Raw genomic sequence first — 60,790 nt, 5'->3', positions numbered from 1 at the left:
CATGATCTGCAACACATCGACAGTTCAGATCGACAGTACCGATGGCGAATCTCATAATTCCCACCGTACGGATGAGTCTGGAATGATCCAAATAGTTTGAAATCACCATTTGATCATCGCAACCAGACTCCAACTGGCGTAGATCAAGCCCACAATGATCTGCAACACATCGACAGTTCAGATTGAAAGTACCGATGGTGAATCTCTACATTCCAACCGTACGGATGAGTCCGGAATGATCCCAACAGTTGGAAAGCACTATTTGATCGTTGAAACCGGACTCCGAATGGCTTAGATCTAGCCCAAAAAAGATCTAAAAAACGGACGGTTTAGATCTGTCTGGTGCGTGGGATACAGCAGATGCACGTGCCGATCTTCTAGGGGCGCGTGTGGGCTCCTCCGATGTTCGTTTTTGATGCCGTTTGCGGCAATGGATCCGTCTTGACGAGAGGAACGTTGTGGTGTGATCAAAAGTTGATTTCGATCAACTGCAATTTTCTGGGTAGCACGAACCGAAGCTCTGATGCCAATTGTTGTGCCTTGAGCTGCCCTGAAAATAAACACAAAATAGATAGAGACAATATTTAAGTGGTTCGGCAATTTGCCTACGTCCACTGAGCGGAAACACTATATTCAAAACAACTTTATCTCAAATGGCACTACACACACTTCTCACACTTCTTCACTCTCTCAATGGGATGGTTTTCCCTTCAGATGACCTCTCCTATTTATAGGAGAGGCTGAACTCATCTCTCCCCACATTACATCGCTGGACACCAGCTTAATTCATCCGGAGGCACATGTGAGAAACATCACCACATGGGCACATGAGAGGAACACAATCATGTGAATTGGACACCACCAACATATGGGCACCAATGAGTTGGACGGCACACATGGGGTGGTCCCCCAACAATCACCCCCTCCACCCAAGTGTGCCACATTAGGATACTACATGTTGTATCCTTCCAATGATTTCATCCCTTTATTAAAATGTTCGTTTGCCATGAGAGATCTCCGCTACAAAATGCGCCCTAAGGCGCCAATGCAACCGTAGGTGCTCAGCAGTATGAGATATTAATCAAGTCCAAACAGTGTTGGAACTTGATCCCGGTGACGACCTTTGTCAACATATCTGCTGGATTACCTTCAGTGCCAATCTTCCGAAGTAGAATGTCTCCTTCTTCCAATATCTCATGTACGAAGTGGAAACGGACATCTATACGCCTTGTTCGAGAGTGATATACCTGATTCTTGGCTAGATGAATTGCACTCTGACTGTCACAGTAAACGGTAACCTCTTGCTGCTTAAAACCCAAGTCTGTTACCAATCCCTGTAACCAAATGGCTTTTTTCACGGCTTCTGTTACAACCATGTATTCAGCCTCAGTTGATGATAGTACAATTGTCGACTGCAAAGTTGATCACCAACTAACTGGTCCTCCAGCCATAGTGAACACATATCCAATTGTTGATCGGCGCTTGTCAAGATCACTTGCATAGTCTGAGTCAACATACCCAGTTACTAGACTATCCCCACTCTTCTCGAACTTCAAACCAATATCTACGGTTCCTAAAATGTACCGTAGAATCCACTTAGCCGCATGCCAACGAGTCCTTCCAGGATTATGCATATAGCGGCTAATTAAGCTAACGGCGTGGGAGATATCAGGTCGTGTACACACCATGACATACATTAAGCTTCCAACAACACTTGCATATGGGACATTTCCCATGTAGTCCCGTTCTTCATCGGTTTTAGGAGACTGCAACGCACTGAGCTTGAAATATGGGGCCATAGGAGTACTCACCGGCTTCGTCTTTGAGTCGATGTTGAAGCGCTGCAGTATTCTCTTTAGATACTGCTTCGGAGTAAGGTGAACTGTACGTTTCACCCTATCTCTGCTTATCTCCATCCCTAGTATTCTTCGAGCTTCTCCCAGATCTTTCATGTCAAACTCACATTTCGATAAAGGGATGAAATCATTGGAAGGATACAACATGTATTATCCTAATGTGGCACACTTGGGTGGAGGGGGTGATTGTTGGGACCACCCCATGTGTGCCGTCCAACTCATTGGTGCCCATGTGTTGGTGGTGTCCAATTCACATGATTGTGTTCCTCTCATGTGCCCATGTGGTGATGTTTCTCACATGTGCCTCCGGATGAATTAAGCTGGTGTCCAGCGATGTAATGTGGGGAGAGATGAGTTCAACCTCTCCTATAAATAGGAGGTCATCTGAAGGGAAAACTATCCCATTGAGAGAGTGAAGAAGTGTGAGAAGTGTGTGTAGTGCCATTTGAGATAGAGTTGTTTTGAATATAGTGTTTCCGCTGAGTGGACGTAGGCAAATTGCCGAACCACTTAAATATTGTCTCTATCTATTTTGTGTGATTTTCAGACAGGCTAGAGGCACAACAAATGGTATCAGAGCTCTGGTTTGATCTGTCTGAAAATTCAAGTTTCTCAAAATCAATTTTTGACACCTCCAAGGTGTTCCTCGCGTCGAGACGAATCCGTTGCCGCAAACGGAATCGAAAACGAAGGTCGGAGGAGCCCACATGCGCCCTTAAAAGGTCAGCGCGTGCACTGCTGTCATCCACACGCCCCCACGCGAGTCGAAGGAGGAAGACGACTGAGCTACACGCGCCCACGCGCCCTCATGCGCGCCAGAGGTTGAAGACGAGTGGCGGACACACGCCCCTACGCGCCCTACAGAGGTTCGGCGCGTGAATGCCACGTGCCTCACGCGATCCCCACGCGCACACAGGTACTGAGCGCGTGTTGTCCACTCGCCAACGCGTCCCCCAAACGCCCTACCCCGGCACGTGCATCCCACGCGCCAGACAGATCTGAATCGTCCATTTTTTTAAATCTTTTTTGGGCTAGATCTAAGCCATTCGGAGTCCGATTTCAATGATCAAATAGTGCTTTCCAACTATTTGGATTATTCCGGACTCATTCGTATGGTTAAAATGTTGAGATTCTCCATCAGTACTGTCGATTTGAACTGTCAATGTGTTGCAGATCATGTTGGGCTAGATCTACGCCAGTTGGAGTTCCGTTGCGATGATCAAATAGTGCTGACAAACTATTTGGATCATTCCGGACTCATCGATACGGTGGGAATGTTGAGATTCGCCATCAGTATTTTCGATCTGAACCATTCATAGTTGCAGATCAGTTGTGGGCTTGATCATAGCCAGTCAGAGTCATGATGGACTCATTTGTTTTGGGCTTGATCGCAGCCGGTTGGAGTCATGATGGACTCATGTGTTTAGGGCTTGATCGCAGCCAGTTGGAGTCGTGCCAGACTCATTGGTTTTGGGGCTTGATGTCAACCAGCTGGAGTCCAATGTTGCCGGACTCAGTTTGTTTGGGCTTGATTTAAGCCAGTTGGGATCGTAAAATTTGATGGAACAAATTTCAGATCATTGGACGATGCTAATTAACTTGTTATATCAGCAGGTTTTGGCAGTTATACAATTAATGGAGCATATTGTTATTAAGAGGAGAACCGCATCGGATCTCATTGTGGCTTTCTTTGAAAAGCCAGTTGCAAATAACAAAGTGCAGATGAAGCTTTGGTGTGGTAGTGTGGATACGTACAGTCTAAGGAGGTTCTATCTAGGAGATTGGAAATTTTAAGTGTGTCCATTGTGATCCTCCAATCTTTCCTGGGAACTGACTTAGTGAGGTACTATTCATTTCTACGGTAAATTCATTAAAGCAATGTCATGAAGAAACAATTCAATTTCAGAAAAGGCAGAAGGTACTATTGTTGCCCAATAGCATTTGGCGTTGTGGTTAAAAGGTTGGGAGGTCATGAGAATGGCTATGAGTAATTCTGCAAAGAAGTCGAAGTTGAAGTTTCTTAATGTAAGAGATCTTATCCTAGGTGAGGAGGTGCGCAGAAGAAATTCTGGCAAGATCTCGAGTTTGTGGCAAGACAGACCACAAGAGACTGCTAAAATCAGGAGAAAGTTGTGAATGATGCTGTGAATATGGTGACTGAAGAAATACATGGCGTTGTATTTCTTGCAGTGCACAATGCTGTTAAAGACAGCTTGAAGACAACAGTCATTCAGTAGTGTTTTCTCAAAAAAAAAAAATATGGAAGGTCACGAATGATTCATTGGTTTTGGCTTGTGGTAATAGTCATCTGAATTAGATAAGGACATGAAGAAATCTACCTAGACCACGACATGAAGCAAAGGTGTGAGAGATGAGAACAAAACGTCAGATGTTCCATAGATATCTACACCTAAAATTGATGATCACATGGCTGCCAAGACGATCAGACTTCCATTGTGGTTACTACCTTAAACTATATCCTGTTGGAGATTGGTGTGATTGTAGGATTATGGAGCCTGGTTTGAAAGCTGTAAAGGCACCAGGCAAATTGTTCGCTCGGTTGTGGCTCGAGTGAAGCTCAGTTTGCTCAAGGTGTACATGAGTGCGGACTCATGGACTCGAGTGAAAGAAGAATCCTAGAGAGTTGAGATGGTGCAGTGAAGCACTTGTAAATCTCCTCTGAAGAAAATCTCTTGCAAGCTCCGTGGATGTAGACGATGCTAATGCATTTGAAGATGCATTTGGAGAAGCATTTTGACATCCATTTGAAGACGTACCTATAGATGATGCATTAGAGCGTATTCGATAGCAGAAATCTCTCATGTCAAAGAAATAGGTGCATTCATTTGAAAAAATGAATTAATTTGTAAGCAGCCTGGTGTGGCACACTTGGGTGGAGGGGGTGATTGTTAAAAAGCCACCCTACGTGTGTGAGAAACATGCACCGTTTCTCTTTTGGCTTATTAGGCACCGTTCGGTGCTTTTGTATTGTTAGACACCTCCCCAAGCATCATGCAGCAAATTGTTGCAACGTAGTGATCTGCTCTCCTATAAATAGGAGAGCTTTAAGTGTGCAGAAAAACTCATCCTCACTGCGGTGAGAGATCAAGGGCAGTGGGAGAAAGAAAAACAGAGAAAGAGGGACGTGAGGGAGAGATGAGAATTTGTAGATTTTTGTAAATCTTGTACAAATTCTATAAAAGAGGCTCCAGTGGACGTAGGCAATTTGCTGAACCACTTTAAAATTATTTTGTGTGATTTTCGGACAGGCTAGAGGCACAACAGAGAGAAGCAATGCAATGCGAGATGATATAAGATGAGATAAGAGATGTGATGCGATGAAATGAAATGAAACGAGATGAGATGGTGACATGAGATATGATATAATATGAGATGAGATAAAATATAAGATATGAGATGCTGTGATGAGATGAGATATGAGATTTGAAATGAAATTAGATGAAATATGATATGATATGAGAGATGAGAGATGAGAGATGCGATGCGAGATGAGAGATACAATGTGAGATGAGAGATGCAATGCGATGAGATGAGATGAGATATGATGTGATGTGAGATGATGCGATGCGATGCGAGATGAGAAATGCGATGCGATGAGATGAGATGAAATGAGAGATTAGATGTGAGATTAGATGATGAGGTTTACGCTGTAATGCAAAAAACAAAAAATAAAGAAAAACACAATTGCCTTGCAAAGTAGTACATGTATTGAAAAAAGCACCTCTAGAGTCTATTACAACTAATTGGAATTCCTCCTAAATACAACTCGGGGAGAGAGAGAGAGAGAGAGAGAGAGAGAGAGAGAGAGAGAGAGAGAGAGAGAGAGAGAGAGAGAGTAGAACATGTACATATCATCCAAATACTTAACTATGTAGTTTACTTATCCTTTTAGGATCTCATATTAATCAAGTAATTATTTATGTCTACTGAATACAAAATCAAAAGGGGAGAAAAGTGTGCAGAAACACAAATTAATTATTCAGGATTTCATTGTTAGAGACATTAAACTGGACCATTTGTTTTTTTTTTTGTCGAAAATGTTTAAACTTAGGTGCACATCCTTTGGTTCTAACAAAAACCAAGGCTGTGAAAGAATTGTATCGGCAAAAAGTTTTATTCTATATCGTTTTCGTGCTACATCAATCACACCAAAGTTGACCCATACTACTAAAGTAATCAGTAAATGAATTCAGTCCCTTTTTCTGCATGGCAATGCATATACTTCCTCACTTCGTGAGATCATCCACACAAAAATAAGAATACCAAGATTTGGTTGAAAAAAGAGAGCTAAATAATGTCACCAAACTACATCAAAGCAATAGACGAGCAATTAATCCACAAAAGAGCATGCAATAATTTACTGAGAAATTCGTACCCTTTTTTGTTCAGCTTTAAATTTCATGACTGCAGCAAATGAAAGTCCCAACACTCAGATGTTGATTTCCCTGTAAAAAACTCCTTCGGGGTATATGGAACATATGAAAGAATTCAAAAAGAAAGTTAAATTTACTACATAGCATCCATTTTCGACTTACACTCGTAGATTTATTTTAGCTTGATATTTCTCAATGATTCAAAATAGAAAAAACACCTGTTTAGGAAAGAATCAAAACAGATGACCGTGTGTAGTTTTTTTTTTTTCGTTGCAACAAGAAAATTCAAAAAACAAACAAAAACAGTCTATGATAAAAATGAATTAACAGTCCCGTAGAATTAACAAAAAAAAAAAAAACAAACTAGAAAAAACATTATCACAAAGGTAACACCTATACGTTTCTTGGATATATGAATCTGGCAGAATAGTAATTAATCACAAAAACTTCTATGGAAATCATTGCCATGAAATATGTGAGTCGAGAAGAAGGAAAAATTAGATCGACCTGTGGGCGTGTGAAGAAGTAGAATAATAAGCGCTCTCTCACTCTCTCTTTGCGCTACGGAGTCGGGACTCCGGCAGCCAGAGCAAAATGTTTTTCAGCAATCCCTCAAGGAGAAAATGTAATGAGAAAATTAGGAATTACGTTTGACGAAAAAAGAATAAAATGAAACTAAATCTATATGGTTCTATCAACTTGATTAAAAAACACTTACGAATCCATAATCCAAATTGGTTCCAAAAGAAAACTCCGCTTTAGATTCAATGAAATTAAAATCCAAATGTCTCAAGTCCAGCTAATGACAGCGTTATCTCGCCATTGGATATTGTGACTCTAGCAATAGCAAAACAGAGGACCATATCACTCCGCAATCAATGCACCGGGACAATTGCAAGACAAATGAAAACTTTGTTAGGAAATCCAGCTATGTATACTCTGTTTTATACGTAAGTTTAGCTTGTTGTAGAGAGCCTTGCTATAGGCTTCATATATCATGGAATTGCATGTATATAAGGAATCGAAACCTTTTCTCTATCTCACCTGTGAGATAGAATTTCTCGAGAGTTCTTTAGCTAATAGATAAAAAAACTAAATCATATCATAAAATAAAGCCTATTGCAGATTCAATCCATTGATGCGAAAGAAATCGAAGCCAATGTAAATTTCACATAAAACTAACAGATCAAAAAGTAAACAAACATAGATGAATTGAGATGTAGAAAAGGAATCTGAAGTACCTCTTGCTGTTGCAGGGAACAACTGCTCCTGTGGCCATCTCTTGTTGTTTCCATTGAGAGTTTTAGCAAAGAATGCCTCTAAAACTCGACAACAGCGACGAAAAGATTTGGAGACAACCGTTGCGCGCCTCTCCTTCTTTAGCATCTGTAGTGAGTCGTCTCCAACTCTTCGAACCTCTATACCACAATCTCTCTCTCTCTCTCTCTCTCTCTCTCTCTCTCTCTCTCTCTCTCTCTCTCTCTCTCTGAGTTGTTTTGTTTCTTTCTCTCTACAGGCCCAGAGTTTTGCAATTATGGAGAAGCATTGTAAAAAAAAAAAAAAAACGAAATGAAGAAGATACGAGAATTCCAACCCCTATGTTTCCTTCATTTGAATATTGTAGCCTCAACGGGTTTTTTAAATTTTGAAATTACTAGCCGTTACTAGTTTTAAAGTAAATATGAAATACAACGGCCAAAATAATATCCTTCTCTACGGTTACTAATTTTTCGATAAGGGAATTCCTAGCCGTTGCTTATTTAGTTAATTTACTTTATTTTATAAAGAATATGATTGGGACTCGGGTGTAACTTTTGTTTGTTTTGGGGGGGGGGGGGGGGAAGTTCTGACCGTCGGATGGATCCTTCTATGCAATTTCCACTGATTATTGCTTCCTCCTGATTTATGAGTATTCGCATATTTGTAGACTAAATTTGCTAGGATTTGAAGGGCTGGCCAATTTCCATGGTGGTTTTATAACTATATTCTGGATTCATCAGAAGTGTGTAAGGGCTGGGTATTTGAATTGGTTGCATCAGTTACATGGCTGTTTAGCCTTATGTCTTTTGTTGATCATCAGACTTGTGATTTAAATATGAAGGGGTGAGAATGCCAAACTGTTTGGACGAATTGGTTTGTAGACTTTGTGTATTATGATGCCAGACTTGGGAGCCTAAAATTGCCCTGTTTCATTATATGCAGTTTCCAGAAACACGAGGCAGCAGCATGCTCTCATCATATGAGGTGCATTTCCAAGTTCCAGCAATCTGAATCTTCATAGTCATGGAAGGCAGTTGTGGAGATACTGTACTCCTTGATTCTTCCCTGTTCTGGTCACTTTCCATTTACTATACTGTTGGGATTCTTTTTAATTCTTCATTTTCTCTTTCAATGTTTGATGTGTAATTGTTTTGAGCTATAGCCGAAGTGTCTTTTGCTGGTATTATTACAACAAGGTTACAGAGTAATCGAAATGGGTAATGCCCGAGGAACTGAAGATTTTTCATAAGTTCGTTAATTTTTTCTTGTATTGTTTTGTATTTCTTTTCTTTCTTTATTTCTTTCTTCTTCTTCTTCTTTTTTTTTTTTTTTTGTGGGTCGGGGGAGGTTAATTTTAGCTTGGTTCTAACTTTGAGATGCTTGACTTGTGAACAGACGAAAGGATCAGTTAGCAATCTTTAGGCTGTCTGATGTTGATCTCTTGCAATATGGGGAGAAGGTCGCATGCATGGCAAAAGCGATGTTGACTTTAGATGCAAGAAATAAATTGGTTGATTGCCTTCGAGACTGGAAGCAAGAGCAACTTCTGTAATATTTTGTTTGTAAAGTTTGAAGGCGTGTTGATTCTGTAATATTGGTTCCCATTATGTGTGTATATATATAGAGTAATGCTACATACAGTCATTTTTACGCACTTCCTGCGCACTCCACTGATATGATTGGCTGGATTAATTTTTTTTTTAATACACAACCAATCATATCACTGGAGTACACAAAGGAGTCCGCAAAAATGACTGCACATAGAATTTTTCATATATATATATATATATGAGGCCCTCTTTTGGACGGGTACGCCGTTCCCAGTCCCTTAATGGCAACAAATAACAAATAGACACGTGAGCAACCCACATCTAAATACCATATGAACCACATTATAGGGGATAGCAAAGTCCAATACGTTAGAAAAATAGAGAACAAATTCACTTCGGTATTATCCCTTGCACTCCGCTGCACGTCCCAGTCCGTCGCAGCTCGTCGAGCGCCCCATCACCCCTCCCTCCCTTCCTCAGTCTTTCTATCCTCTCTCTCAGGAACCCACTCCCTCCCTCCCATTGAGCTTACCCATTCAATTTTTATCTAGATCTTACAAAAACTGCATTGTATTCTATAAATACAAAAATCATAGCTCTACTCAAAAATTTTCACACTAACATTTGAAAGAAATCTAGGGAAGATTTTTGGTAATCGCAGCTCCGTCTAAAAACTTTTTGGTAGACTACTGTACATTTTCATTAGAAAGAATATGGAGGAACAACCAGTTTTCCACCTTTGCTCCTGGGATAGAATTGATTTCGTTTATCAAGGCTTTGTACACCTAAAAGTAAAAATATAAGAAAGTTCATTGTTAGTCCATCGTACATGCATCTTTCCGATATTTGGTTTGCATTTTACTGCAATTAAAATTGAAAAAAAAAACCCTCAATGATCGTGGGCAGAAACTCAGAAGTAGCTTTGAAGATGACTTCTTGATTTCCCTGAATCATCAAAAGAGTGAAGATGACTCACTTTGTTGCATTTTTCATGTTTGGATGGAGTGGGTGGGGCTTGGGCTCGAGGGAGAGACTAAAGAGTAATTCTCGAGAGAGAGAGGGGGGGGGGGGGGAAGGGAGATGGAAAATGGAAAGTTTCTCTACAATGCGACCACAAGGTTGAAAAATAGTGTCTATGTGGCACATTCTCATTGGATGCTGTTTTTTAGAGAAGAAAGGATATGCCTACGGGGAGATTTTCTCTCTATATCTATCTATAATAATAAGCGCGATAATAAGCGCCTATCGCGCTTCTACAGTATTCTACAGGAATGAGCAGTGAATTGTTGTGTTCCGTTTTTTTTCTTCCGTTTTTATTGCATAGTTACTTTTTTAACCTTTTGTTTTCTTCCTTTGTGTCCGTTTATATAAGGATTTTTTGGTCTTTAGTAACTGTGTCAGAAGGTTGGCTGCTTTATATTTTTCTTTCTACTTTTCTATTTTTCTCGATTCTTCTTCTCTTTGTCTCTCTCTTCTCTCATATCTCTCTCTCTCTCTCTCTGAAGCTCACGAACCCAGCTCTCTGCCAAAGTTTCAAGATCCACTCCACCCCACCGAAAAGTCTGAACTTTTTACTAACCAGAAGATTGCTCACCTGCAAAAGGATGTTTTTGAAACTAAGGGAAACGAGTTTTGGTCGTGGGTGGTGGTGGAAATGGCGGTCGAAGGCCAAAAAGGGGCTGAACGGAGTTGAGCTCGTGGGAGCTACTCCGGCAACGGATCGAGGCCGGAAATGGGTGGTTTTGGTCGGCAAGAGGTAGGGGAAGAAGCTGTGAAGAGATGGTGGCTGGAGGTGGTGCGACGGCGCTGGAATTGGTGAAAAATCGTATGGCTTGGAGGAGCTCGTGGTGGCTAACGGTGGCTCGGATAGAGGTAAAACTTGGTGGGGATCTTCACCGGTGAGAGGGGAAGAAAACTGGGTGGATGGTGTAGGCCACGCTGCCGGAGAGCGGCGGTTCTGGGCTGCGAAAGCAACCGGCGACAGGGGAGAAAAAACAGGCAGGTGCCGTGACTTCCAGGGGCTCGTATATATACATACATATATATTTTTTCTTTTTAAGCAACAAACGCTTGGTAATTACAAACAAATCCAGGGAACACTCAGATAAATGAAGGAAATAAAATTGGAATTGATCTAAACTGATCAAATGCTATCAGAATTTTTCTTTAAATAAGAAAATGATCTTTTTTTAACTAATAATTTCAAAGACCGTTTCAAGCATCTACTAATAATTTCAGAGACCATTTCAAGCATCTTATGACTTTGAGAACAGAGGAAGGAATTTTAGAACTTCAGGGATATGACTCTCAACTCAGAATAACTATTGAACAAAAAACTTGCTTTCGAAAAAAAATAAAAATTGTACAGAAAATGTATAAATTTTGGAAGCGCATAAAATAACCAGACCCCTTTTGACAAACTAATACAGAATACTACAATTAGTATTAGAATTGCAATAAAAATTGGTAAAAACTAGCTACAATTTTTGCATCCCCATAAGCCAAACCCCTTACAAGGAACATCTTTTATCACACCAACCTAGGAATCCTAACAATCTCTCCTCTCTCTCTCTCTCTCTCTCTCTCTCTCTCTCTCTCTCTCTCTCTCTCTCTCTCTCTCTCTCTCTCTCTCTCTCTCTCTCTCTCTCTCTCTCTCTCTTTTCTTTTTTCCTTTTACATGGCATGGAAAGGTGTATTAACAAAAACTGCTAAACTAGACAACTCTATGAAGTCAGCTTCGCCTGTTATGTTGCAATCAAAAGGAGATGAGCAGGTGCCCAGGAATAATGAAATTAGAAAATGGCCTTTCGGCGCCCTAACTCATTGGAAAGGATCCCAGTCCCAGTCTCTGTTCCTTTATCTTGCTATAAACATCAATTGGCAACCTGGGAAGAATCAAATGTAAGTACGAGACTCTGAAGTAGTAGACTTTGAATAGTGAAAAGTTAGTAGAAAAAACATATTTCAAATCAAATCTCTAACCAGAAAATAATAATTGCCTTAGAACCCAACCTTTTACATGTCTACAACATTACAGGCAAGGAGGCAGCAATGGCAAAACAATTAATCAATTCTTTGAAAACAACATATTCTGCAACTTAGGCTAGCATGCTCTCTTAACAAGAAACATCCACAAAGCAAAAGGAGTCATGTAGCCAAATAAGGCTTTGCAAAACTTTCCAAAAAACAAAAGATATTGTTCTGCGTTCAATCTCTGAATGGACTTTGTAAACAATCTGTTTTCTTCAAAAGGTCTGGAGAGGTAACATCATATTGAAATTTAGTTCGAGGATAAATTTAAAGGAAAGAACAATACCCCAAGTGCAAGGTAATGTCTGAATCTTCTTTCAGCATTTGGTAATTGTAGTGCACATCAGGACTCCCAACACCATGATCTGCGAGGGTATTTTGCATTTTTATAGGATGATAATCACGATAAGATGGGACAGGGTGGTCAGCTGGTGGAAAGAAACCTCAAAGCTCCACCTACAGTAAATTTCTGACAAAAATAATTGCGGTGGACAAGTGAATGAACATCAGAAAGATATGTATCAAGAAGTTTATTTTTGTTACTTGTCTGTACATAGTTTCATTCTCCAGCAGTCTGCTGCTCCTGAAATAGAGTTGAAAAAAAATTTATTGAAAAGCATAGTTGGTTTCTTTTTTAAAATCTTTACTTGAGAATAAGCATAAATGTAATCTCAGTTGGTCCAGATTGTAGATTTCAAATTAATTGAATACTTGCAAACTATGCAACGGCTCCAATCTACCTACATCCTTGATTGCTGTGTTTGCCCTAGAATCACAGAGAAAAAAAGAGATGGAGAGAGAGAGAGAGAGAGAGAGAGAGAGAGAGAGAGAGAGAGAGAGAGAGAGAGAGAGAGAGAGAGGATCAAGCAGGGCTTTGCCCTAGAATCACTTTGAGAGGAGTGACACATTGTGGGGAAATGCACGGGAGGCTAGTGCTGTGGGAAGGAAGGCACGAGGAGACGAAGGAGCTGCACACGGTCGATTTTGAGATTTTGGGGCAGATTAGTTTCACATAAAGGAGGGGAGGAGATTCGGGCACATGGTCACCGCTTTGCACGCGGGGACGAAGGTACGAGGAGATTCACAAAGAATAGGAGATTCAAAGGGAAGATACTCGGAAGAGAGATTCATTGAGAAGAGGAGTGTTCGGGAGAAAGGGAAGATGTTAATGGGCGAGAAAGAAGAGCCGGTTCATTTGTTAGTGAATCCGGCTCACCACATAGGGCGTGGGGCAACTGATGAGATGAAACAACAGATGAAAAGAATTTCAAACTTCTTTTAGCATTCCAGTTGATTCAACAGAGTGCCTGTATATTAATATCAAGAACTTCAGCGTTTGTTACATTATCATCATCCAGAGAGATGACATTTTGGTTTGAACAAGGGTAATGATTATTAATATAAACTTACATTTGAAAGGTGGAAATAGGAAGTGAAAAACAAAGAATAAACAAACCTCAAAACAATATAAGTTGACAAACCACTTGCTTTGGCAGAAAAACTTCATTATGGAAGGATGTTCTTTCTATTGACATACAACACCTAAGAACACATAAGCCAACGTTTTGGCACACGTGCTCTAATTTGTTCACTCTCAGTGACCATTGACAAGAGAACCCTTCTCACATTGGGTGCCATTGGCCTTGTCCCCAGCCTTCTGGGAATAGAATCTCTAATACATGGTGTCGACTTCGGTAAGATAGAATGTGCCTGGAGATAAAAGGCTAATGTCCTGGCTTGTCACAAAGTCGTTGGCTCCATACCTGTGCTCCATTAGCTTCATAGTTTCAACAAACTTCTCTGGGGAGTACTGCATGAGAACCGCACTAACATTAAAATGCTTGAAAACCACATATGGACAACTGAGGTAGAAAGTTGTAAGGAAGGATTCATTATTCAAGTATTATAAGTTTTTCAAAAACCAATAAAATTTTTTATGGCTTCATCATCTATTGTATATTCTTGCACCCAAAGGCGTCCAATAGCAATTCCTAGCTGCTTTGGGCAAATAATCAAATCTGGATGATGCTTGGCCATGCTTTTTGCCACAAGCTTTGAAGCAAAGAGCAGACAAAAATCACTGCATTGAATTTTTTAGTAGAATTATATAATCAGAGAGTAAGAAAATCTCAAATACAAACAACAAAGAACATTGCAAATATACAGCCTCTCTGTTTTATGTGCAATGGAAACCATACCCTAAAACAAGTACTGTAAACACTGCAAATATAAGACCTGCACATTCAAATAATTCGTTATGAGAGAGTGACATCACGCAGGCATGCTGCCAACTGGGAAGCTATCTTTAAGCCTATTTGCAGGCATGTCATGGCAGCTCTAGCAAAACTAGTGTTGGTAAAGGAGCTTGTTTCGATTTCAGTAAGCTATAATACCCTTGAAGGTGGCCAAATGTCCAATGGATATTAATCCCAATTGAAATTACAAATACATGTGGTATTGACTAAAGGAATTTACCAAAAGTTATGCCAAATTTTACAACTATGAACTAATTCAAATAATTTCAAAAAATAACGAAAAGATGAAAGTACCATCGACTGTACTGACCATATCAATTGGCAATTAACATATTGATGGAATAGATCTAAGAAGGAAACATGGTGCGGAAAAGAGCTGCCATAGGAATGAGCAAGAAAATACATATAATTAAGGTCAAGAATCAAATTACTCCTTTTACATATGCAGCTTCTTCCTTTTAGAACCCCATAACTTATATCCAACAAATATACAAAGATGATCTTAACACCCCCCCCCCCCCCCCCCCAACCAAAAAAAAAAGCTTTGATTTCGAAGGAAACAATTCTTTAAAGTGCGGTTGACATTTAGTTTAACAAAAAAAGTCAAAGCAATAGACCAGAATCTATATAAATCTTGAACTGAAGATTAGTTGATTCTGATTCTTTGAATATGCTGGAGCAAGCGACAAGGTATCTATCTTAATGTTCTTATAAGGATCCTTTCATTCATTGTATTAGGTATCAAGGAAACAAAAAAGAACATTACACCAAGCTGCACATAACTAACATCCTTAATTGCTCTAGAAACAAATCCCATGATTAAATACTGCAAAGTATTCCAAAAAATTCCTAAAGATCAGTGAATTTGTTAGATTCAAAATAAAAAGGAAAAAAAAACAAACCTCTACATGTTAGCCAGTGATCAAAGCCTTGGCATAGCCTCTCCAAGAAGTATAAAAATTAAACGTTTGCATTTCACAAACTACACCAAAGCCTCTCCAAGAGGTACAAAAATGTAACATACTCAACATGTTAACAGTGTTACCGTATAACATTTTAGGAGTTTATACAATTTAGGACTCTGTTATTATTAGCTGTATATATTATCTTACCATGTATATAGGCAAAATAATAGGAGATCAATTAGGCTCTGGTGTATAGCATTTTGACCTACTTTCCTTGTATAGAGTTTGACGTTGATAATGAAAGGTGGCCAAGAAAACTGAGGGGGCAGATTTTACCAAAAACTTTTTCTGGGTATCATTGATTTTCTGACTATATTGACATGGTATCAAGAGCAAGGTTCATAGTTTTGAATTTTTTTCCCTTTGCATCATTGGCAACATATGAGTATTTTCAACAATTTTAGTGCTCTGCAGTAGCTTTCGGTGTTTTCTGTGGGTTTGAAATTTTTTTTCTCTTATCTGTTGCTGGGGCTGTGGGTATCAGCACCATCTATTGTTGTTTTCCGAATTTCTATTCGTGTTCTGCACTTTGGTGCAATCTGTTGTGTTGCTAAGGAGCTATTTTCTAGTCTTTATTGTTGTTTCTAGCCTCTGTTATTGTTTTTGGCTTCTGTTTCTGGCCTCAGTTGCTGTTTTTGGCTTCTATTTCTAGCCTCTGTTGCTGAATTTGGCCTCTGTTTAGTGCCCTCTGTCACAGTTTCTAGTCTCTATCACAGTTTCTGGCCTCTATTCGGTAAATTTTTCTGTTTCTTATGTGGGTCATATTTTTGGCAATTTGTTTGTATTTTCTGATTGGGTGTTCTTGGCACTATATATATATATATATTCTTCTTTGGGGTGAATCATGTCATCTGATAAGTTAGAATCGTTTCATATTCTGTTTAATGGCAAAAATTATTTTGCTTGGGCGTTTCAATTTCAATTATTTGTCAAAGGGAAAGAATTATGGGGTCATATTGATGGGAGTGTTCCCACACCTTGGGATGAGACCTTGTCAAAGTGGGAAATCAAGGATGCTAGGGTCATGACCTAGATCCTTGCCTCCATTGAGCTTCACCTTGTTCTCAATCTACAGCCTTATAAAACTGCTACTGACATGTGGAATTATCTCAACACGGTTTACAATCAAGATCACTCCACTAGGCGATTTCAATTAGAATATGATATGGCTAATTTCATACAAGGAAGTCTTTCCATTGAGGAATATTATTCTGGTTTTCAAAATCTTTGGGCTGACTATTTTGATATTGTTTATGCTAATATTTCCGCTGCAGCTCTCGCTAATGTCCAAGCAGTGCATGCAACTAGCAAGCGAGATCAATTCTTAATGAAGCTACGACCCGACTTTGACATTGTACATTCTAATCTGATGAATCCTGCTCATGTTCTATCTCTGGATGCTTGTTTGAGTGAACTTTTTCGTGAGGAGTAGCGTCTACTCACTCACACTTTGATGGCACATCAGGCTCTTGCTAGTGCACCTGTTTCTTTGGCTTATGCTGCACAGGGGAGGAATAAGGGTAGAGACATGCGTGCTGTCCAGTGCTTTAGTTGTAAAACTTTTGGTCATATTGCTCAAAATTGCCCCAAGAAGTTCTGTAACTACTGCAAGAAACAGGGTCATATCATATCTGCTTGTCCCATTTGACCTGAAAGGAAGTAAGGTACTGCTTATCATGCCTCCGCTGGTGCCTCTAGTTCTGCTGCATTGCCTACTGCCTAGCCGGTTGTTCCTATTCCTAATCCCTACAACCTTAGCAAACCTGAACACACTTACTCCTGAAATGGTACAATAGATGATCTTTTTTACTTTTTTTGCTTTTGGGCTCTCAGGTAATTATAAAGTTTCTTCTAACCCATGGTATTTTGACTTTGGAGCCTCTAACCATATGACCAATACTATTGTTTCTCTTTCCAATGTCAAAAATTATGATGGAAATATGAAAATTAACACCGCTGATGGCAGTTCTCTGCTTATCAGTGCTGTTGGTGATTTTTCATCTTCCTTAATTGATGTTTTTTTGTCTCTTGACCTCTCCACAAATCTTATTTCTGTTGGTCAATTGGTTGATAATAATTATAATGTCTATTTCTCTCGTTCTGGCTCTGTTGTGCAGGATCAAGTGTCAGGGAAGATGATTGCGAAGGGGCCTAAAGTGGGACGACTTTTTCCTCTTCACGTTTCTCCTTCCACTATTATTCCTAATTTTCCTTTACTTTCTTTTGCATGTAATATTGTTGGTTCTGGAAATAAGATGTGGCATAAACGTCTAGGCTATCCAAACTCTGATGTACTCCATACTTTGTTTAACTTTGGATTATTGAAAAATAAAGCATGTTCTTCTCTTGATCTTTCTTTTGATTGTACATCATGCAAACTTGGCAAAAGTAAAGTTCTACCTTTTCCTCATCATGCATCTCGTGCTTCATAATGTTTCGATATTATTCATAGTGATGTTTGGGGGATTGCACTTGTTGTTTCTCATGCGCATTACAAGTACTTTGTTACTTTCATTGATGACTTTAGTCACTTTACTTGGGTTTACTTCCTCCAGGTTAAGGTCGAAGTTTTTTAGTCTTTAAGCATTTTTTTGCACTTCTTGAGACTCAATTCTCCACTAGCATCAAGATCTTGCATTCTGATTCTGGCGGTGAATACATGTCCAATGAGTTTCAGGACTTTTTTCAAAGCAAATGGTTCATCTCTTAGCGTTCTTGTCCTTTGACACCACAGTAAAATGGTGTTGCTGAGAGGAAAAATCGCCACCTTCTTGATGTGGTAAGAACTCTTTTACTTGAATCATTTGTTTCTCCTCGTTTTTGGTGTGAAGCACTTTCTACTTTAGTTCATTTGATCAATTGCTTACCCTCTCCTACATTAAATCATGTTTCTCCTTTCTTTAAGTTGTTTGGTCATTCTCCTTTATATTCTGATCTTCGTACATTTGGTTGTCTTTGTTTTGTACATCTTCCTACTCATGAACGACATAAACTTACTGCTCAGTTGGTTAAGTGTGTTTTTCTTGGTTATGTTATCTCTCAAAAGGGTTATATTTGTTATGATCCCCTTGCTCATTGTACACGAGTTTCTAGGAATGCGATTTTCTTTGAAAATCAATATTTATTACCATCTCATGTTGAGCTACCATCTGCATCTTTATCTTTTCTGCCTAGTTTTTCCGATTCCCCAACAATTGTGAAAATGTTTAAACCTGGTTTTGTGTATGAAAGACATCGTTGACATGAGTCTGGTTCCACTTCCTTTGTGCCCCCTTCCAATCTTGACCCGGCACCTGATCCTGATCCTGATCCGGCTCCTGCTTTCACCACTCTTCGTCGGTCTACTCATCTTTCTCGACCCCTTGATTGGTATGGTTTCTTCTCTCTTGTCTCTCTTGTTGCTACTTTATCCACTATTTCCATTCCCTTTTGCTACATACAAGCCATGGAACATGAGTGTTGGCAAATTGCAATGCAAGCAGAACTTCAAGCACTTGAGGAGAATTACACTTGGGATATTATTCCTTATCATCCTACAGTCAAACCTATTGGGAGTAAATGAGTTTTTTCTGTAAAATTTCATTCTGATGGCTCTTTGGACTTGTACGAAGCTCGCCTTATAGCTCTAGGCAACAAGCAAGAATATGGGGTTGATTATGAGGAGACATTTGCTCCTGTTGCCAAAATGACCATGGTTCAAACCATCTTAGCTATTACCGCTTCACAGTCATGGCAACTACATTAGATGGATGTGAAGAATGTCTTTCTTCATGGTGATCTCCAGGAAGAGATTTACATGAAGCTTCCCTGTGGTATGACTACTTTTTCTCCTCATAATGTCTGTAAGCTAAGGCGTTCTCTGTATGGGCTCAAGCAAGCGCCCCGCGCTTGATTTGAGAAGTTTTGCAATACACTTCTTTCCTTTAGTTTTACACAAAGTCAATATGGTTCTTCTTTCTTCTTCCACACGTATACGTCAGGTATAGTTATTCTTTTGATTTATGTGGATGATATTATCATTACTGGCACTGATTGTGGTTTGATTACTAAGCTTCAGTAGTTGTTACATGCAACTTTCCATATGAAAGATCTTGGCCAGCTCACATACTTCTTAGCATTGGAAGTTCATCATTGAGCCTATGGTATTTTCGTGAACCAGCATAAGTATATTCAAGATCTTATCACTTTGGCTGGTTTGGAGGACACTTCTTCTGTTGATACTCCTATGGAGGTAGGAAAGATGAATGGGACCTTTTGGATAATCCTACTCTTTATCAGCACCTGGTTGGAAGTCTTATCTACTTGACCACTACTCGACTTGATATCTCCTATGCTATTCATCAAGTCAGTCAATTTATATCTTCTCCTCGGCATCTCCATCTTGCTGTAGTTCACCACATCATTCGATATCTTCGAGGTTCACCTACTAGTGGGTTGTTCTTGCCTATAGTGATGCTGATTGGGCTGGGTGTACGGATATACGTCGATCTACTATAGGTTGGTGTATGTTTTTAGATGAAGCCTTAATTTCTTGGAGATGTAAGAAACAAGATCGTGTTTCTAAATCCTCTATTGAGGCTGAGTATTGTGCCATGTCTACTGCTTATTCTGAAATTGTATGGCTACGTGGTCTTCTTGAGGAGCTTGGGTTTCCTCAGACTACTTCTACCCCTCTTCATGTTGATAACACTAGTGCTATTCAGATTGCCACTAATCTCGTTTTCCATGAACGCACCAAACACATTGAAGTAGATTGTCATTCTATTCGAGACAACTTGGAAAGTCCGATGATATATCTTCCTCACATCTCTTCTGATCTCCAAGTGGCTGATGTCTTCACCAAAGCTATGACTCGACAGCGGCATCAATTTCTTGTTGGCAAATTGTTGCTGGTTGACTTATCAGCATCAATTTGAAGGGGGATGTTATCGTATAACATTTTAGGATTTTATACAATTTAGGACTTTGTTATTATTAGCTGTATATATTATCTTACCATGTATATAGGCAAAATAATAGGAGATCAATTAGGCTCTTGGTGTATAGCATTTTGACCTACTTTCCTTGTATAGAGTTTGACGTTGATAATGAAATGTGGCCAAGAAAACTGAGGGGGTAGATTTTACCAAAAACTTTCTTTGGTTATCATTGATTTTCTGACTATATTGACAAACAGAATGTAACATTGTTTTCCATCTTAAGAATTTCATGAACAATTGGCTTAGAATCAAAGCTATCCAGAAATTACACCACACAAGATGGAGCACAAACAGAACAAAAAGAAAGACTTCTTGCTAAAATGGTAAGGAGGTACCTGAAAATTAAAATCCATTACAAATTAATAGCAGAGAACATTATTTGAGGATTTTAAAGTTTAAAAGAAAAAAAGTAAGTGAAGCTTCAATAACAACAAGCATTAAACTACAATCAAGCTCCCAAAATAAGTCGAACTTGCTGAGAAACAAAATATCGTGCAACAATTGAAACAAACAAGCATCAAAAGTCCTCAAAAACTTGTCAAGTTTATGAAATGAAATGTTGCAAATCAAGCAGTTCTGTTTGGTACAAGTGAATCATTGAATGCTAGCTTACAATTAGTCAAACAACAAAGTTATTTTTTCATTTGTTCATATCATATCACAGTATTCATCACAATAAAATTGTGATGTCAAAAGCAGTTTGATCATGCTCATCCTCATCATCTTAATATTAACCATTCTCATTTCCAAAAATAGTTTGTTTCTACCATATCTTAGGATGTTGTCACATACAAACACACTCATCTTAAAAGGCCACAAAAACTAACCGATTTCGCATAAATTATTCATCTCAAAACTTGCATATTACTTAAAAATATATCACGACACATCATAACATGTGCTAAATTGCAAAAGAGTTGCAAAAGAGGGTATAGAAAAAATAAAAAAACTAAAAAAGACGCATCTACGAATACATCCATCTACAAATCCCAATTCTTGCAAAATTACAATTCGAAAAAAAAAATCAATTGGAATATCTGATCATAGGTGAAGTAAAATAGATGACTCGGTAAGTAGAAACAAAATGTGGAATAAAAAAATGATGGCTAAAACAATCAAAGAATGTAGAATAAACAAGATATTAGTTTTATTTTGGTTTCCTTCAATTTCTCAGCAACCAAATAGAGAATACTGTGAAATTAAAGAAATAAATGTAAACAATGAAAGAGAGGGTGAGCGCTGGATGCAGAGAAATAAACACAATGAGAGACAACACTCGATGAACCGCTGCCTCTAGTGACAAAATAAACAAATGAAAAATATTCAACAGAGGAAAAAAATACTATTTGCCTGTATTTTCTTGACGACAACGAACAAAACATAACAAAAAATAGAGCTCACGAACTTATGAGAAGAGGCGCGACACTTGGCAGACCGACGAGCGAACGAGGGGCAGCGCTAGACAGAGGGAGGGGCATCGTGGTGTGGCACTGGGCAGAGGAGGATGAGAACACGGGTGGGGAGACGCGGCGTTGGGCAAACCGACGAGCGAACGAGGGGCAGTGCTGGACAGAGGGAGTGGCGTCGCGTGGTGGCGCTAGGCAGAGAGAGGGGCGACGCGAGTGCTAGTCTAGGCAGAGGAGGATGAGAACACGGGTGGGGTTTGAATTTGAAATGCCTATTTCATGATTTCATCTCCTCAAAACGACGAAGCATAAGGAATTTAAAAAAAAAAAAAAAGGTGGAGGAGGAGGAGAATCTTGTATGGTATTGAAGTATAAACAATTATTGTAAATAGTTAGTTTTACAATACCCTTAATTGTCAATTTACTTTAATGCACGTGTACTGCACATGTATTTCTTCCCTTGTAAATATATAGCTGAACTACTCTGTATATAGTACTGTGATGAATTCTTACTTTAACAGAAGATTACTTTTTCCTTTCTATTCGTGTTCTTGAGCTTTCTTTGATTTCTTGGAATACTTGAGTAATCGGACGACTTAGATCCATTCTCCTACATGGTATCAGAGCCAGGTTTGCTTCTGGTTTCTCAATTGCTCACTGGTGATAATTACAATTCTTGGAGCAGATCCATGCGGATTGCTCTTAGGGCCAAGAACAAGTTAGGGTTTATTGAAGGTAGCTTGAATTTGGCTCCGAATTCGTCTAACCCTACGTATGTGCTTGGCTCCGTTGCAATGATATGGTGTTTTCTTGGATTCTGAATTCTGTTTCCAAGAATATTGCAGCAAGTTGCATCTACATTGATACGGCTGCTGCACTATGGGCTAATCTCAAAGAACGGTTCTCACAGTCGAATGGGCCACGGATCTTTCAACTTCAGAAAGAAATTTCCTCTTTGCTTCAAGAGGACATGTCTGTAAGTGACTATTATACTCAGTTGAAAACTTTATGGGATGAATTGTCCAATTTTAGACCATTGTTGAATTGTGGTTGTGGTCCTAATTGCAATTGTGGTATATTGAAAGCAGTATTAGAATACCAACAACAAGAATCTGTGATGCGGTTTTTGATGGGGCTTAATGATACATATTCTAATGTTAGAGCCCAAATTCTATTGCTAGACCCTTTGCCACCCATAAACAAAGTTTTCTCTTTAGTTTTACAAGAGGAACGTCATCGTAGTCTTCATGTTCCAAAATCTTCAAATCTGGACTCCACTGTTTTGGCATCTACAACACATGATTCTCAGAAATCTGGTACAAGATTCAAGACTTTTCAAAAATCGAAGCCCATTTGTAGTCATTGTGGACTGACAGGACACACAAAAGAAAAGTGTTACAAACTGCATGGGTACCCTCCTGGCTACAAGAACAATAAACCTAGACTCAATTCTGTCGATGGTCATTTGTCTGGTAATATTTCACAGGATAGACAAGTTAGTGAGATACCTTCCTTACCATTTACTCAAGAACAATGTCAACAGTTACTTTCTTTGCTTGAAATGCATAACTCCACTAACAAATATGCTTCAGTTCATTTAGTAGATACCACATCTCAGCAAAATCCCCAGTCCTTTTTCAATCAGTCAGGTAAATCCCTTTCCAATCTGACTTTCAATCCTTGCTTATTTTCTGCTAAGAAATATAATTCATATCTTGATATTCCATGGATTATTGACACTGGAGCTACTGATCATATGGTTAGCTCAGTGTCACTTCTTTCCTCTTACACAATTGTTCAATCAACTTTTGTTACATTACCAAATGGTTACAAAGCACCAATTACACACACAGGAGTTGTTAAAATTTCAGATTCTTTGGTTCTTAACAATGTCTTGTGTGTTCCCTCATTTTCCTTTAATCTCCTCTCAGCTAGTAAACTTACCCACTCTTCTAATTGTTGTCTAATCTTCTTAAACAAATTTTGCTTCATTCAGGACCTGTATGCATGGAAGACGATTGGTCTGGGTGAAGAAAGAAGTGGTCTTTACTATTTGCTGCACAATAAAGCATCTATATCTGATGTACTTGATTCTAGTAAATCTTTTTCAACATCAAGTTGTAATTCTAATTCTGTTGGTATGGACCTATGGCATTATTGCCTAGGTCATCCTTCTTTTCTGAAACAAAGTCTGATACATAGATCCTTTTCTGATGTAACTCCTTCTAGACATACAAATTGTGATGTATGTCATTATTCAAAACAATCAAGATTGGTTTTTCCACATAGTGAATCTCGTACTTCTTGTTCCTTTGAAATAATCCATTGTGATATATGGGGCCCATTCTCTACTCCTACTCTAGATGGTTTTCAATATTTTCTTACCATTGTTGATGATTTTACAAGAGCCACTTGGGTGTATCTAATGAAAACCAAATCTGAAACTAGAACCAAACTTGTTTCTTACATTGCTCTTGTAGAAACACAATTTAGTTCTAAGGTTAAAATTCTTAGAAGTGATAATGGTTTAGAATTTGATATGTCTTCATATTTTTCTGCTAAAGGCATCATTCATCAAAAGAGTTGTGTAGCCACTCCTCAACAGAATGGCATAGTAGGAAGAAATACATGTACAGTACACGTGCATTAAAGTAAATTGACAATTAAGGGTATTGTAAAACTAACTATTTACAATAATTGTTTATACTTCAATATATGGTGTGTTGTGGGGTAAGCTACAATTGTTGATCTATAGCTTTTCTCAATCTTTTATGAGAGCTGTTACGTATAGTTCGTAGAAGCAGGCCCAGTGTACTCCATAGTTTGTCCTATAGTGCATGTCAGCCTATGTCAAAGGATCAAAATGCCATGTTCACACAATGCCCAGAAATCATATACGGGAGGTATTCGATTTTGTTTTGCCGCTTAGTCAGCCCGAGGTACTCTCTGTGCTCTGTGTCGTTTGAAATCAGGTGTCATGGTTAGCTCCTCCACCACCACCATCAATAACGTAGATCCAGCCCAGCCCGCACGAGGTTCCTTTCATCCTATATGTTCGAGTTCCAGCGTCGTGGTTAGCATCTCCACCATCAGCGTCGTCCTCAGCTCCTCCACCACCACCATTGGTAACATAGACCCAGCCCAGCCCACACAAGGTTCCTTTCATCCTATTTGTTTTGAGTTCCAGTGTCGTGCTCAGCTCCACCACCATCAGAGGTAAGGTAGACCCAAATCTTAAAGAATATTTTTTCACACAACCCACCCCCATCGGCCTTGTTTCAGTTTCATTTTTTCTCTCACGCAGCACCCATGTCTTGGCCAAACCACCCATCAACTATCTGGTGAAATTACTCGTTTTGTGGATTTGGTCCTCCCTCAGAGCAAAGCTTTGAAACGTGACTTACGTTGAGACACGCTGCTGGAAGGTATACATCGTTAATGTTTAATAACTTTGCTTAATGTTTATGCGTGCTTAGTATTAAACTTTTTAAATGTTAATGTGTGTGGATACAGATTTTTTTAGGTCAATATTTATTTAATTATATAAAAGCTGAGTTTCAACTCTCTTTGTGGCATTCGTACCACAAAACTCGCAATTCCATTTGATAAGGCACCGAGTGAAACCTCCAATCAAAACCCGTTGGAAACCTCCAAACCGTTTATTTTAATTTGAAGATCAGTTGGCACTGAAAGAAGGCAACAAAATCTAAAAAATTGCAAAATTTCAAGCAGTGCAAATGGAAATTGAAGAACCGAACCACAAGCGGTGCAAATTAAAAATTTAAAGGAAATATATAACCACAAAATAAGCGAAGTTTCAACTCTCCTCCGTGGCATTCCTACCACAGAAATCGGATTTCCAAAGGCACCGAGTGAAAAAATGGAAATTGCATTTGCTATATATGGCACCGATTGAAAAAATGGGAATTTCATTTTATATGAGCACCGACTGAAAAAATAACGGACATCTTTACAAAATTCGAAATTGTATTTCCGAAAATTTAGCAAGCCGTATATTTTTATTTGCAGTTGACTATGTAGCGGTGCAAGCGAAACGTCAAGCGGTGCAAAAGAAAATATATCACAGCGGATTTCTAAAGACCCCTGGAAACGCTTGATGTTTAAAACACGATCTCTTTATACTCACTCATTTCATTTTCAACTATTTTCTATGTTCACTCTCCAATAATGACGGGTGTTCTTAATCATTCCGTTTTAAGGAAATCTCCACCACATCCGAAGGTTTTCAAACGTTCTTGCAAGGTGAATTATTTGTAATAGGTACACAATTTCTTCTCTCTTTTTTGAATTTATGTATGTTTTATTTGGATTAGATTCATAGTTTTATATGCTTCTTTTGACGCTTCCAATTTTAGAGATTGGTAGAATACACTTCATGGTGATTGTTGTCATCATGTATTTACTCGCGAGTTGAATAATTTGCTTATATTAACTAATCGTCGCATCTTCTATTTATACACTGTTTTTTAGATATGCATTTAAATTTTAAGATATATCTTGTATATGTACGTATTATTCTTCTCTCAGGATATGGGAAAGTGAAAAAACAAATCCAATCTAGAAGATATTGGGAAAACTTTAAAGAGACAGATTCTGAGTTTATCAACAACAGTTGCACTATACAATTATCACTGATCCCTTCAACACTCCAATTATAAGCCATTGAAAGTTACCGTAGGTGGAATCCACTATACTGGAAATGTGAAAAGTCTGATAAAGAATTTTAAACATGATGAAAGATACTGGAGAAAGTATTCTAAGAGACAAAATTGTTCATGCTATGCAATCTTATAGGAAAATTCAGATGAAGGTAGTAAGTTGGTGGCATACCAAGGCTCAAAGAAGTTGGTCATACCAAAAAAGGTGGTCAAAATAGTGGCATTTACACAAAACATTACATTGACTATGAGGGGACATTAAATGACGTCATGTTTTTTTAATGCCTTTAAATAACCATCAAAGTGATACTGCATTTACATCATCATGGGAATCCAATGCACATAATCGGGATGATTGCATATCAGATAATGGTTCACGAAAGCATGGTTTTATAATGAATAATGTTGCAGCATATGAATTAAGGAATCCTCAATATGGCACCACACCTCACTTCACACTGTTTAGTTCGTGCATCAAGATCACGGCAAGAATACGTGTTGTACCACCTATCCAGCATTTTCACTTTGACATACCTAGTGATGATAGTCCAACTCCAAAAATAAAAGTAGTGGTTGACCCTGGTCCAAGCCACCAATCCAGGTCAGTGAGCAATACACAAGATGATTTTCCCATGCTCAATATAAAGTCTGAAGGCCACCTATCAGATCCAATCTATCAGGACCCTTTTAATGATATAGAACCTTATATTCCAACTATTCCAAACTATTCATCTTCGTTACAAGGTCAAGACATATCTAATTCGGCATCGAACAGGGCAATTGACAAGAATTGGATTAGTTGGGATAATTTTGAGGCTTGGAATGATTTTGAGGAATGGAGCCATGATTAGCAGACTAGTGAAGGCATATGATATTTATTTTTTGATTAAAACTATGTATTTTTTAATTTTATGTCTGTTAACAATTTTTTGACAATAATTTATTTGATGCATATGTAATGTATCAATATATTACCATTTTATTATAATTACTAGCAATGACTCTACTATGCTCGGTTGAAATGTGTAGTGTAAGTGAAGACATTAAAATGAAAAGTTAGTGTGATTTTGTTTTTCCATCCCGTGATTTTTTAAAAAAAAATAAAAAATAAAAATAAAACATGCCATGATCTCTGGCCGCTTGGCCACCGTCTCAATTTTCATTCTTTTGTATTTGTTAAAATCATGTTACCGTTACATGTGACATGGCATTTAAACCAAAGAAGGGAAAAAATTGCAAGAAAAAATAAGTGGTTGTAGTTTCCCCATTTTGGTGGATACCAAATAGATTCCAATCAATGATTCTTCTCTGGATTCATGGGGAAAAAATCAGGAAGTAAGTGACTGACATGTTTTCCAAAACTGTGTTAAAAAATCTGATTTCATGTGATATTATGAGTCTACCTCCAAGTTCTTCTAACGTTCAATCAACAACCGTTTTCAATTTTGCTTTCAATTTGAGAGTAGATCTCCGACTTTGAAGGATACCAAACAGATTCCAATCGGGATGATAGATTCTTCTCTAGATTCATGTGAACAAAATTACGAATTAGAGTTCTAACTTGGAGGACTCCAATTCATGTGGACCTTGTGATAGAAGAATGAAGACTTAGTCATTTGGGGAAGTTAATAAAACGGAGAGTTTTTGTATCATAGTTATATGGTGCATTTTGATCTTACCATTTGTATATGAATAGCTAGAAAAATAGAATGTGATTTATCTGAATCATCTTGTAAGAAACTGTATTCTTGGAGGTGTAGAGTTTTCCTCGAAATAAACTTTGTATTAGTTCCGTGTGGTTCATTCTTGAGTTCCTGAATTCTTGTTGCAGTTCTTGCATATTTTTTGCTTGTGTAGAATACTCATAATAATTGATATCAGAGAGGGCGATCCTCTCATGGAAGACTACACCAGATCCACTTTACACCAAGAAAATTTTCTAAGGCAACAAGAGAAAATTCAAAGGCAACTCAATATTCATCAAGAAGATATATAAGAAATTAATGACCGCAAGGATCAGGTTTTTGAAATGTTGATGTCATGCATGGATCAAAAATCAAAATCAGAATCGGTATTCAAAATTATAACAGCAATTGTCTGACTCAAGGGTGCATCAAAGATCATGAAGGCTTAGATAAGAGAATTTTATAAGGGAGGAAGACAAGAAAATATTTAAACCTGCTCTTGGTGATGATTTTGAAGGTCTTGAAGTTACACTTGCTCTTGGTGACGATATTTAAGGGAATAAAGTATTTAAAGAAAATATTACTAAGGCTCTAAATTCATTTGAAGAAAATAGTTTGACTAAAAATAAAGTTGAGAATATGGAAAACAAGAAGGAATATGATAAGTCAAAAAAAAAAAAAAAATATGAGAAGTCAGAAAAACAATATATAGAGAAAGAATGAACTGAAGATCAGGAGATGTTTCAAATCTTGAAAATGGCAATAACTCAAGTATTGAACTTCATAACACTTGAAATTCAAGTTCATGACTGCCGAAATTCTTGGCGTTCACAAGATTTCCCAAAGCTTCAATCTCTTAAACTTGTTGGCTTTTGACTTGTATTTGGGCGTTTCTATACTTGACGTCTGTGCAAAATGCAAGTCTTGGAAGCTTCACTGTAAAGTGTTTGATGTAATGACTGAATGGGTTGTTACGTATTTCGCCCTCTAGCTGTTTGATGTATTGCCACCTCATTGGCTCTTTGATAGAGGAAGAGAAAGAATTCCAGTAGGAAATCATCAACCTTATGGACAAGGCTTTTGAAGGAGAGGAGAATGTTAGGATCGAAGTATACCGAAGTGTACGCGGAAGGAATTGAAGACGACAAAGGGTTTGGAACTCAGTTGGGTTTAGGTGTTGAGAAGTGTTGAAGTATGTTGTGAATAGTAGTGAAAAAGTATGTGAAAAATAATAATAGAATATTAAATAGTAGTAAAAAGTAATGAATAATAGTAGAAAGTAAGTTAAAAGTAATAATAAAGTAATAAATAGTAGTGAAATATATTGAGAAGTGTTATCTCAATATCTAAACACAGTCAGAAGTTAATAAAATGGGAAGTTTTTGTATCATAGTCATACGGTGCGTTTTAATCTTACCATTTGTATATAAATAAATAGTTGGAAGAATAGAATGATATCTTTGAATCATCTCGTAAGGAACTTATTTTTGGAGGTGTAGAGTTTTCCTCAAAATAAACTTTGTGTTAGTTTCGTGTGGTTCATTCTTGTTTTCTTGAATTCTTGTTCCAGTTATTGCATATTCTTGTTGTGCAGAATACCCATAACAGGGAGAAGATAGTGGCCGCATGATTCACAGAAAAGGGCCAAGGAATACCAACTTTCATGGCAGTTGAAGCTCGTCATATGTACCTATTTCCTTCTTAGTTAATCACAAATAGGTACAATCGACCTCCATAGCCCTTCTTCACTCGGGGTCTTTTTTCATATCTCATGGCGGCTTTTCCTCATTTTCTATGGCTTACTCTACGTTTTTGATTTTTTGGTTGGATTTTTTCAAGGATTTTGTCAAATCTAATACGGAAAAAGTTGATATATATGGTGCCCAGATGTTCTCTGGACTGCCTTTGGCTAGAACAATGCCTAAAATGCAACCATCCGCAGATTGCAATCTGGTTTCTTCTCAAACTTTCATGAATAAGACTGATAGTGGGCTCTCCTACACCATCCCTGATCGGAGAAAGCGTCCTACGGATTTGTTCAACGAGCTTAATGCTTTGATAGTTCCTCAAAAGAGATCCAAAGCATCCGAGCTATCGTCTTTTTTCAACCAGGACATCATCTTTCAGGCTCAGCAACAATAGGAGGTAGAGATCGTTCGGTTTTTTGCCCAATATGTAATTGTCTATTCTTTGCTCTGTCTTCCAATTTTTTTTAAGTTTTCCCAAGAAATTGGCGAAAAGGAAAAGGGAAATAATCGTTTTATGGTTCTCTCTCTCTCTCTCTCTCTCTCTCTCTCTCTCTCTCTCTCTCTCTCTCTCTCTCTAACCTCGTTTGGGCTTTCGAAACTGTCCAAACTGTCGACACCGCCATGGAACCACGGATAATTCGAGAGATCATAGCCATGCATCGCCTCCAGCAGTTGGTCTCGATGCTACATTTCTGCCACCAAAACGGCGTTTCCCACCACAATGTGAAGCCCCAAATCGTCCTCCTGGGCAAAGACGGCAACCTGAAGGTCTCGGGCTCTCAAGAATGGATTACTCCCATTCGACAATAGCAATATCGTAACCATGTATGTAGAAGATTCATCGCCGAGATAGATTAGTCCCACACAAAGAGAAGCGGAGAGAAGAGAAGAGATGCTACGGAGCGTGGTTCAGTTGTTTGGAGAAGAAGAAAAGGGTAGGTTGGAGAAGAAGAGAATGGGAGGTTCGGCTTAGGGGGGAATGGAAGAGAAGGCGTGGAACTCGGAGATCAATCCCACACGAAAATGCAAAATGCAGTGTTTTTATTTGGCCCAGTCACATTTTGGTGTCAACAGTGCGCCAAACCGCTTGCATTTAGACTTTTCCAAACAGAGTACTCTAAATATAGTCAGAAAGTTGCAATCAGAAGGACGGAAGCCTTGGCTACAGCCACACATCCTTCACACACGGCAAGTATCAATGCATGAGGTTTTGCTTACATGCGAAAGGTGGTCTAGATAACGACGTTTCAGCAACTTGGGCTACATGTCAGCTTCACATGTTAGTCGTATGACATTGAATTAGGAATTGCAGGACCAACAACCGAAGAGACAAGGAGTGCCATGGTGAGGTCACAAAGGTGAGGCATTTGTGGTATGGAGGTGGCCGAAAAGAAATAGGTCAGTTCATTTCCATCGTAGAGCTAAAAATGTTTCTATGGGCAAAACATGGATACCATGCTGTACGTGAGTTCAATCGTGAAGAAGATACGCAACAAAGAACTCCATGTTTTTATATAGACCATTGTTCTTGAACAAACAAAAATACATAGAGAAAGCATAAAGAAATTGGCAAATATTTTATTTTGATGGGGTATTTGCAAATTTCCAATCAAATTGAGAAAGCGAAGTTGCTGATCGTTCGCCAAAAACTTCATGAAAGGGCACCGCGTCACAAATTTCTTTGAGATCGTCTTCAGAGAGCTTTACGGACAAGGAACCAATGTTGTCATCGATGTTCCAAACTTTAGTCGTACCTAACACATCGATCAAACCAGAAACATGAGGATTAGGATATATATACATATATGCAATTAAAGAGAGTAAATTATTACCTGGGATTGGGAAAATGTTCTCGCCCTGATGCAGAAGCCACGCCAAAGCTAATTGAGCAGTAGTGCAGGCATGCTTTTCAGCCAGAATAGCAAGTCTGCTATAAAGATTTTTGTTTTTCTCTAGATTTTCCCCACTGAACCTTGGAAGAAAAGCTGGCTGCGACAAGAACAAGAATATGACTTCTAGAAGAACATTATATATTATGTCTTTAGAGTGGAAAGCCGGGGTGCAAGGTTTATGGACCCGCAGTGCCTTGCCTAACTCAGCCGATATAAAAAGATTATACCTTGAATGATTAACGCTTAAAAGTACCAATTATTCATTTGCAGTATACACAACAAACTGACTCCATGAAAGCAGAAATTTATGGTCATGTGTAAATTATCCATTTGCAGATACATACCAATAAACTCTCCGGGGGCAAGGGCTCAAGAACTGCCTTTCCAGCAAATAAACCACGACCAAGAGGGCTGTATGCAACTATTCCAATGCCTAGCTCGCTGTAAGAAAACAGGTACTGGAAATAAGTAACAGAAACTCTATGTGAAAACAAACATCGTAGTGGACTGACCTTTTTATCTAATTCTCCCGGATTTGAAGATTCTGAAGGCCATATTTTGACCCATGTATATAAACTAAACAACATTTTTGAGTAAAACTAAGACACAGCTGGGTGGAGATGGTAACAAACCGGCAAACTGGAACTATCTCATCTTCGATGTCACGGGTCCAAAGGGCATACTCCATTTGTACTGCAGTGATGGGATGAACCGCATGAGCTCTCCTTATTGTGTCTGCACTAGCTTCTGATAACCCAATATATTTTATCTTCCCTTCCTCTACCAGTTTCTTAAGCTCCCCCATCTTCCTTGCAGAAGTTCATTAAAAACAAACATGGATCCGATCGACAAGAATATTGAATGTAAGCCTTGTACATTAAATTAAGGGGTAGGAAGTGGAGGACAAAGTCTTTTGATGCTTACAGTATCCTCGATTGGCACTGAAACATCGATGCGATGTGCATAGTAAAGATCAATATAGTCGACCTCAAGCCGCTTAAGACTAGCTTCACAGCATGCCCGGACGTATTCAGGGCTGCCCCTAGCAACATATTGACTATGTCGATCCCAGTCTAACTTGACCAAGCCAAATTTAGTAGCCAGTTGAATTTTTTCTCGAGGAAGCTGTTTCAAAGCCTGAGAAGACAAAATGAGAATGTTTATAAAAATGAATCACTCCAGAATGTAAACTTTCCACTATATGTTTGCTGCAAAAGATCCATTTCTCAGCATAACTTCAAAAAAAGAAAAAAGAAAAACCTGGACTTTGTTGGATGCATGACACACTGATCATCGTATATGCATGATGATTTAGGTTCAAACTTGGGAAATGAATATATATTAAAGATCAGTACCTTGCCAACCATGATTTCATTATCATGATTACGCCCATAGAGATCTGACGTATCAAAGAAGGTGATGCCCCTATCGAATGCTTCCTGAATAACTGCACTTCCAGCTTCATGAGAAAGAGGATTGTTGTATACCCCGGATAGTCCATAGCACCCGAAGCCCAATCTAGAAACCTGCTCATTTATATCTCAAGAAAAAGGATCACGATGACTATGAGAAAACTCTGGTCACTGCCATTTGTAAATGATCTAATTGTTTTATGCGACTTCTCCATTGTCACTGCAGATTGCTAATTTTTCCAGTCTCGTAATGATCAAATTGCTTTTTCTTGCTTTTTTCCAGCGATCTCTCCGTTCATGAGATCTGTCAAATTTCAGTTACTCGGTGATATTGAAGACATTGCCTAGATTGTACACCATAAATGCTAGGTTTAGAAACAGATTTTATAAAAATAAATTTACAAATGACATGACTCAACCTAATATGTTAGATCTGTTTCACAAAAAAAAAAAAAAAAAAGCTATATAATCGTGCCAGCTTATATAGCTTATAAACTTTTTTTGTAAGATAAGAGACTGATGAGATCCTAGCTTGTGCACTTGCTCAGTTGGTCAACTACTTGATCATTTAGGAAAAACCACCACAACGCTACTAATATCTAAGAACCTGAAAGTTCTAAGAACCACAACGCTACTTGGTCAACTACTTGTTGATTAGTATCTGCTACTAGAATTCCTTAAATCTTGAAGAATTCCAAGGGATCTAAATAAATAAATAAAGTATAGATGGAAAAGTAAGTAAAATATATATATAAGAAATGACAACGCAAATTGGAAAAGCAAAAGAGCAGCAAGCTCACCTCCAGTCCCTGACGGCCAAGTTTCAGTCGAGGGATTTGGATGGGGCGGTTCTCCATGTTTACTCTCTACAGGGAAGTGGAACCGGTGCTTAGAGACTTGAAGAGTAGCACGCTCAACAAGCTGCTCATCATCCTATCCACCCCTAAGCGAAATGGTTTTAGTACACTTGACTTAAAAAAGGAGTAATGTTATACTCTACTTCTATCTCATTTCCAGTACGTAAGGTATTGAATACTTATCATCACTGGATGATAAAAAGTATTTAATAAAAAATTATTTTATAGTAATAAATATATCAAATTTTATATAATAAAATTATAATACGGTGTATAAAATTTTTTTCATTGAATATTCATTCGATTCCACTACCTAACCTTCTGTTACTGGTTACAACACGCTTGGACCAGGGGAGCGTTAGGTAGACCAATTTCATACGACACCGTTTATGTTGATATCTTTGCACGTACTATGAAGTCTGAACGGCCTCGTTTCCATGTAACACGCTCGACTGTGATACGGTGCCGTATCGACGCGTTCGGATAGTCCTCTTCAACTTTCAAAATCTGTCACAGGTTGAATTTATTGGGGGAAAAAATTGGAGAGGGGGCAGAGAGAGTGAGGGGCGATGAAGATCTGGATGTTAAGGGTTCTTCTGGTGCTATTTAGCTTCCTTGGCAGAATCTCGTCGCTGTCGGTGACGGTCAACGACTTGGAGTGCGTCTACGAGTATGTACTTTACGAGGGCGACACCGTCTCTGGAAACTTCGTGGTCGTCGACCACGACATCTTCTGGAGCTCCGATCACCCCGGCATCGATTTTACCGTATGCAATTCTCATTCAATATTTCTTCTCTGCTAAGTGATTGGTGTTTGATTGTGCTCTCTCTCTCTCCCCCACTCTTTTCTCGGATTTGAAGAAAACAATAGATGTCTATTGTTAAAAAAAACGAGAATTGTGTGAAGGATCTTTTTTTCTTTTATGAGGAATTGGAGCTAAATGATATGATTTCACGTTATGTTTCGTTTTTTCTTAAAATCCGAATCCCTGCTACGAGATTTTAGGGAGGTGGGTTAGGTACAGGTCAGTGTGGTTCAATTTTTTTAAGAGACATCATTACCCTTATTTTCTCCCTGTTTGATTCTTTGCTCCGAGTAGATGATGATTATGGCTATTCGATTGTGAATTCTTTGTAACGTTTACTGTAAATAGAAGAAAGGGTCATACTTGTTCACGCTGCTGTATTCCTCAATAGCCATAATACAACGTCTACTAATGATCTGTGTCACAATGTCATTTCCTTCTGTATCGGGAGTTTTTGGTTTGAAGCTTCAGTTTAGGTGCATTACTCCGGATGCTGCATTTGCCTGATATCTTCGCCAAATCAAAGATAAACGTGCATGTTTTTAATCTGAGAATTAAAATACCAAAAAAATGCTTGATTTTCGACTAATTCTGTGCTGTTTATCATTTCTAAATAACCTAATAAAAACATGAGAAAGGAGGAAAAGTAACTATAAGTCTAAACAGAGCTGAAGGCAGTAAGAAACATATTGAGTAACAAATTGGCACATAAATGAAGAAAACATGTGCATGAGGAATAGTGGCTAAATAGGCACCTCAGACCCTAGTTTCCTCACCCTGCATGTTGTAGCTGGAACTGATATTATGAGATATGCCCTTGGCTGTATTTGTAGAAAGTTGAATCAAAGATAAATGTGCGTGTTTTTAATCTGAGAATTAAAATATCGAAAAAGCTTGATTTTCAACTAATGCTGCGCTGTTTCTCATTTCTAAATAACCTAATAAAAACATTAGAAAGGATGAAAAATAAATATAATTCTAAACAGAGCTGAAGGAAGTAAGAAACACATGAGGAACAAATTGGCACATAAATGAAGAAAACATGTGAATGAGAAATAGTGCCTAAATGGCACCGCATGTCATAGTTTTCTCACCCTGCATGTTGTAGCTGGAACTGATATTATGAGATATGCCCTTGGCTGTATTTGTAGAAAGTTGAATATTTTCAGAAATGATTTAAGAAAGAGATACTTAATAAATGTGAACTGTTTGTTAGTCCTAGGCATGAGGATTATATCTATTTACTAGATAACAGATATCTATATAGTCTTGAATTAGTTGTTTATATGTCCTAATTATGGGGTGTCGGGCAGGTGACATCTCCAGCTGGTAATATAGTGCACACTCTGAAGGGAACATCTGGGGACAAGTTTGAGTTTAAGGCCCCACGAAGCGGAATGTATAAATTCTGTTTTCATAATTCTTACTCGACACCAGAGACTGTTTCTTTCTACATACACGTTGGCCATATTCCCAATGAGCATGACCTGGCCAAAGATGGTATGTTAAAATCTCTCAATATGTTTCTATTAGCAGATTCTGATATTCTTTTCATCATCCATGTATTTTCAAATCTGCGTTGCGATTGTGGCAAGAAATAACTTGACCTTTGATAGCCCAAGCAACTTGCTTAAGGAGCCGATATATCCTTTATAATTCCTTATGTTCTGCCATTATAACTTTATATGGTGTCTCTTTTCAGAACATTTGAACCCAATAAACGTTAAAATCGCTGAACTGAGAGAGGCACTGGAGTCTGTTACAGCGGAGCAGAAGTACTTGAAATCACGTGATGCTCGGCATCGCCGTAGTAAGTAGTTTTATTTTCCATGAATTGAAATGATGATCACAATTTGATATAAATGTCATTTTGTGGTTTTCTCGGAATTCTAGAGGTATACCTAATTCCTGGACAGAGTTTAGTGTATCTTTTGTGACAGACACCAATCAGACATGGGAATTTCCCACATGCAAGATGCCTGTGTATCTGTTTTATAGGTGTACAAAGTACTGCAGGGAATATGAAGATGTGGTTAGGTTCAAGCTAAGCTAGTGTAACTTTAAAAAGACTCATACCACCAAGAGCTTTCTGATACAATAGTATTTTATTAAATCCACATGTTTTCCAAAATTTGCTGGGAATCACATACTAAACAATTAAGTTTATTGATTTTATAGTAAATTACATCCAATTGTTGTGAAATTTGGCATTTGTGTAAAGAACATTTGATCTAATGTTAGATAAGCAAAAATATTTATTTGAAAACAAGTTTTCAATAGTGTAACTATGGGTAAGTTACTCGACACACAGACACACAAACTAGTCTGATCCTTTGTAGGTTGTCTACCCATATTAACAAACAATCTATTTAATTGTTTTTTGAACAAGTATAGGTTTCTTCATCCAAGTGGGTATAGCATTTCTCTTCTGCATGTCCATGCCTATGCATGGTTGTGTAATAATTTTGCAATTTCATCCTAAGCGCAACATAAAGCACTTAAGAAAAAGAAAATTATGGTCTTTCTGATAATTGTATGAGGGCAATGGAATTTAATCTTTGAAGGAAAGCAACATGCCAAGAAAAAAAGGAAGGAAAGAATTATCTTTCTGCTTTGTTTGTTTACTTGATTATATGTATCTATCAAGTAAACCTACATTGGTCACTGTGATCACGATATGTTTATAAAAATAAATATTTTGTAGCAATGTTCAAGCAGGTTGTCTGGTGGAGAGTGTTTGGGTCAATGTATTCATGCTCATCTTTGATGAATATAACTTGTTGCTTGTAACACTGCCTTCTTTCTAGATTGTTCGTCAATTTTATCCATCATTTAGATCATTCCTACTCATATTCAATGCACTTCTTGTTTAATGCTTCTGGATATTTCATCAAAAAAGAGATTTCATCATGATTTTATGATGTTGGGGAACACAACAACAATGAACTGATTACTTACCACTCTGCTTCTTCTTTAGCAAATGAGAGCACCCGAAAGCGAGTTCTATTCTACACCGTTGGAGGGTACATCTTGCTGGCCGCTGCAAGTGCTCTACAAGTCATCTATATACGGCAGCTTTTCAGCAAATCAGTGGCATACAACCGAGTTTGAGTTGTCTGATTAATTTAAATGTCTGCTTAGCAACAAAATGAGGCTTATAGTTGAGTTCCTTTTGTGGTGCGAAATGCATTGGTTTATACTATTGACTTATTGCTTCCCAAGTACAAGAGTTTTGAGACAGACTGATTTAACTTAGCTTAATTCCTAGTTAATTTATTTTTTAAAAAGAAAGTGAAAATAAAAATAAAAATTAATATTTGTTTCTTGAATATGTTTATTGTGAATGAATCATAGATAATGAGGATACAAATGATGATGGGTAGGTACTATATTCCTCGTCGGTATGGTGCTCAAGCAACAAGGTCGATGGGGCCGAACCGCTGCTTATGATCGATCAAAATTAATATGGTTTGCAAGATGCATTTATCTTTCTCTAAAATGGAACCATCTAATTCTGTAAAGCAAGAGACTATATACATTCACACGCTCGCATATTTATATATATCCTAGTTATATATTTTATACATTATATTATCATCTCACTCTTATTCTATTAGGTAAAATGTGACACATTTATCATCTATATAAAGGGGATATTAATATCTTAAAATTATAAACCATGTTAAACGTACCACTTGTCTCGCTTTATAAGGTCTAACTTACCTTTGAACAATTTGTGGCCAACTGTACTATAAATACCGTATGATTGACACCTTAGTAACAACAACTAGGGTTAAATGAATAAATAGCCCCCACTTATTATTTTTCTTGATTTAGTCAAACATTACATTAAAAAAAAAAAGACTAATTATTTTACTCCTACATATTACTTAGCCAAACAGGTTAGTTCAAAATGAGAATATGTTTCTACCCATTTCGATTTATTTCGGAATAGAAACTCGGATGCCACAGGCCCATATCTAAATACAAAGAGTTTATAGGGAAGCTGTTGTCGTACACGAATAGAGTTTTTTTAAAAAAAATAATAAACTGAGATTTTATCCAATTTCAATTAGAGAGATAAATTAATTTTTTTTTAATATTTAACCAATCATATCATTGGAGTGCACAAAAGAATACATAAATAGAATGTACAAAAGAGTGCATAAAAATAACTGCACATAGAATTTTTGAATTAATAAAGCCTGCTGAAAGTAGAAACTTGTTTAAAAAAAGAAAAAAAAAAAAAAGCCGTGTCCAAACCATGTCCAATTCGCAAAAGGAGAAGGGGGCAATATCGGAAACCGAAAGTTTCCAATTCAAAGAGTCGTGTTTAACCAACCCCATTTTCCTTACTTTCCAGTCACGCACACGCAGCCACCCTCTCTGTCTCTCTCTCTCTCTCTGCATTGGATCGACGATCAAGAAAGTTGGAGGAAAATGCTGGCAGTTTTTGACAAATCGGTGGCGAAGAGCCCCGAGGCTCTGCATAGCCCCCACTCCGGCCCGGTCTTGGCTCTGAAAGATGGGGTTCTGGTCAACCACTTCTGCTCGACGCACCCCGGCTCTGTCACTGTCAACCTCGGCTCCCAGGGCCTCATATCATACTCGCTCAACAATCAAAACCCCCTCCTCCCCAGGTACATCTTCACCATAACCGTCTCAAAAAATGTAAACATATCCTCCTTTTCTTTTCAATTTATTTGGAGTTGATCCGATTATGCTAATTTCTGGGTCGTTTGTTTTTTTTTTTTTTTGCCTTTTTTCATCTATAGTTTTCTTTGTGTTTTTGGGGACCAATTACACGTTAGCTTTATTTTATAGATATTTATTTATTTTCGAATGTTTATTATTTGATATTTATATGTGGTCCCTGTTCGATGTGTCAAAATAAATGTCGTCCTCATCTGTAGTGACAAAAGGACAATCAAATTTTTTTTATTGTGAAGCGTAGTATTTGAGATTTTTGATTCGTAGAGTTACATTTTCCCTCCTAATACATACATTTGGTAACTGAATTTTGAAGATCTTTGCATTATTTCACAGATCTCAATGCCTTCTTGCTAGCTCTTCTAATTGAATAGAGTGAGTTGCAGCTGCAAGTGCTAATGCTTCGTTTGGTACCTCAGAAATATTACTAAAGAACAATAATAATGAGAAGCTTGCTTCGAATTTGTTGCTATTAAATATTTAAATTTAGTGTTTTTCTGGTTTTTTTTTTCTAGATTTTATTCGTAACAGGACCTGCCCACAAACCCAATTGATGAATGAATCATTTTTATCTTATTTGATCAGTGGTTTCTATCAACTTACTTATTCAATCAATATTTTATGTCTGACTTATTATATCTCAGGTTATGTCTATCTTACAATGTCATGTAATCCAAATGTAAAGATCTTATTTTGTCTTTAGTTTCAGCTGTCTCGGTAATGGTTTTGAGATAAAACAAAAGACTGATCCAACTAGTTGGCTATGATCACCTTAATTATTCTAAATATTTTGGCAATCCATAGGAACTTTTGAATGAACAAACATTACATTTCTGGTGATTCTAAGTTTTTTTTTTTTTTTTTTTGATATGGAATTATATTTATATATTATAGATAATGCTTTCATTGGTCTTGTTGACTTGTATTGTGATTTTGCATTACATTCCAAAACACCGAGTTCTGTCTTCATATCCCATGGAAGAACCAAGTGGATAATTTTCTGCTGAACTATCCTCGCTCAAATTTTTGTGTTATTTTCTCTCTATTTCTTTCCTTCTTCCTTTTTTTTTTTTTTTTTTTTTTTTTTCTCTCTGATGATGCTCTCTTTTTTGTTGGTTCTTCTAATTCACTGTTGATCTTCCACATCATTTGCTGTTAGATTGTTTGCTGTGGTGGACGACATTTTCTGCTTGTTTCAAGGCCACATTGAAAATGTTGCTCTGCTTAAGCAACAATATGGGTTGAACAAAACTGCGAATGAGGTTGTCATTGTTATAGAAGCTTACAGAACCCTGAGAGACCGTGGTCCTTATCCTGCTGATCAGGTTGTGAAAGATATCCAAGGGAAGTTTGCCTTCATTCTCTATGACAGTGCTTCGAAAGCTGCATTTATAGCTGCTGTGAGTATACATTTCTTCCTAAAACTTTATGCTTCTATGTTATGGGCCCCACATAATTCTTATACCTTTCTTTGTACTGATCGCCATCTGCTTTACTTGAGCTAATTCTGCCTTCTGCTTATACAGGATGCTGATGGAAGTGTTCCCTTCTTCTGGGGTACTGATTCTGAAGGCCATCTTGTTCTTTCAGATGATGATGAAACTGTGAAGAAGGGCTGCGGGAAATCTTTTGCACCATTTCCTAAAGGTATATAATCATGGAAAAGCAGTTTATTTCACCTTAGGAAAATTGTTGTGAATGGTGGATTATTTCTTTATAGCTCCTCTATTACTTTCTTCTATGATCCTGATGACAACAAATATTGGCATGGAATGCAAGAGAAAAACTTATGTGGGCTTTGAGATATTTTGCTAGACGATTTAGGACCAAAATAGAAGAAACACGGGGATGTGGGCGATTTCAAATTGCTTTAGTAAGATACGCATTAAAGTCTACATTGCATACTGTTGGTTCCCATTTTTATCATCCCCCGTTCCCTATCTACCTCATTGTTTGAAACTCAAGACTTGCTTTCTGTTGTTTTTCCTGTTTTAATTTGCATGAAATTTTGGTTACTATAGACTATTTCTGGGGAAGTTTGATTTTACTGTATGGACATGACTGCATCATTGCTAATTTATCTGTTTCCGTTGTTTTACAAAGGATGCTTTTTCACTTCCTCCAAAGGCTTGAGGAGTTTTGAACACCCCCTTAATGAGGTGAAGCCAGTGCCAAGGGTGGACAGTTCCGGCCAGGTGTGTGGTGCAACATTCACAGTGGACGCAGAGTCTAAGAGGGAAGCCGTTGGCATGCCCAGAGTTGGGAGTGCTGCCAACTGGTCCTCAAACTACTAATCTGAATATCATTTCCCTTCGCAGCAAGTCTGTTGTTAGTAGAGGGTGTTCCGATGCTTTTAGTCTGTCTTTTCCTTGTCATCGACTCTCACATTGAATGACTTCAATGTTTCAAATTTTCAATGGGTGCTTAACTTTAAAGCGGTGTTAGTACTTTCAGCACTGAGACATGATTATATGATGCTATACATATTTGATGTCAGAACTAAGCCAGGATATGGCTTAAAACATGGAATAATAGGAAGGCATTCCAAAGTATGGTATGTTGTAGATTGGATTATGATATGTTCCACTCTTTTGTTACAGTTATGTACCAATCACAATGTTCGTTGCTTTTGAACGTGGGATTTGTTTCCTGTTCAGACACGACTCCCTCGATTGATATGATATAATGAAGTGCACTGAATTCTAGTATATTTCTATGCTGCCGTTGTATTTGAATAAGTTTCCACATTTAGCAGATTTATGATATTTCTATAGGTCTAGCATAGGGCAGGCAGCTAAAGCCTAAAGCACTTCGATGCTGCTTTTAGGGCTCAGAACCAACGGGTTACTGCATATATTTTTAACATCTCTACACTAGAGTAACCAGATATCAGGAAAATGTAAAGGCTCCTTAATGTTGCCTTCTTCGGAGTTACAGCAAGGCCTTGAGCTTAGTCCTTTGCATCCGCAATTCCCCCTGGTGTTATCTGAAATACGTGATTTGGTCAAGATTAACTTCTCAACAATGACATTTTTTCTTAGGTTTCTGCATGATTTGAAAAACATGAACAGAGTGATGAGAAATTTAGGGTTAGTTTTCTTGAAGGACGGGCCAGGCAATTTAAAATCAAACGGAAGAAGTATAATATGTAGGAAGGATATTGCTTCAGCCTCGGGTAGATTTGGTGCATCGAACACCTTGCAGACACGCTGTTCTCCTTTACCTTTCCGGAACATCAGCCTTATAGTGGCCGCATGAGCAAGCACGTGCCCACCTGCTGGTTTCTTTGGGTCTGATATAAACATTCCCCCACCTGGGTCAGCTATAACTGCATCCAACAATCCAATAATATGGTTCAGCAATAAACTTCTTGTATGTTATTAGCTTGAGCCACAATGCTTGGGATTCACAATTTATAATGCTCGCTAAGGGTTCGACAGTGCTGGGTATGGAGATCGAGTTGCTCGTGAACCAAAAAGCTGAAGTCCTCGAAGGGCCGCACTTTATGAAAACGGATAAGGTTGTTTGAGATTGCATGATGCATCGTGTGTCATCTAGCTTAGCCAAGATGAGAATAGTTAAGAACAAATGAGCACACAAAAGATCTCTCAAAGTGGTTAGGGACTACCTTGATTAGTCATGTAGACTGCAACATTAAATTCCTCGGCTATTTTTGTCAACCGGGAGAGCATCTGTGCCAGTTTTTGCTGCAAATGACAAATGGCTTATCTCGCTAAAGAGGAAAAGGACCAAAGGATAGAAAATCAAATGATTATAGGCATCGTAAGAAATTTTCTGGAGTTCAACCTGGCGCTCTGCAAGTTCTCCTCTTCCTGTGAAATCGACTCGAAAGAGGGCAATCACTGAATCCACAATCTGACAAACAACGAATTCATGTAGATATCAACTCTCCAAGCTTCATACTAACGGTATCATTAAATGGTTCTTTCAGAGAAAACTCACCAGAAGTCTGAATGGTTCTTCAGACATCTTTGCAGCCAGTCCAAGAAGCAGATTGTACTGATGCTCGTACGTGTATGCACGAGCATAAATGATCTTATACATTTACAGAAATAACGTTATTAGCTCCTATAAATGCATTTCTAGTTCTATAGGTGGTATATTGGAATAAATGAAGCTTACATTGTCGAGGACAGCCCCTGGATCCATGCCAAATCTTTCAGCTATAGTTACAATTCGATCAGGTCGGCTGCGAGTGAATATAGTTGAGAAGAAAACAAACTAAAACTGTACGGGCACTTTGATGACATTCTTGGTTAGATTAATCCTATTGAATATGAACAAAGAATGCCAATCAGATGTTAAAACGAAAGTCAAACAAAATGGATACAAAGTTCCTTCCGTATCGATGTAGGCGACCTTTCCATTCCCTCCTCTCATGTTGGTAGGAAGCTGCCACATTTAACAGCGAATCATCAGGATGCACAATCAGCTAGGCTTAACATTATATCTTGATGATTCAAAAAAATAAAAAATAAAAACATTATATTTTGAGATTATTCCATCAAGATTATTATTATTAGTGCATGTTAACTTAAAGCCACTGCCGAACAGAACTTATTGTACAGTAGCTAACTTTTGATCGAGCTAAGGGAGCGCTGTGGTCATGAGTTTAGGATTCAATTCTGCACTCAAAACTTTATAATTTATTTATTTGGCACTCATACTTGACAAGTTGTCTGTGAGTCTCTATGATTAATATTTCCAGAACACTGACGCGTGCAAGCATCGTTTCCAAATTTGTCTGCTGTTATGCCCCTTTGCTTACTGGTTTATGCTTGAGATAATGCCACTAACATGGACTTCAATACGGCAAAGAATACATGCTTGATGAGAAAGGAACCTGGGTAGAAACGCATAGAGTATGTGCAAGCTGTGTTTTCCCAGACCTGAAAAATAGAGATGTTCTATTAAGGCAAATGAGTATTTCAAGTTTCAAGTTCCACTAGGAATAACAATAAGATGCCATATTCTCACCGGAATTCCCCAAAAGCTTCTGTAATTGCCAGAGTTTCAATTCCACCTTTTCAAATTATACGCACAACTCAGTTACAGCAAAGCTTTTGTTTTATATAATAACAAGAGCACAAAAAGTGAACACATCTCGGAAGCAAAGAATTACCGCCTAAGAGTTCGTCAAGGGCTTGGCTTCCAGTTGTGATGCGGATCACTGACTGTCTCTATAATCAAAATGAGGATTAGTTGGGATCAATGTCAAAAATAATTGAACGTAACATTATTTGAAAGTGAGACTTTTAGCGGGAAAAATTATGGACTTACTCTGACGAGAGCGTCACTTCCAGTAATATAGCCAAAATTCTGAAAGGAGAAACAAAAGAGCAGCATCAGTGTCACCAAAGCCAAAGTTCACGTATGAAACGCTTCAATATGTTCATTTAAAACCAAAATGAAAGTCCAAACACAATCACAGAGATTATGGAAAATCTGAGCATTAACCACAATCTTCTCAGCAGCTTCACAGATCTTGTCGACCTTCGCCTCAGATAAGCCTTTGATTCCCGTCAAGTTCTGCAAATTGTAGAAACATCACTAGATCAGTCCAACAAAACCGCAATAAAACCTTCACACTGATCTAGGCTTAAATTAATTTATATACCTTCTTTGTGTGCATCATCAAGCCATTGCAGGTGTAGATCCCTGCGTCTTGAAGCTTCTTCACGTCTCCAGCATTGATTCCCTGAGAAATCACTGAAGAAAATGCATAGATTGACAGATTTTGAATAGAAAGTATTAAGGAGTGATATACACTAATAGGAGCTCAGTTTCGTTCAGTTCAGGTCAAGTACGCTTAAGAATTCAAATATGGCGAAAGTCACTCATATTTCGTCACAACAGAGTGCGAACAATTTTTCTCCAGTGGACACAGAAATTCAAGAAGTACTGTTCTGTCTTACTTCTGGAACTCTCGCAAAATCAAATTCAAATTCAACTCCTAGCATGAACATGAAACAGAGCCAATCGATCCGATAATGGAGGGAACTTAATGCAAATAAAGATGGAAAACAGAGAAACAGAGAGCCTAAGCGAAACGAAACAGAAGCAGGCCGATAATGCTGAGCATACATTTGTCGATCGCTTCGAACAGGTCTTCTTCGTCGTCGATGGCTTCGCGTTCGACGAGCTGCAACTGGCTCTGATCTTCGGCTCTGAGAAAACATCAGATACATCAAATCAATGTGACGACGATGCTTTTGATGGCCTGGACTGAATGCAATGGAAATCAAATGGAAACGAAAGAGGGAGAAGTCTTAAGGCTCTGTGACTTACTTAAGAGTCGCAATCATCTTCGCTGCAGTGGAGGAAGCCTCTAGAACGGAATTTCCAAACGTCTTCGTGAGTGTCAGTGTTGCGCAACAGAGGGGGAAAGAGAGAAGTGAAATGTGATGGACTTTGTGAGGGAATGAATGAATATATTGGGCGGGAAACGGTATCCGGTGCGGGCGAAGTTAGTTAAGGTGGCTGAGATCCGAGTTATGGATTTGGATTACTTGCCAGACAAGCTGAAGCACTCTACAATTTTATAATTCAGTGAGATAAACGTACCATCACAAATGCTGTCAATATTGAAAGTGTGTATTGATCTCTCACATCGGGTGCCAATTAAAGAAAAACGTGTGGAATGATAATAGAATTAAAGAAAATACTCTAATCACGAAACAATTTTATAAATTAATATGGTTTGTTGTAGTCAGCATAAATTGTTTTGTATAATTTCTTTGTAGATATAGTAGTACTCTAAAATTAACAGTATGAATGAGTTTATTATATTTCTTTCTAAATTGTAGAAAATGTTTTAAATGAAAAATTATAAGAACGAATAAATGCTAATCTCTATCAAATCCCTTATTGTTAGAATCTTTACAGCGTATGTAATCTTGCTATTTCAACTTTTAATATATATACTAGGTTATATATATATATATATATTAGATGAAAGCAACATTTAAAGTACATTTGCCTAATTTAATTATACGATTATTTTTAAGAATTAATATTATTTTTATTAAAAAAGAAATTTTGATTAATAATGTAATACTTTTAAAATATATATATATAATTTCTAACATCAAAAATTTGACAGTTAATCATAATTAAGTAGATGATAAATAATTACATGCTTTCATTTTTTTTTTCTCAAGTAGATGATAATTAAGTAGATGAGAACCACAAGATAAATAGTTGTTTTATCTTGGTTTCTCCATGCCATTTATTTACTACATCTTAAAACTAGAATAGTTAGAAATATAATCCTTAAAATTTTTCAAAGTATATATTTCAACATGAAAATAGTAGATGGAATTAAAATTATGCCGTAGAAAATCTAATTCTTGTAATAATGACATGTGAGAAGTGGGGAAAAGAAAAGATATAAAAGATCAAAGTGAAAATATAAGTCACTCCTATCTTTAGAAGGCCCTCACCTCTCCTTCACTTTCTTGCCCCATGCTAAAACATTATAAGCATAACTTTCAATAGAATGCAGGTTTCCTCTCAAGTTCCTTTCTCATGTAGTTTTATCTTTTATTTATTCTTTTCGAAACGAGTAGAAAAGTTACACAATTCATGATTTCATATAATTAATATTCCTTAAAATTTGCCGAATAACATGCATTTATTTTCTCTCCCATGTTCTCTTCCCGTTAGCCTCACCAGCTTCTCTTTCACACCAAACCGTTCTCTATTTCAAACCCTATTTTACGCCTTGTATTTGTCCCTAATTTAGGCGTGGTTGGTTTACATTCTTTGATGCTTCCCCTAATAGTCTCCCTGAATGTTTTTCTTCACAGACGAACTACTCTACACAGCTCAAGCCTCCATCTCCATACTCTACAATTTCATAAACTCATCCTGAAACCAAACCAACCACCTACATAACAAAATGGGCCTGTTGACCTGTATCTAACGACATCTTAGCCACCGAAAAACCACTGCCAGTCTCTCAGAAACTTAGCCATGCATCACCAAGCTTTCACCACACGGCAAGCAGACCATGAATCACCCAACCATCGTCCAGTAACCCACCAACACCGTGAGCTTTTCTGCTCCATCTCAATAGTACTGTTTTTCAGCTCCCCTCTCAGAAACTTAGCCATGCATCACCAAGCTTTCACCACATGGCAAGCAGACCATGAATCACCCAGCCATCGTCCAGTAACCCACCAACACCGTGAGGTTTTCTAGCTCCATCTCAATAGTACTGTTTTTCAGCTCCCCTCTCGGTGAGCAGTTTGTCGTCAACTCTCTCTCTGTTTACAGCTCATCCACCACGGATAGCCCAGTTACCCATCTCCATTCACTACCCCTTTCACCGAGACTACTTCCACACCTTAGACTCCATCTCGTAGCAACTGAAGACCCCTTTTTTAGTAACCAAAGTAGAGAAAATACTCTTTCTATGAGCCAAAGTTGCCTAGACGCCACTACCGTCACCGTTAATCTCTAGCGTTGCATTTTGGCATCCTCTCAGTAAGCCCATGACCAGCTCCTCCATTTTCTCACTCGTTTTGTCTCTTGATCTTCCCTCTTTCTCACTCGTCACTTTTTCTGTTTTGGCCTCCCAGATCATCACTATCACTTTGGAAGATTCGTAATTGTTCTTGAAATATTAAAAAAAAAATTAGATAGAGAGAGAAGATTCGTGATCTATCACAAGTAAATAAAAAACCAAAAATCCAAAATTTATACTCAAACTGTAGTGAAGAAGACCAGTTCTTGCTCCTTAAAGAATTGCTATCCGGCGTTCTTCGGTACAGATCTAAAGTTGACTTTATATCTAGAGAACATGCTAATGAAGAGAGAAAAAAAGAAAGAGAGAGATGAAAGAAATGAGAGAGCTGGAGAGATGAGAGAATGGAGATACTTTTGCATTACGTAATTAATTAGAAGAAAAAAAGAAAGAGAGAGAGTAAAGAGACTTTTGTTATTCCAACGTTGACATAGAAAGACAAATAAAACCTATAGATACAAGACTACACAGCATTTACTTGGAATAGAGAGAGAGAGAGAGAGTAAATACTTGATATTCCAACATTGACACAAAAAAGACAATAAAACCTACTAGACAAAAGAGTACACGTCACTACTACTTGGCCTTGGGATGGTATAATAGTTATTGAGTGAGTAATGATTCATGCACGTCTACCAAAATAAAAGCTAGTGGCCGAAATAAAGCAGCAAACATTAACTTTACCACGATTGATACAACTAATGGCATTAGCTTTAACGGAAAAATAATAAAAACCGTTAAAACAAGAATTTTCGTTTGATAACCATTTTATATATATAAAAATATGTTGATGTCCAATTTGTAAGTGCAAAAATGTTAAGTGCACGTGGAGTACTAATTGTTTATTAGTTTTCTCATTGTTAGATAAGCTTTACCTCAAAACGAGGTGGATAAATTGAACGACGGATTCTTTGTTTGTTTTATATGAGAAAAAAGAGCATTTATAACGATTTATTTGTAATGAAAATGACTATTTATAATAATAAGAATATATTCATTTTGATAGAAAATAATAATTTTCATATTAATCATTTCATATTACTTTAAGACCCGTGTATAAAAAGAATGGCTGTTTTAAAAAAATCACAGATAGCATAAGCTAGCTATTTTCTATATTCTCTTAACCCATGTATATTTTTAACATCTATGGCCAATGGATTTTACCTTCCAATTTTCAACAATTATCATAGAGTATCATACGATTGAAATTTAAAAACTTCTAATCATGCAAGTAATTCTAATAACATAGTATCTGGAATAGAGGGAGTGAAGAACCTAAGATTAATTACCACCCAGCCTGAAAGCATATATAGATCATATAGATGCATGCATGCCTCCACATAGCACACAACGCATGCTGCATGCAGTGCCTTTGAGGAGAGCATTGGATGTCGCTGATGTCGATCTTAAAATATAAATGGCATCCAATCTCAATAGGAATAGTTTTCTCGATTAATGTTGAGACTGCCGAAGCAGGCCGGCCATTTTGGAAAACGTTTCTCTAAGATCCGTCAAAGATTTCATGAAGCAATTTTTCAGTTTAAAGACAACCTACAATCCATGAGAAGAAGCTAGGAGAATTGCAACATAGATATACATGGGATTTTCTTAAACTAAATTAGTTTAAAATTAAGTCACCCACGCAAGCCCCGCACCCTCCATGCAGTTGCTCGACCTGTCTTCTGTTTGACTTGGCGTGATGCCGCATGAAGCACGTGCTTCAATAAGATTTACCCCTCCGATCCTCAACCAAAAGACTTTCGGCCTTCAAAGCATTGAGTTGACTATTCAGAGAGAAGAGAGAGAGCATAAATGGAGAATGTAGTTGCATGAAACACAGATACAGTACACTTAGAGATAGATATATATCAGCTGAATGGTTGTGTTCAGCAGTGCCTGCATGCTTTATTACCTTTTTATGGCTTCCTCATAGCAACACGGCGCATGCAGTAGTACTACGACTGATAGCAGTGTAAAATGGGACCATGCTGCTGCTGGCACTGCTACTTGTCTCCGAATTCTGCAATCCTTCCAATTAACAAGCTGCTAGCTCCCGCCTTTCTAATAATGATCTACCCCATCTAGCGTCTTAGCTAGGGAACACATACTTCCAAGGACTCTCTCTCTCTCTCTTAAATAAAGTGCTTCCTGCCACTTGCCAGTGGACACAGTCACACAAGGAGACCAAAAAGCGTTTGTAGCAAGGCAGGCAGTGAGCCCCAAACCCTTGTGAAACTCCTCAAGTAGTGACTGGTTACAGTACGCGTGTTCATGATCGAGCCTCAATATTGTTGACATGCATCATGCATGTTAGCACAGACGCATGATGATCTAACAGGCTCTTTTTTTTTTTTCTTTTTTCTTTTTTAATCTCTACAGAAGTACAAACCATGCATAGAGTCAACTGAAACTTTTATACCAAGCTGGGAGAAGACAAAAATAAATAAATAAATAAAGTAACGATTCTCTTCATCCTATACATAGTAGTTTTTCATCCTAGATCGTATATCTCACTATTATGTCATATTTTAATCGAGACAATCTAAGACCAAGAAAGCCAGGCCATGATATGTTCTACAACAGTAGCAGTGGTGGTGTACAATGAAAACTGACTCAAGTTGAGCACGCTTGATCTGCGCATGCATGCAGCGGTTGGACCACATTCGAATTTACAAGTCTGAGGCTCAGCCACATACATACGTACTCTACAGTACTGTGGTTGCAATGCTTGCAGCTAGTGGCGCAGTGATGACTTAGGCCGCCTTTACCACTAAGGGCAAGTGAGGCCACACCCAAATCTAGTCTAAATATATACACCGCATCTGTTATCAAAATGTACATATATACGTACGTTTAGTTTATTAGGAAATTACTGGCTCCAACGATCAAGCGCTCGGCCGAAAGTCGAGTTTTGAGAGCTTAGCTTTGTACTATAAATCCTGTCATGTATATATATATAGGTACCATTGTGCATGGAATTAGAGAGGTGGCCTATATATATATATAGACATGTAATAGCTCAATCCGAATGGTACATATACTCTCTCCCAGTCCGACGGTTAGCCTTCTGGCTCAATTAATGGGACAAATAAGATATCAAAACAAGTATATGTACGTGTTGTTAATTAGCTTGTATATTAAATTATTAATAATACGTACAGTACTTGATAGCCTATAGGTAACCGGCCCGAAACGGCGGAGAAATAAAATTAATGAATGCAAAATATCATAATATATAAAAAAGAAAAATGATAAACTTAATTAATTACAGCTATTTTATTTATAATTAATGTGCAGGTCATCATGTATATTTCTAGCAAGCTGGTTACATGTATATTGTTTAATTAATTCTCTTTAGCCCTAGAAACTTTTTGACTAACATTATATCATGAGCAGGATAGGAAATAAATTAAAGAAGAACAGATGCCTTGATCACCATGTGCTTTTGCGTGCATGCAGCTAGCTAGGGTATATATATAAACATTGCATTAATTCAATTAAAAATATCGTAGTATTGAAATTAATAATTACTTGTGTGCTTATATATATACATGATAAGCGCGTAATTAAAGATCAATTAATTGAAAGTACTAAAGAAATACATGAATATCGAATCTGCAACGTCAATTAAATATAAAAATTCATGCGATGATTCATAATTAATTAGGAATAGATCCATGCATGGGGGCAAGGATCAGTACTTATTATATATTCATGAAAATTTGTTTCGGATCCATGAGACGTACGTGATGATCATCAGCTGATCATTATATATATATATATATATATATATATATAAGATTATTGGCTATCAAGTTAATCGATTCGATATGTTGGTTTTCCCTAGCTAGCTAGCGAGGTTAATTTTTGCCAAGTTTTTGACGTCCGAATTGAAAGTACAAAATTGCAGCGACGGCCAGCAACGATATTGATCATATATAGTTAAATTAAAATAAAGCTAGCTAGGTTTGAGAAATACATGAAAGTAAAACAAGCTACAGGCTGCAATCTGCATACAGCTACAAAACTGTCATATACTTCAGAGAGCTAAGCTAAAAGCAACATGAAATTAATTTAGTACGTAGTTTTTTTTTTTAAATAATGTTGATTTCACACACACACGTAGAGAGAGACCAGAGAGGTGTGGTAGAAATATTGGTTAAGCATGATATTACAATATTGTAAATTTTTATGAAATTTCTTGTTCTTAATTATTCTATTTAATTCTTTCCAAACGTTGTTGTTAATCATGTTGGCAATGAGAATTTATATTGGAGAATATACACTAAAACTGGATTTTTGGGTCCAAAGTATTTCCATCGACGCTCAAATTGATGCTAAAAAATATTATTTGCAACAAAATTAAACTTGCCATGAAATTTCATTGCAAATGGTGTCATATGGTGATTCCCATAGTTTTTTTTTTTTTTTTTTGGGAAAAATTTTAAGTTTTTGCAGCATTTTTTGGTCTCCGCAAAATCCACTGCAAGAAAAATGATTATTTTATGACAATTTTAATTTAGTTGCAAAAAATCAATTTTTTGCATTCTTGTCGTACAACACATAAATGGCAAACATGGTTAATATAACGGCGTAAAATTAATAATGTATTGGCGTTTGTTTAAACGCCACCAAAAACATATATTACTACCGGCGTAACAATCTAAATGCCGGGAAACTACTAATTTTCCGGCGCATAATTGCTATTTTGGCGGCATTATTATAAATGCCGCTAAACCTAAATATTATTACTGGCGTAATAATTTAAACGCCGGAAATCTAAAAAATTTACCGGCAGAAATATTAAGCGCCGGTAAATTTATATAACTATCGGCGCATAAACAAATGCCACGGATGTAAACTCCACCAAATTTACTTTTTTTTGTAACGCGTTTTATTTCTGACACATAAAAATTCGATGCTAAAAATAATTTTTTACGATCAAATTAAAATTATAGTCACATATAATATGGACGTACAGAAAAAACTAATTCCGACACCAAGATTTCTTTTACGACAACATTAATTTGCCCTAAATGGTCTATATGATATGTAAATATTTTTTCCCTCCTATTTTTCCTCAATCTCCCTATGCGCTAATTTCCCTTATGCATATGGGTGATCTTCCCCCCCCCCCCCCCCTCCCCCCCTCTCTCCTAAAAAAAAGGTCATCCCCTACCCCTACCATCACACACCCTTCACCGGAGCCTCTTGCTCCTCCATGCCCAGCCCGAAATCCCTCTATCTCTCTACCTTCCTCGACATCTCCCTCCCGCTCTGTCTTCTTCTTCTTCTTCTTCTTCTTCTTCTCCTTAGGGTTTTCTTCACAAGCCCTTGCCCAACCATGAGCCACCGAGAACCACCCCAATAGGACCGAGGCATGACTCAACCATTGATCTTCCCTCCTCTCAATTGCAAATCACGCATCTTCTCTCTCCGTGCAACGATCTCTCTCTCTTTCTATTCAACATAGCACCACCGTCGCTATGCTCTCCCAACACCACCACGAGCCATCGTGGTTTCTTTCCCCCAACAGAACCCTTCTCTCGACCGCCTCCCCATCTCAAAGCTTCCCAGCCACCAACTGAGATCATCACGGTCCTCTACTCCTCAGCCCAACACCATCGCCCATGGCCAGCCTCCACCATAATCCCTTTGCCTTTTTCCACTACCTTGGACAACCACAAGGTACAACACACGCATGACGAAACCATCGGGCAATAGCAACACAACATTTTCAGCTCCCTAATCATGGTATAATTTCTATCTCCATATCTTGATAATTATTATGATTATGAAACTTATATGGGATATTGTTGCCCAGATGACTAACACAAGAGGTGGGTGAATTGAGTTGTATTAAAAAAAATAACAATTATAAATCAAATATACAATATAAAATATAAAAAAAATACGAAATAGTAATAAATATAAAGAGTAAGGGTAAGAGAGAAGCAAACTCAGTATGTTAACGAGGTTCGGCCCCACTGCCTACATCCTCGCCTCAAGCTATCCCTTGAGAATTCCCAAATTCACTACTCAACCTCATTCAGGTGGAGATAGAAACCTATTACACCTTTAAACAACACCGCTACAAAGGATCTGTGTAGAACACCCTCTACACTTGCAATCACCTTACACGTGGTGATTCAACTATTCCTTGTGTAGAACACTTTCTACACGTACAAGGGTTATGCACATCCTTTTACTGATACAAGAGCTGATAGTGGGTACGTTATCAGAAAACACTCTTCAATGAGTGAAATAAGAACAATACAATACAAACTATATCTCTCAAAATGAACAAGAATTAAGACTCAATGCTTAGAGAAGAGAGAATGAAAGTTTTGAATGAATGTTGTATGCTCTTAGTATTGTAAATGTAAAACTCTCAAATGATCTATTTATAGGCATATGGGACTTCATATTCAAATTTAAAAAGATTCACATGTCAAAAATAATATCATTCACTTTTTCAAAAAATTCAAATAAAAGATTCTTCTTTTTCAATTGTCAAAGACAACATCATTCATTTTTCAAGTACTTCGAACCTAATCTTTTAATTTTGACATATGACAAAAGGATCACACTTTACTTTTCAAATTTTTCAAACAAAATCATCTACTTTTTGCATAAGTCAAAAAAAGCATCAATCACTTTTGAAAATATTCAAATAAAATATGCACATGTGAAAGATGACAATCAATCATCTTTAATATTTTCAAAGTTCAACCATTTAATCAAGGTATGCACATGTGAAAGATGACAATCAATCATCTTTCAAAATTTTCAAATTTAATTTTTAAAATATTCATGCACATGTGGAAAATGTATTTTAATGTTTTATGATGAAATATTAATTTTGAGTCTTAATCCTAATTTCTAATTTTTAAGAGATTTACAATATTACTCTATGACTTTAATGTGAACTTGTTCCCTTCTTGCTCATGCTTGTTTCCTTGATATGCTTGACTCCATTATATAGACAACTTAAGTTTGAAACTCCTTTGTTCTTTGAATTCATTTGTTATCATTAAAATCCATGTGTAGATATATAATTATACAAAACTTGAAACCTTAGGTTCAACAATCTCCCCCTTTTTGATGATGACAAAAACTTGATAGAACTTGAAACTTGTATTAATACTTAAACTCCCCTTGAGAATGTGCGTTATTTTTTCAGGTAAAAGTATGAATATAATTCCAAGCATATATAACAAGTTTAGCAATTCAAACAATGTTAATATTCTAGTATAACACTTCTCCCCCTTTTGGCATCATTAAAAATAATCATCAACAAGTAAATGGACTGAAGAAAATTATGCGTTAGTAGAAACTGTAGATTGTTGAAAAAATAGATCCGTTCGTGACCCGACAAGTGTGGCTAGAGATTTGAAAAAAAATCGCCTAATGTTGTTGACAAACGAGATTGAGGGTTCCGAGTTTTTAAAAAAATGTCATTTTCACCGATCGATAAAAAAAATCACATTTCTCCTTGACTTGGATGATAGCTTGTCTTGTTCTTTATGTTATATCTATAAAATCAGTCTTAAAGTTCATCCAATCCGCATCAAATTTTCTTCTCATCTCTATAACTCATCTGCATTCATTCAACATTCTCGCTTTAAGCTCTCAATTCTTTTCTCAATGACTCATTCTTCTAACATTCCTCTGGATTCATCCACGAGGCATTCTACACCTCAACCTCCTATCATTTCTGCAGCTGTCATTGGTACCATGTTGTAACAAGAAAATAATAATTTGGCTAATAAGTCAGATTCCGATACTATCTATGACTTGGTGAGTCTTGGGACTCGCTACTCCTCCTCTAATGTTGCTTTTTCTCAGCGGCTACAAGTCAGAAATCATGAAGTTGAAAAGCTTAAAGAAAAAATTGTTGTACTTCAACGAATTGTTTAAGAGTCTCACACAAGGGAATGAATCATTCAACAGAAAGAATAAACAGTTGAAATCTTTATTAGATTCTTCATCCCGCTTGCCGGTTCCCATGGATAAGAATGACATGATATTATATGAAGAGAATGAGCGTCTCAAAAATGAGGCTAAGAATCTCAAGTTTATGTAAAAGTATTTAAAAAATCTCTCTTTATTTTTATTGACTTTGGTCTATCTTTTAAGAGATATTCGTAGCATGCATCATACCTATTTCTCTTCTGATCATACATAATCTATCTTCTGGTAAAAGTTTTGTGAAAATATCTACTAACTGATCGTGTGTGTTTGTGAACTCTAGTACTATATCGCCTTTCTGCATATGATCTCGAAGAAAATGATATCTTATTTCAATATGCTTAGTTCTAGAATGTTGTATTGGGTTCTTTAAAAGATTTATAGCATTTGTATTATCACATTTGATTGGAATGTGATTATACATGAGTTTAAAATCTTCAAGTTGTTACTTCATATAGAGAATTTGAGCACAACAACTACTCGCAGCAACATATTCTGCCTCAGTAGTAGATAGTGCAACAGAATTTTATTTTTACTAAACCAGGAAACTAGTGCATGACCTAAGAAATGACATGCTCCACTAGTGCTTTTTCGATCTATTTTACAATCAACATAATCTGCATCTGTGTAACTGATTAAATCGAAAGATGTGTGCTCAGGGAACCATAACCCTAGGTTAATTATACCACTAAGATATCTAAGAATGCGCTTAACTACAATTAAATGTGATTCTTTTGGAGATGATTGAAAGCGTGCACATAAGCACATACTAAACATAATATCTGGTCTACTGGCTGTTAAATATAATAGGCTACCAATCATATCTCGATATATCTTCGAGTCAACTAGCTTACCGGATTCATCTTTATCAAGTTTAGTTGATGAGCTCATTGGTGTTCCAATTTCCTTAGCACTTTCCATCCCAAACTTCTTCAGTAATTCCTTTTTGCTTGCTTAATTTGCAATCCGAAAAAGAATGTAAGTTCTCCCATCATGCTCATCTCAAATTCTTCCTGCATAGTTTTAGCAAAAACTTGACACATATTTTCATTAGTAGCACCGAATATTATATCATCAACATAAATCTGAATCAAAAGAATATCATCATTTTCATATTTAATGAAAAGAGTTGTGTCGATTTTTCCTCTTGAAAAACTTTTTTCAATCAAGAAACCACTGAATCTCTCGTACTAAGCTCTAGGAGCTTATTTGAGTCCATATAGTGCTTCTGTGAGTTTGAAAACATGATTTGGAGAAATATAATTTTTAAAACCTAGAGGTTGTTCAACATATACCTCTTCATTTATAAAATCATTTAAGAAAACACATTTAACATCCATTTGAAAAAGTTTGAAATATTTATAACAAGCATATGCAAGTAGCATTCAAATAGTTTCTAATCTTGCGACTGGTGCATATGTTTCATCATAATCGATTCATTCTTCTTAATTGAAACCTTAATCTACAAGCCGAGGCTTATTTCTAGTAATGATTCCGGAATCATCTTTCTTGTTTCTAAAAACCCATTTTGTTCCAATAACAGTATGATTTTTGGGTCTAGAAACAAGTGTCCAAACATCATTTCTTTCAAATTAATTCAACTCTTCTTACATAGTTAGAATCCAAGATTCATCAAGAAGTGCTTCATCAATATTTTTGGATTCAATCTGAGACAAAAAAAAAGTAATATGATTGCAAATATTTCTAAAAGATGATCGAGTACTTACACCTCGTGAAGGTTCTCCCAAAATTTGTTCAACTGAATGATCTTTCACAAATTTTCACTGTTTGGTTGCATCTTATATTAAATTTGATGATCTTTCCTGATGTTTCCATGTTAAACTTCCTCTATTGTGTTCTCTTTGTTGAGATTGGGACTTTTCATATTATTTATACCTCCTGTTTCTTCATCAATAGATTTCTTGGAGAGTAGAGAATTAGATTCATCAAATACTACATGCATAAATTCTTGTACAGTCAAAGTCTTTTTATTGAATACTCTATAAGTTTTACTATTAATAGAATATCCGAGAAAGATACTTTCATCAGATTTTACATCAAACTTGCCTAAACTATCACTGTCATTCAAAATAAAACATTTGCATCCAAATATATGAAAGTAACCAATGTTGGATTTTTTCTCATTCCAAAACTCATAGGGAGTTTTATCTAACTTAGACCTTAACATAACTATATTTATAATATAACATACAGTACTTATCGTTTCGGCCCAAAAATAAATAGGCAAGTTGTTCTCATTGAGCACTGTTCTGGCCATCTCTTGAAGAGATCTATTTTTCCTCTCTATTACCCCATTTTGTTGAGGAGTTCGAGGAACAGAAAAATTATGCACAAAACCATTTTCATCACAAAATATTTCAATATTTTTATTAACAAACTCTTTTCTCCTATCACTTCGGATACTTGAAATAGTATAGCCCTTTTCATTTTGAATTCTCTTGCATAACATGGTAAAAACATTATGTGCCTCATCTTTATGAGTAAGAAAGATGACCCAAGTATATCTAGAGAAATCATCAACAATAACAAATGCATAATATTTTCCTCCTAAACTTGCAACTCTATTTTGTCCAAAAAGATCCATGTGTATCAGTCGGAATGGTCTATTAGTGGAAATATATTTCTTGGTTTTAAAAGAATTTTTTGTTTATTTACCAAATTGGCATGCATCACAAATTTTATCTTTAAGAAAATTTGTCTTTAGTAAATCTCTCACAAGATCAATTTTTTAAAGTTTGGAAATAAGTTTCATGTTAGCATGACTTAGTCTTCTATGCCATAGCCAACAAGTTTCATTTTGAGTTGAAAAACAAATAGCATCTTGTGAAGTAATTTTTTCAAAATCGATTGTATAAACATTGTTACTTCTAAAAGCAATAAAACAAATATTACAATCATGATCATTCAAAATAATGAATTTATCCATTTTGAAAGTAACTGTAAATCTTTTATCACATAATTGACTTATGCTCAAAAGATTATGTTTTAGACCTTCAACAAGTAGAACATCTTCCATTATGAGAGAAGATTCATTACCAATTTTACCTATTCTCACGATCTTCCCTTTTGAGTTGTCTCCAAATGTCACGTGTCCTTCTTCTTTAGATCTAAGATCAAAGAACTTAATCTTGTCTCCCGTCATGTGTCTTGAACATCTACTATCTAAAAACTATTTCTTGGTACCCAAATTCTTTGGGTCATTTATTTATTAATATTAGAATAAACAAGATTTTTAGGTACCCATATGGCCCTAATAGTCATTATATGATTTCTTCTAATAGGACAAACATTATAATTATGATCATTTCTATTACAGAAATTGCAAATAGCATGTGACATATATGAAGAACTTGAATGATTACAATAATATCTTTTTTTGATAAAATTATTTTTATGAAAAGAATTTTAAATATTGATTTTTAATGTAGAAGGATTATCAAAGAAATTTTTATAAGGTTTGTATTTTTGTTTTGGCATATATCCCAATTCTGCCTTCTCAAAAACACATCTTTGACTACCAAAAACTTTTTCAAAATTTCTTTTTTCATTCGTAAAGTTTTCAACAATATTTTCTAAATCAGTTTTCTTTTTATTTAACTTTAGATTTTCATCTTTCAAAACGATACTTTCTTTTTTTAAAATATCAATTTCGTTTGTTAAAGAAAAATTTTTCTTTTTCAAAGCAGTATACTTGATACTCAATTTTTCAAATTCCTCATATACCTCTTCTAAAATATTTTGCAATTCTTCATATGAAGGATCTTCAATATTATCAAAATTTGTTACCTAAATATCATCTTTAGCCATAAGACAAAGATTTGCTGATTCTCCATTACTTGTTTCACTATCTGAACTACTTGAATCATCATCCTATATAGCTTTCATTGCTTTCTTGCCCTTGTTTCGATCTTTTTTTAGCAGAGGACAACCTGGCTTGATATGACCAAACTTATTGCATTTATAACAAATTAAAGTGTCATTTTTATCTGAATTTTTCTTGAAAAACTTTTTAAAAGATTTCCTTGGAGGAGTTTTATTTTTCTTTAAGAATCTCTAAATTCTTCTTATTATTATCGCAACTTCTTCATCTTTGTCGTCATTTTCCTCATCTTCATCATTTTCACTTTCATGAGGAATAGCTTTAAGTGTCAAACTCTTCTTTGGCTTTCCTTTTTCTTCTCCTTTTTTCAATGTGTACACATGGGTGATAAGTGATCCGATGAGTTCATTCACTTTGAGCTTCTTGAGGTTTCTAACTTCAAGAATCGCTGTCACTTTTGATTCCCACCGTTTTGGTAGAGAGTTGAGAATTTTTCTTACTATCTCCACCTTAGAATAAATTTTGCCAAGAGCCGTCAAGCTGTTTATGATGTTAGTAAAACGAGTGTGCATACTAGAAATAGATTAATCATCATTCATTTTAAACATTTCATATTCATGAGTAAGAATATAAATTTTTGATTCCTTGACTTGCGAAATTCCTTCATAAGTAACTTCCAAGTTATCCCAAATTTCTTTTGCCGTAGCGCAAGTCATTATTCTATTAAACTCATTTCCATTGAGAGCATTAAATAATAAATTCATGGCAATTAAATTCAAACTATAAAGTTTATCGTCTTCACAATCAAACTCTTCTTCTTCCTTTTTTACTTTTACTTCATCAATAACTTTTGTTGGAATATAAGGTCCATTTATAATGCATTTCTAGATTTCTCGACCTCGAGTCTGAAAGAATATTTTCATTCTAACTTTCCAGAATAAGTAAT

The 60,790-nt window shown here is 37.0% G+C and overlaps 4 protein-coding genes and 3 long non-coding RNA genes across 10 annotated transcripts; 4 read left to right on the top strand and 3 right to left on the bottom strand.

Moving 5' to 3' along the window:
- Positions 1-5,654: 5,654 nt before the first annotated feature.
- LOC122295112 lies at positions 5,655-7,749 on the bottom strand. The gene is made up of 3 exons (XR_006237860.1): positions 7,492-7,749; positions 6,969-7,087; positions 5,655-6,861 (listed from the first exon to the last, which is right to left on the bottom strand). It is a non-coding gene; the product is annotated as an uncharacterized LOC122295112 (long non-coding RNA).
- A 307-nt stretch (positions 7,750-8,056) lies between these two features.
- LOC122295103 lies at positions 8,057-9,102 on the top strand. Of its 2 annotated transcripts, none has more exons than XR_006237857.1 (3): positions 8,057-8,353; positions 8,453-8,759; positions 8,906-9,102. It is a non-coding gene; the product is annotated as an uncharacterized LOC122295103 (long non-coding RNA). The 2 variants fall into 2 exon arrangements; XR_006237856.1 differs by having other exon boundaries at positions 8,059-8,353; positions 8,453-8,727.
- A 16,623-nt stretch (positions 9,103-25,725) lies between these two features.
- LOC122300760 lies at positions 25,726-31,797 on the top strand. Of its 2 annotated transcripts, XR_006240077.1 has the most exons (3): positions 25,726-25,976; positions 26,244-29,778; positions 29,899-31,797. It is a non-coding gene; the product is annotated as an uncharacterized LOC122300760 (long non-coding RNA). The 2 variants fall into 2 exon arrangements; XR_006240076.1 differs by lacking the exon at positions 25,726-25,976 and having other exon boundaries at positions 25,983-29,778.
- LOC122300759 (perakine reductase-like) lies at positions 31,294-34,124 on the bottom strand. The gene is made up of 7 exons (XM_043111634.1): positions 33,912-34,124; positions 33,055-33,225; positions 32,624-32,836; positions 32,332-32,504; positions 32,044-32,140; positions 31,640-31,796; positions 31,294-31,561 (listed from the first exon to the last, which is right to left on the bottom strand). The coding sequence occupies exons 1-7, from the start codon at positions 33,966-33,968 to the stop codon at positions 31,386-31,388; spliced, it is 1,044 nt and encodes a 347-aa protein (XP_042967568.1). The 5' UTR covers positions 33,969-34,124; the 3' UTR covers positions 31,294-31,385.
- Positions 34,125-34,484: 360 nt separating this feature from the next.
- Positions 34,485-38,103, top strand: LOC122300758 (transmembrane emp24 domain-containing protein p24beta3). Its single transcript, XM_043111633.1, has 4 exons — positions 34,485-34,735; positions 36,088-36,274; positions 36,477-36,584; positions 37,752-38,103. Exons 1-4 carry the CDS (start codon positions 34,538-34,540, stop codon positions 37,883-37,885), a joined length of 627 nt encoding a protein of 208 aa, XP_042967567.1. The 5' UTR covers positions 34,485-34,537; the 3' UTR covers positions 37,886-38,103.
- Positions 38,104-39,116: 1,013 nt separating this feature from the next.
- Positions 39,117-42,194, top strand: LOC122300757 (stem-specific protein TSJT1). Its single transcript, XM_043111632.1, has 4 exons — positions 39,117-39,414; positions 40,644-40,884; positions 41,011-41,131; positions 41,588-42,194. Exons 1-4 carry the CDS (start codon positions 39,215-39,217, stop codon positions 41,776-41,778), a joined length of 753 nt encoding a protein of 250 aa, XP_042967566.1. The 5' UTR covers positions 39,117-39,214; the 3' UTR covers positions 41,779-42,194.
- Positions 42,176-46,246, bottom strand: LOC122300756 (meiotic recombination protein DMC1 homolog). 2 transcript variants are annotated; one of them, XM_043111630.1, is made up of 15 exons: positions 45,794-46,246; positions 45,590-45,672; positions 45,123-45,203; positions 44,963-45,034; positions 44,786-44,824; positions 44,628-44,685; positions 44,483-44,528; positions 44,349-44,394; positions 43,836-43,897; positions 43,628-43,694; positions 43,448-43,540; positions 43,292-43,360; positions 43,113-43,191; positions 42,646-42,812; positions 42,176-42,479 (listed from the first exon to the last, which is right to left on the bottom strand). In XM_043111630.1, exons 3-15 carry the CDS (start codon positions 45,138-45,140, stop codon positions 42,435-42,437), a joined length of 861 nt encoding a protein of 286 aa, XP_042967564.1. In that variant the 5' UTR covers positions 45,141-45,203; positions 45,590-45,672; positions 45,794-46,246; the 3' UTR covers positions 42,176-42,434. The 2 variants fall into 2 exon arrangements, with proteins under 2 accessions (XP_042967564.1, XP_042967563.1); XM_043111629.1 differs by having other exon boundaries at positions 45,123-45,214; positions 45,794-46,244.
- Between the last annotated feature and the right edge of the window lie 14,544 nt (positions 46,247-60,790).

Source organism: Carya illinoinensis, chromosome 2, assembly GCF_018687715.1.
Source record: "Carya illinoinensis cultivar Pawnee chromosome 2, C.illinoinensisPawnee_v1, whole genome shotgun sequence".
Taxonomy (NCBI): domain Eukaryota; kingdom Viridiplantae; phylum Streptophyta; class Magnoliopsida; order Fagales; family Juglandaceae; genus Carya; species Carya illinoinensis.
The sequence above is the reverse complement of the archived record's forward strand: the minus strand, read 5'-3'. Positions and strand labels throughout refer to the sequence as shown.

What these genes read in the sequence shown, in the direction of transcription:
- LOC122300757 (XM_043111632.1), top strand. Translation starts at nt 39,215, where the DNA reads ATGCTGGCAGTTTTTGACAAATCGGTGGCGAAGAGCCCCGAGGCTCTG. An exon ending in AAGCTGCATTTATAGCTGCT is followed by an intron (nt 40,885 to 41,010) that starts GTGAGTATACAT and finishes CTGCTTATACAG; the next exon opens with GATGCTGATGGAAGTGTTCC. An exon ending in TTTTGCACCATTTCCTAAAG is followed by an intron (nt 41,132 to 41,587) that starts GTATATAATCAT and finishes TGTTTTACAAAG; the next exon opens with GATGCTTTTTCACTTCCTCC.
- LOC122300759 (XM_043111634.1), bottom strand. Translation starts at nt 33,968, where the DNA reads ATGGAGAACCGCCCCATCCAAATCCCTCGACTGAAACTTGGCCGTCAG. An exon ending in TTGGCCGTCAGGGACTGGAG is followed by an intron (nt 33,226 to 33,911) that starts GTGAGCTTGCTG and finishes ATAAATGAGCAG; the next exon opens with GTTTCTAGATTGGGCTTCGG. An exon ending in GAACATTTTCCCAATCCCAG is followed by an intron (nt 31,562 to 31,639) that starts GTAATAATTTAC and finishes TCGATGTGTTAG; the next exon opens with GTACGACTAAAGTTTGGAAC.
- LOC122300758 (XM_043111633.1), top strand. Translation starts at nt 34,538, where the DNA reads ATGAAGATCTGGATGTTAAGGGTTCTTCTGGTGCTATTTAGCTTCCTT. An exon ending in ACCCCGGCATCGATTTTACC is followed by an intron (nt 34,736 to 36,087) that starts GTATGCAATTCT and finishes GGTGTCGGGCAG; the next exon opens with GTGACATCTCCAGCTGGTAA. An exon ending in GCATGACCTGGCCAAAGATG is followed by an intron (nt 36,275 to 36,476) that starts GTATGTTAAAAT and finishes GTCTCTTTTCAG; the next exon opens with AACATTTGAACCCAATAAAC.
- LOC122300756 (XM_043111629.1), bottom strand. An exon ending in AAGCTGCTGAGAAGATTGTG is followed by an intron (nt 44,825 to 44,962) that starts GTTAATGCTCAG and finishes TTCTCCTTTCAG; the next exon opens with AATTTTGGCTATATTACTGG. An exon ending in ATCGATACGGAAGGAACTTT is followed by an intron (nt 43,695 to 43,835) that starts GTATCCATTTTG and finishes ATTCACTCGCAG; the next exon opens with CCGACCTGATCGAATTGTAA.